At 45.6% G+C, this 72089-nt stretch overlaps 1 protein-coding gene and 1 pseudogene across 4 annotated transcripts; one reads left to right on the top strand and one right to left on the bottom strand.

Moving 5' to 3' along the window:
• Positions 1–23724: 23724 nt before the first annotated feature.
• LOC123401261 (BEACH domain-containing protein B) lies at positions 23725–56160 on the top strand. Of its 4 annotated transcripts, none has more exons than XM_045095012.1 (41): positions 23725–24206; positions 24809–24872; positions 25807–26011; positions 26621–26794; positions 26960–27271; positions 29249–29471; positions 30118–30171; positions 30460–30900; positions 31371–31689; positions 31801–32250; positions 32351–32509; positions 32614–32763; positions 33162–33317; positions 33437–33478; positions 33608–33952; positions 34179–34352; positions 35546–35706; positions 37513–37822; positions 37915–38320; positions 38415–38742; positions 38923–39111; positions 39560–39824; positions 39936–40145; positions 40216–40437; positions 40528–40704; positions 40831–40916; positions 48244–48699; positions 48778–48988; positions 49148–49369; positions 49455–49925; positions 50012–50314; positions 50421–50873; positions 50951–50997; positions 51101–51194; positions 51362–51568; positions 51758–51883; positions 51974–52345; positions 52440–52671; positions 53012–53759; positions 53893–53982; positions 55694–56160. In XM_045095012.1, exons 1-39 carry the CDS (start codon positions 24031–24033, stop codon positions 53704–53706), a joined length of 9687 nt encoding a protein of 3228 aa, XP_044950947.1. In that variant the 5' UTR covers positions 23725–24030; the 3' UTR covers positions 53707–53759; positions 53893–53982; positions 55694–56160. The 4 variants fall into 4 exon arrangements, with proteins under 4 accessions (XP_044950947.1, XP_044950945.1, XP_044950944.1 ...); XM_045095010.1 differs by having other exon boundaries at positions 40804–40916; positions 53900–53982; XM_045095009.1 differs by having other exon boundaries at positions 40804–40916.
• An 887-nt stretch (positions 56161–57047) lies between these two features.
• Positions 57048–59355, bottom strand: LOC123405157 (annotated as a pseudogene).
• Between the last annotated feature and the right edge of the window lie 12734 nt (positions 59356–72089).

The following is a 72089-nucleotide window of genomic DNA, read 5'->3' as shown; positions in this document are numbered from 1 at the left end:
AGCAGGCAAAATAGCAGGTTCTACTTCAATAGTATCAGCAGTTTCAGAAGTATCATCACATCTAGCAGCAACTCTAGCAAGTTGTGCATCAAGGAATGCACCTAGTGGCAAAGCAGTACCAAGCATAGCATCATCAGGCATAGTATCAAGCATAGCATCATCATGCATAGTATCAAGCATAGCATCATCAGGCATAGTATAAAGCATAGCATCATCAGGCATAGTATCACGCATAACATCATCATAAGCATCATGGGCACCAGAAGTCGCATCATCAAGCACAGGCGACATATCAAGATTTCTAGCAGAAGGTGGTGTCGCAAACTTACTCATAACTAAAGGTGAATCAAGTGCAGAGCTAGATGGCAGTTCCTTACCTGTCCTCGTAGTTGAGGGCAAGACTTTAGTTCTTGGATCTCTTAGATTCTTCATAGTGACCAGCAGACGTAAATCCCAAGTGACTCAGAGAATATAGTTGTGCCTCCCCGGCAATGGCGCGAGAAAATAGTCTTGATAACCCACAAGTGTAGGGGATCACAACAGTTTTCGAGGGTAGAGTATTCAACCCAAATTTATTGATTCGACACAAGGGGAAGCGAAAGAATATTCTCAAGTATTAGCAGCTTTGTTTGTCAGTTTCAACCACACCTGAAAGATTAGTGTCTGCAAGCAAAGTATCAGTAGCAAAGTGGTATGATAGTGATACGTCTCCGTCGTATCTACTTTTCCGAACTCTTTTGCCCTTGTTTTGGACTCTAATTTGCATGATTTGAATGGAACTAACCCGGACTGACGCTGTTTTGAGCAGAATTGCCATGGTGTTATTTTTGTGCAGAAATAAAAGTTCTCGGAATGTCCTGAAAATTTACGGAGAATTTTTCTGGAATAAAAGAAAAATACATGCGCAAAGATCCACCGGAGGGGGCGTGCTAGTGGGCCACAAGCCCACAGGCCGCAACCACCCCCCTAGGCCGCACCGTGAGGGCTTGTGGGGCCCACGTGGCACCACCGCCCCCAAACTCAGCTCTATCTCTTCCGTCTCGCTCGAAAAAAATCAGAGAGAAGGTTTCATCGCGTTTTACAATACGGAGGCGCCGTCACCTCCTATTCTTCATTTGGAGGGCAGATCTGGAGTCCGTTTCGGGCTCCGGAGAGGGGAGATTGTTGCCATCGTCATCATCAACCTTCCTCCATCGACAATTCCATGATGCTCTTCATCGTTCGTGAGTAATCTCATCGTAGGCTTGCTGGACGGTGATGAGTTGGATGAGATCTATCATGTAATCGAGTTAGTTTTGACGAGGATTGATCCCTGGTATCCACTATGTTCTAGATTGATGTTGCTACTACTTGGCTATGCTTAATGCTTGTCACTAGGGGTCGAGTGCCATGAATTCAGATTTGGACCTATTAAGTTGTCGCCAATATATGTGTGTTTTAGATCCTATCTTGCAAGTTGTAGTCACCTACTATGTGTTATGACCCGGCAACCCCGGAGTGACAATAGCCGAAACCACTCCCGAAGATGACCATAGTATGAGGAGTTCATGTATTAACCAAGTGTTAATGCGTTGGTCCGGTTCTTTATTAAAAGGAGAACCTTAATATCCCGTAGTTTCCATTAGGCCCCCGCTGCCACGGGAGGGATGGACAATAGATGTCATGCAAGTTCTTTTCCCTAAGCACATATGACTACATACGGAATACATGCCTACATTAGATTGACGAACGGGAGCTAGTTACATATCTCTTCGTGTTATAGCTGTTACATGATGAATCACATCCGTCATACTCATCCATCACCGATCCACTTCCTACGAGTCTTTTACTACTGGTCCTTGCTACGTTACTTTGTCTAGGTTTGTCCCTTGCTACAAAAGGGATTGGGCCACTTTGCTGCTACTGTTGCTACTGCTGTTACTCTGCTACTGCTGATCCTTGCTACTTTGCTGTTACTTGTTGCAAGATCTTTTCCGACACTGTTGTCGGGGAAGAATAGTTACTCGCCCACATGCAACCTACTGGCGCCATTGATACAACAGTTAGGAATAGTCTGCCGTCAACAGATCGTTTCTGGCACCGTTGCTATCATACTACTTTGCTACTGATACTTTGCTTGCAGACACTAATCTTTCAGGTGTGGTTGAATCTGACAAACTCAGCTGCTAATACTTCAGAATATTCTTTCGCTTCCCGTTTGGCGAACCAACAAATTTTGGTTGAATACTCTACCCTCGAAAACTGTTGCGATCCCCTATACTTGTGAGTTATCAAGACCTTTTTTTGGCGCCATTGCCGGGGAAGCATAGCTATATTCTCTGAGTCACTTGGGATTGACGTCTGCTAGTCACTATGAGGAATCCGAAAGATCCAAGAACTAAAATCTTGCCTTCCACTTCGAGGAGAGGTAAGGAACTGCCATCTAGCTCTGCACTTGATTCACCTTCAGTTTTGAGTAAGTTTGCGACATCACCTCCTGCTAGAGATCTTGATATGTCGCCTGTGCTTGATGATGATATGCTTGATACTATGCCTGATGATGCTATGCTTGATACTGTGCTTGATGATGCTATGCTTGATACTATGCCTAATGATGCTATGATTGATACTATGCCTGATGATGCTATGCCTGATACTGCTTTGCCACTTGGTGCATTCCTTGATGCACATATTGCTAGAGTTGCTGCTAGACGTGATGATACTTCTGAAACTGTTGATACTATTGAAGTAGAACCTGCTACTATGCCTGAATTGCCTGTTATGCCTGATACGCGCTATGTTATGGAGGGATAGATAGCTGAGGACTTTCTTGCGTGTAAGGATAGCTATGATGTTGAGAAACTACTGCGCAAGTGGAAAGAAAAATCTCTGAACGCTAGGATGAAATACAACCCGAAGTTTGCCACTTCGCCTATCTTTGTGACCGATAAGGATTATGAATTCTCTGTCGACCCTGAGTTAATAACTCTAGTCGAATCTGATCCTTTTCACTGTTATGAGTCTGAAACGGTTGTAGCCCATCTTACCAAACTGCACGATATAGCCACCCTATTCACTAGTGAGGAAAAGATCCGCCACTACTACATGCTCAAGCTGTTTCCTTTCTCGCTAAAGGATGATGCTAAGACTTGGTTCACTTCTCTTGCTCCTGGTTGTGTGCGTAGCCCCCAGGATATGGTCTACTACTTCTCTAAAAAATATTTCCCTGCCCATAAGAAGCAAGCTGCCTTGCAGGAAATATACAACTTTGCTCAAGCTGAAGAAGATAGTCTCCCACAAGCTTGGGGGAGGCTAATCCAGCTACTGAATGCTTTGCCTGATCACCCTCTTGAGAAGAATGAAATACTTGATATCTTCTATAATGGACTTACCGATGCTTCCAAAGACCACCTAGATAGTTGTGTCGGTAGTGTTTTTAGGGAACGAACCGTAGAACAAGCTGAGATTCTATTGAACCACATCTTGTGCAATGAGAATGCTTGGACTATTCCCGTACCACCTCCTAAGCGAACTCCGAAGAAAAGAGGTATTCTATTCCTCAGTCCCGAAGATATGCAAGGAGCCAAGAAATCTATGCGAGAGAAAGGCATTAAATCTGAAGATGTCAAAAATCTACCACCTATCAAAGAGATCCATGGTCTCGATAACCCGATACAGGTAGTAGAAGTAAATTCCCTGTGTAGGTTTGATGAGAGTGATATTCCTTTTGATAAACCTGCTAGCCTATGCATGGATGAATTTGATAACCTTGTTGCCAAACGAAAAAGTTTCAATGATTATGTTAGCAGACAATTGGAACAAAATGCTCGTATGCTTAGTCATTTAAGTGCTTGTGTGGACAGAAACATCAACGATCTTAAACTTCTGAGTAAACATGCCTCTATGGTTACTACTCAGGTAGAACAAGTACTTAAAGCTCAGAATGACTTGCGCGATGAGTTGAATGACAATTCCGTCAGAGTCGTCACTAGAGGCGGTAGAATGACCCAAGAACCTTTGTATCCTGAGGCCTCGTTTGGTTAAGGGGGATTGGGGAGGTTTTGAGAGGGAGGGATTTCAGGGGATTGGGTGAATCCCTTTGTTCCACCCAATCCTCTCAAATCCCCGGGGTTTTGCTTCCACTAGTCCCCCGAGGAGGGTTTTGAAACACATGGATAGAAAGGTATTGAAGGGGAACGAAGGGGATTGGGCTAAGCAAACCCCTCCTACCAAATGGGCGCCCGAGGATCTGTGGGGTTTCTGGCCCTCCCGAAGATTTTCCTCTCAAAACCTCCCCAATCCCCCTAAACCAAACGAGGCCTGAGGGTCATCCGAAGAGAATTGAACAAGATTCTCAAGGAGTTAGCATTGATGCACCTAGTCATCCTAGAAAGAAGAAGAAAGATGATAGGAACCTGCACGCTAGCAACCCTGTTGCTGCTACACCTGAGATACCAAACGATGCTTCTGTCTATGATGCTGAAACACAATCTGGTGATGAACATGAGCCTAATGATAATATCAATAGTGATATTCAAGTTGATGCTCAACCTAGCAATGATAAGGATGTGGAGAGTGAACCTCGTGTTGATCTTGATAACCCACAGCCTAAGACTAAGAGATACGATAAGAATGACTTTGCTGCTAGGAAGCACGATAAAGAAAGGGGACCATGGGTCAAAAACCTATGCCCTTTCCTCCCAAACCATCCAAGAAAAAGGATGATGAGGATTTTGAGCGATTCGTTGAGATGATCAGACCTGTCTTTCTGCAAATGTGTTTGACAGATATGATCAAAATGTCTCCGTATGCTAAGTAAATGAAAGATATTGTGACTAATAAGAGGAGGATACCTGATCTTGAGATCTTCGCCATGCTTGCCAATTACACTTTCAAGGGTGGAACTCCTAAGAAACTAGGTGATCCCGGTGTGCCCACTATACCTTGCTCCGTTAAAGGCAACTACGTTAAAACTGTGGTATGCGACCTTGGAGCCGATGTTAGTGTTATGCCTCTCTCTCTCTCTTTATCGTAGACTTGAACTTGATAAGTTGACACCCACTAAAATCTCTCTGCAAATGGCCGACAAATCAACTGCTTTCCCTATCGGCATTTGCGAGGATGTGCCTATTGTGGTTGCTAACGTCACCATCTTAACAGACTTTGTTATCTTGGATATTCCCGTGGATGATGTCATGGCTGTCATCCTCGGAAGACCCTTTTTAAACACTGCAGGGGCTGTCATAGATTGCAACAAAGGCAATGTCACTTTCCATGTCAACGGTAATGAGCATACGATGCACTTCCCGAAGAAACAATATCGAGTACATTGCATCAATGCTATCGAAAAAACTTCACCGATTCTTATTGGGAGCTTTGAATGCCCTATTCCTTGTGTCAAGATGAAGTATGATTTGCTTGTTGGGGAGATACACATCCCCATTGAGGTGACCTAGTGACTATTCAAAATTCTTCGTTCTCTTTTGCGATTCGAGAAAGTTTTGTCGAGGGGATTTGATCAAGCCCGTTGACGGATTTCTTTCGATGACCATGAGATGGATGAATCGAGGGGTCACAAACCTTTGTTCCAAGCTTTCACTTTAGGTTGCATAGAAGAAAGATGATATATTTAGTTTAGTTTTCCCTGTTTTCTGTTTTAGCGTCCGGTAGAAAAGTACCCCGAAAATAAAAGTTCTCCGAACGTCCTGAAAATCAAGTATGCTTTTTTCTGGAATTTTTTAAAAATTCTGAGACAAAGAGTTTGTCTGGGGGTCACACAAGTGGGCCACAAGCCCTAGTGGCGCGGGCACCCCCTGGTCGCGCCACACAGGCTTGTGGGGCCCACAGCCACCCCCTCCACTCATTCTTGCTCTCATCTGGTTCTCCTACCTCCAGAAAAAATCGTTTCGCAGCTCAAACCTGTGTTCTTGCTCCTCTTGCTGGGGTTTTCGATCTCTTTGCTCAAATCACCGTTCTCCAAACTGTTTTGGGGAAATTACTCCTTGGTAAGTGACTCCTCCGTTGGTCCAATTAGTTTTTGCTCTAGTGCCTTATACTCCGCGTATTTTTGCTGCCTTGGTGACCATGTTCTTGAGCTTTGCATGCTAATTTTAGCTGGTCCCAAATAGTTTTGATGCGTAATATGGCCTCTAGGCACTTGTTGGAGTAGTTGCTATGAGTTTTGTTGAGCCTTGTTCACTTTTCCTTAGAGTCACTGGAAATTTCAGAAAATTTCAGAGATAGAAAAGGGAAAAGATGAGGAGGTTCTTAAGAGGCTCGTCAAGCCGTGACCCCAAGGATGATGGGAGTGAGAAGAAGCCCAAGTATTTGGTCCCTTGAGTCGTAGAAGTTCGAGCGTGCGAGTGGCCAAGCGACGTGTTCTTACGCGCCGCTAGAATTTATGAGGACTTTTATCACTTGGTGGAGAGCCCAGGCCTTACCGCCTTCGTTGAAGATAAGTGTCCGCAATACCTCCTCCTCACTAATATCTTCGTACAAAGCTTTAACTTCTATCCGAGGAAGAGTCCTCCTATGGTTGAGTTTAAACTTTATGATATCCCCCAACGCATGTCACTCCAGGATTTTTGCAATGTTTGCAAATTACCTTACGTTGGTGATATTCATGAACCTCGTCCACGGGACTTAGAAGCTTTCATCGATACAATTGTTGTAGGAGAGGAGAGAGGAGTGTCTTGTGCTAGAGCTGCTAGCATTCATTTTCCCGTGCTTCGGTACTTCTCACTATTTGTGGGAAAATGTTTGATTGGCCGTGGGAAAGCTGGGTCCCTTAGTTCCCCAGATCTTGCGGTCTTGCGCGAAGCCCTTTATAACGATAAAACTTATAGCTTGGGCGCTATAGTAGCTCAACGGTTGAACCTGAACCGTTCTAAAGGTGTTGTCTATGGAGGTATCTATGCTACTCGTCTTGCTAGACACTTTGAGATACCTATTAGACTCGAGGAGGAAGAAGAGATTCTTCTTCCCGAGAGATATCTAGATTACGATAGCATGGTTCGCCATGACTTTATTGATAGAGATATAAATAGAAGGGTGATTTATAACCTGGTGTTTAGTCAGGGTACTCGTGACACTATTACTTTGCCTGCTCCTTCTTTGTTCAATCTTCATGCAGGCAGGTACATTATTATGCCCTCGGACATCTACGCATATTGGGGCTTAGCCCAACCACTGGTGCCTATGCCCGAGCCACCAGTCGAGTACCAGACGCCAGTTTATCAGTGGGAGCCAGAGGAGCTCGCACAACAGTGGCATCCTCAGTCCACTCCGGAGTACCCCGGAGCTGGTTATTTCCCTCCTTGGGAGTAGACAAACTTAGGCCAAAAGCCTAAGCTTGGGGGAGTACGTGTTCTCACCGACTTTACATTCTTGCTTATGCTTTCATTTTGTTCGTCGGTGTTCACACTTTGACACTGTATCATCCATGCTAGTTTATTTCTTTTTCTCATTTTCTTTTCGTGTGTCTGTCTAGTTTGAGAAAACCCAAAAAGATTTTATTTTTATTCTTTTGCTCGTTGGGAGCTTTCTCGTGTAGATAGTTTTCTTTTTCTTTGGGTCAAGGTAGAAAATAATGGTTACAATGTATAGTGGCTCTTGCATGCATACCTGTTTAGCTTTCATAGAGCCATATTACTTTGTCTTCTCCTTTGTGTTTGCCTGCAGATTCCAGCGTAGTCCAATGCACGAGCACGCTTATTATTGTTCACATCGTTCGATCGTGCAAGTGAAACGCAATAATGACGATATATGATGAAGTGACTGAGCCTGGAAAAGCTGGTATGAACTCGATCTATTTTGTTTTTGTAAATATGACTAGCTCACTGTTCCTAGTTCAGCTTTGTTGTGAGAGAAACATGTTTGCAATGACAAGTTAGAGATCATAGTTGCTTATGCCATGCTTACTTAGCTAGGAGCTTATAATAGTTTGTCTTGGTTGCCAACATGAATGTTGAGATGACTATGATGTAGTATGATAGGATGGTATCCTCCTTTGAATGTTTCAAGTGGCTTGACTTGGCGCATGTTCACACATGTAGTTGAAACAAAATCAACATAGCCTCTATGATGTTCATGTTCATGGTGATTTATGTCCTACTCATGCTTGCACTCAATGTTAGTTAATCTCAAAGCATTTTGATGACTGTTGTCGCTCTCTAGTTGGTCGCTTCTCGGTCTTTTGCTAGCCTTCACTTGTACTAAGCGGGAATAATGCTTGTGCATCCACTTCCATAAACCCAAAGTTGTTCCATATAAGTCCACCATACATACCTATGTGCGGTATCTACCTGCCGTTCCAAGTAAATTTGCATGTGCTACTCTCTAAATCTTCAAGAAATAATCTGTTTTGCATGCCCGGACCGCTCATGTGGTGACAGGGGGCTATTGGTATCTTCCATGCTAGGCGTGTTATCCTTGATATGTGTTTATTCACTATCATTCATGAGAAAGGGGCCGGTAATTGGAATTCCCAGTTCCATGCTAAAATCAAAAAGATAATTACAAACAAAACTCCCCCAGGATTGATGTTGGTATGGACGGTACCCGAGGATTCGGCTAGCCGTGGAGTGTGATTGATTGGTGGTGGGGGAGTCAAAACTTTACTTTTCTGTTTGGGAACCGCCATGATCTCAGATCTGAACCTATTATGTTGTCGCCAATATATGTGTGTTTTAGATCCTACCTTGCAAGTTGTAGTCACCTACTATGTGTTATGACCCGACAACCCCGGAGTGATAATAGCCGGAACCACTCCCGGAGATGACCATAGTATGAGGAGTTCATGTATTCACCAAGTGTTAATGCATTGGTCCGGTTCTTTATTAAAAGGAGAACCTTAATATCCCGTAGTTTCCATTAGGACCCCGCTGCCACGGGAGGGATGGACAATAGTTGTCATGCAAGTTCTTTTCCCTAAGCACGTATGACTACATACAGAATACATGCCTACATTAGATTGACGAACGGGAGCTAGTTACATATCTCTCCGTGTTATAGATGTTACATGATGAATCACATCCGTCATACTCATCCATCACCGATCCACTGCCTATGAGTCTTTTACTATTGGTCCTTGCTACCACGCCCGCACCCACCGTACCCACAAGGTACACATTTTATACCATTTACTTACCCATGGGTAAATATTTTTTACCAAACCCTCACCCTAATGGGTAAAAACCCGCAGGGTACGCGGGTAGTGGGTACCCATTGCCATCCGCACGTATTCAATCCTTAGAGGAAGGTTATTTTAAGCGGTACTCTACATGCCACGGAGATATCCGTGCACGTAAACTTTCGCAAACCCTAAAACCCTAAGGCAACTAGGGCTTGGCGACCCGGCGGAGCCCGCAGATCTTCTTCGGCGGGGCGATCTCCGAATCCCGGCAACCATGGCGAGTACGGGGATCGGCACGCAGGGCCGCGGCGCTCTCTCCCCTCGGGCAGCTCGGGCGCAGATGGAAGAAGCTCTGGGGAAGCTGGACATCTCGGAGGAGGAAGCTACTCCTCTGATCATCGACGACACGGATGAAGGGTTGGCTCCGAAGTGGCTGTTGGCGGGCAAGGTTCTGTACCAAAATCTATTGCATATACAGACAATCACCAATGCACTTCGGCCGACATGGGGTAATCCTAAGGGATTGACCTTTCGCTCTCTGGGCGAGAACATGTTCGCTGCAGAATTTGATACTAAGCGTGATCGTGATCGCGTGTGGGATGGATCTCCTTGGCACATTAGCAAGCATGCAGTGATCTTGAAGGACTTTGAGCCGCACATACAGCCTTCTGAACTCAAGTTTGATCGGCTGCAGGTGTGGGCTAGGGTTATGAATCTACCCTACAATCTGAAAACAAATGGTAGAGGCCTTGCAATTGCTAAACAAATCGATGCAAACGCATCTGTGGTAGAGGTCGATCCGGTCGGAGGGTTTCTCCGAGCCAAGGTCATGATCGCGGTAGAGAAACCAATCCGCCGATGGATATTGATTACATCGGCAAAGAGAAAGAAGACAGATTACTATGACATACAATATGAGAATATCCCGCACTTCTGCTTCTCGTGCGGACGTCTTGGCCATTCAGATATCTTCTGTCCTACACCGGGAACACGTGATGAGAACGGAGCTTTGCCGTTCAAGCCAAATCTTAGGGCACCGGAGGACAGGAAGAAGGCGACTTCGGGTGAACATACTGCGAAGGAGAAGCAGGAACAGCCGCAGAGCACTCGTGAGTCTCGATCTGCTAGCACAAAGAACCCGAAGGGAACAGAGGTTACTGTTCGGGAACGTCGCATGGGAAACAAAAAATTTCCTACGCGCACGAAGACCTATCATGGTGATGTCCATCTACGAGAGGGGATGAGTGATCTATGTACCCTTGTAGACCGTACAGCAGAAGCGTTAGTGAACGCGGTTGATGTAGTGGAACATCCTCACGTCCCTCGATCCGCCCCGCGAACAATCCCGCGATCAGTCCCACGATCTAGTACCGAACGGACGGCACCTCCGCGTTCAGCACACGTACAGCTCGACGATGATCTCGGCCTTCTTGATCCAGCAAGAGAGACGGAGAGGTGGAAGATTTCTCCAGCAGCGTGACGGCGCTCCGGAGGTTGGTGATGATCTCGTCTCAGCAGGGCTCCGCCCGAGCTCCGCAGAAACGCGATCTAGAGGAAAAACCGTGGAGGTATGTGGTCGGGCTGCCGTGAAAAAGTCGTCTCAAATCAGCCCTAAAACCTCCGTATATATAGGGGGAAGAGGGGGAGCCTTGCCTTGTGGCTCAAGGATCCCCAAGGGGGTCGGCCGAACCAAGGGGGGAAGGTCCCCCCCCCCCAAACCGAGTCCAACTTGGTTTGGTGGGTGGAGTCCTTCTTCCCTTTCCCACCTCCTCCTTTTTTTTCTTTTCTCTTTGATTTTCTCCCTATGGTGCATAGGGCCTTCTTGGGCTGTCCCACCAGCCCACTAAGGGCTGGTGTGCCACCCCCAAGGCCTATGGGCTTCCCCGGGGTGGGTTGCCCCCCCGGTGAACTCCCGGAACCCATTCGTCATTCCCGGTACATTCCCGGTAACTCCGAAAACCTTCCGGTAATCAAATGAGGTCATCCTATATATCAATCTTCATTTTCGGACCATTCCGGAAACCCTCGTGATGTCCGTGATCTCATCCGGGACTCCGAACAACATTCGGTAACCAACCATATAACTCAAATACGCATAAAACAACGTCGAACCTTAAGTGTGCAGACCCTGCGGGTTCGAGAACTATGTAGACATGACCCGAGAGACTCCTCAGTCAATATCCAATAGCGAGACCTGGATGCCCATATTGGATCCTACATATTCTACGAAGATCTTATCGTTTGAACCTCAGTGCCAAGGATTCATATAATCACGTATGTCCATTCCCTTTGTCCTTCGGTATGTTACTTGCCCGAGATTCGATCGTCACTATCCGCATACCTATTTCAATCTCGTTTATCGGCAAGTCTCTTTACTCGTTCCGTAATACAAGATCCCGCAACTTACACTAAGTCACATTGCTTGCAAGGCTTGTGTGTGATGTTGTATTACCGAGTGGGCCCCGAGATACCTCTCCGTCACACGGAGTGACAAATCCCAGTCTTGATCCATACTAACTCAACTAACACCTTCGGAGATACCTGTAGAGCATCTTTATAGTCACCCAGTTACGTTGCGACGTTTGATACACACAAAGCATTCCTCCGGTGTCAGTGAGTTATATGATCTCATGGTCATAGGAACAAATACTTGACACGCAGAAAACAGCAGCAACAAAATGACACGATCAACATGCTACGTCTATTAGTTTGGGTCTAGTCCATCACATGATTCTCCTAATGATGTGATCCCGTTATCAAGTGACAACACTTTCCTATGGTCGGGAAACCTTGACCATCTTTGATCAACGAGCTAGTCAACTAGAGGCTTACTAGGGACACTGTTTTGTCTATGTATCCACACAAGTATTGTGTTTCCAATCAATACAATTATAGCATGGATAATAAACGATCATCATGAACAAAGAAATATAATAATAACTAATTTATTATTGCCTCTAGGGCATATTTCCAACAGTCTCCCACTTGCACTAGAGTCAATAATCTAGTTCACATCACCATGCGATTCCAACGAATCCAACACCCATATAGTTATGGGGTCCGATCACGTCTTGCTCATGAGAGAGGTTTTAGGCAACGGTTCTGAAATTTTCAGATCCGTGTGTTCTTTACAAATCTTTATGTCATCTTATAGATGCTGCTACTATGTGCTATTCGGAAATACTCCTAATATCTACTCTACTATACGAATCCGTTTCACTACTCATAGTTATTCGGATTAGTGTCAAAGTTTACATCGACGTAACCCTTTACGATGAACTCTTTAACCACCTCCATAATCGAGAAAAATTCCTTAGTCCATCAGTTACTAAGGATAAATTTTGACCGCTGCTAGTGATTCAATCATGGATCACTCTCTGTACCTCTCAACAGACTTGCTGCAAGGCACACATCAGGTGCGGTACTCAGCATGGCATACTTTAGAGTCTACGGCTAAGGCATAGAAGACGACCTTCGTCTATTCTCTTTATTCTGCCGTGGTCGGGTTTTGAGTCTTACTCAAATTCACACCTTACAACGCAACCAAGAACTCCTTCTTTGCTAATCTATTTTGAACTCCTTCAAAACTTGTCAAGGCATGGATCTTGTTGAAACTTCCATTAAGCACTTTCGATCTATCTCCATAGATCTTTGATGCTCAACATTCAAGTAGCGCAATCCAGGTACTCCTTTGAAAACTCCTTTCAAACAACCTTGTATGCTTTACAGAAATTCTACATTACTTCTGATCCACAATATGTCAACCACATATACTTATCAGAAATTCTATAGTGCTCCCACTCACTTCTTTGGAAATGCAAGTTTCTCATAAACCTTGCACAAACCCAAAATCTTTGATCATCTCATCAAAGTGTATATTCCAACTCCGAGATGCTTGCACCAGTCCAATGAAGGATCACTAGAGCTTGCATACTTGCTAGTATCTTTAGAATCGACAAAACCTCATGGTTGTATCTCATACAATGTTTGCTCAAGGAAACCGTCGAGGAAACAATGTTTTGACATCCTACATGAAATATTTCATAAATAATGCAGCAACTACTAACATAATTCTAACAGACTTTTAGCGTCGCTACGAGTGAGAAAGTCTCACATAGTCAACCGTTTGATCTTGTCGGAAACATCTTTGCGACAAGTCGAGCTTTTCTTAATAGTGACTTATCACCATCATCGTCTGTCTTCCTTTTAAAGATCCATCTTTACTCAATAGTCCTATGACCATCAAGTAGTTCTTCCAAAGTATACACTTTGTTTTCATACATGGATCCTCTCTCGGATTTCATGGCTTCCAGCCATTTGTCGGAATCTGGGCCCACCATTGGTTTCTCCATAACTCGTAGGTTCACTGTTGCTCAACAACATGACCTCCAAGACAGGGTTACCGTACCACTCTGTAGTAGTACGCGACCTTGTCAACCTACGAGGCTTGTAGTAACTTGATCCGATGCTCGATGATCACCATCATCAGCTTCCACTTCAATTGGTGTAGGCGCCACAGGAACAACTTCCTGCGCCCTGCTACACACTGGTCGAAGTGATGGTTCAATAACCTCATCAAGTTCTACCACCCTCCCACTCAATTCTTTCGAGAGAAACCTTTCCTCGAGAAAGGATCCGTTTCTAGAAACAAACACTTTGCTTTCGGATCTGAGATAGGAGATGTACCCAACTGTTTTGGATATCCTATGAAGATGCATTTATCCGCTCTGGGTTTGAGCTTATCAGACTGAAACTTTTTCACATAAGTGTCGAAACCCCAAACTTTCAAGAAACGACAGTTTAGATTTCTCTAAACCTCAGTCTATACTGTGTCATCTCAACGGAAATACGTGGTGCCCTATTTAAAGTGAATGTGGTTGTCTCTAATGCTTAACCCATAAACGATAGTGGTAATTCGATAAGAGACATCATAGCATGCACCATACCAAATAGTGTGTGGCTATGACATTCAGACACATCATCACACTATGATGTTCTAGGTGGCATGAACCGCGAAACAATTTCTACATTGTCTTAAGTGCGTACCAAAACTCGTAACTCAGATATTCATTTCTATGATCATATCGTAGACAGTTTATCCTCTTGTTACGACGAACTTCACTCCGAAACAGAATTGAACTTTTCAATATTTCAGACTTGTGATTCATTAAGCAAATACTCTAGTATCTACTCAAATCGTCATTGAAGTAAGAACATAATGATATCCACTGCGTGCCTCAGCACCCATTGGACTGCATACATCAAAATGTATCACTTCCAACAAGTTACTATCTTATTTCATCTCAATGAAAAACAAGGCCTTGCTCATGTGGTATGATTTGCATGTCACTAGTGATTCAAAATCAAGTGAGTATAAAGATCCATCAGCATGGAGCCTCTTCATGCAATTTATACCAACATGACTCAAGCGGCAGTGCCACAAGTAAGTGGTACTATCATCATTACCTCGTATCTTTTGGCACCAATATCATGAACATGTGTAACACTACGATCGAGATTCAGTAAACCATTGAAGGTGATTATTCAAGAAAATAGAGTAACCATTATTCTCTTTAAATGAATAATCTTATTGCAATAAACACTATCCAATCATGTTCATGCTTAACGCAAGCACCAAATAACAATTATTTAGGTTTAACACCAATCCCGATGGTAGAGGGAGCGTGCGACGTTTGATCATATCAACCTTGGAAACACATCCAACACGTATCGTCACCTCGCCTTTAGCTAGTCTCCGTTTATGCCGTAGCTTTCATTTCGTGTTACTAATCACTTAGCAACCGAACCAGTATCCAATACCCTCATGCTACTAGGAGTACTAGTAAAGTACACATCAACATCATGTATATCAAATATACTTCTTTCGACTTTTGCCAGCCTTCTTATCTACCAAGTATCTAGAGTTGCTCCGCCTTAGTGACTGTTCCCCTCATTACAGAAGCACTTAGTCTCGGGTTTGGGTTTAATCTTGGGTCTCTTCATTAGTGCAGCAACTGTTTTGCCGTTTCACGAAGTATCCCTTCTAGCCCTTGCCTTTCTTAAAACTTAGTGGTTTTACAAACCATCAACTATTGATGCTCCTTCTTGATTTCTACTTTCGCAGTGTCAAACATCGCGAATCGCTCAAGGATCATTGTATCTATCCTTGATATGTTATAGTTCATCAGGAAGCTCTCACAGCTTGGTGGCAGTGACTTTGGAGAACCATCACTATCTCATCTGGAAGATTAACTCCCACTTGATTCAAGTGATTGTCGTACTCAGACAATCTGAGCACATGCTCAACGATTGAGCTTTTTCTCCTTTACTTTGTGGACAAAGAATCTTGTCGGAGGTCTCGTACCTCTCAACAAGGGCACGAGCATGAAATCACAATTTCATCTCTTTAGAACATCACTTATGTTCCGTGACGTTTCAAAACGTCTTTGGCGCCTTGCTTCTAAGCCATTAAGTATTTCGCACTGAACTATCGTGTAGTCATCAGAAACGTGTATGTCAGATGTTCACAGCATCCACAGACGACGCTCGAGGTGCAGCACACCGAGTGGTGCATTAAGGACATAAGCCTTCTGCGCAACAACGAGGAGAATCCTCTTCAAAGTTTGCTACTATCAACTTTCAACTAAATTTTCTCTAGGAACATATAAAAACAGTAGAGCTATAGCACAAGCTACATCGTAATTCGCAAAGACCATTAGACTATGTCATGGCAATTAGTTCAATTAATCATATTACTTAAGAACTCCCACTCATAAAGTACATCTCTCTAGTCATTTGAGTGGTGCATGATCCAAATCCACTATCTCAAGTCCGATCATCACGTGACTCGAGAATAGTTTCAGTGGTAAGCATCTCTATGCTAATCATATCAACTATACGATTCATGCTCGACCTTTCAGTCTCATGTGTTCCGAGGCCATGTCTGCACATGCTAGGCTCGTCAAGCTTAACCCGAGTGTTCCGCGTGTGCAACTGTTTTGCACCCGTTGTATCTGAACGTTGAGTCTATCACACCCGATCATCACGTGGTGTCTCGAAACGAAGAATTGTCGCAACGGTGCACAGTCGGGGAGAACACAATTTCGTCTTGAAATTTTAGTGAGAGATCACCTCATAATTCTACCGTCGTTCTAAGCAAGATAAGGTGCAAAAAGGATTAACATCACATGCAATTCATAAGTGACATGATATGGCCATCATCATGCGCTTCTTGATCTCCATCACCAAAGCACCGGCACGATCTTCTTGTCACCGGCGTCGCACCATGATCTCCATCATCATGATCTCCATCAACGTGTCGCCATCGGGGTTGTCGTGCTACTCATGCTATTACTACTAAAGCTACATCCTAGCAATATAGTAAACGCATCTGCAAGCACAAACGTTAGTTTAAAGACAACCCTATGGCTCCTGCCGGTTGCCGTACCATCGACGTGCAAGTCGATATTATCTATTACAACATGATCATCTCATACATCCAATATATCACATCACATCGTTGACCATATCACATCACAAGCATACCCTGCAAAAACAAGTTAGACGTCCTCTAATTTTGTTGTTGCATGTTTTACGTGGTGACCATGGGTATCTAGTAGGATCGCATCTTACTTATGCAAACACCACAACGGAGATATATGAGTTGCTATTTAACCTCATCCAAGGACCTCCTCTGTCAAATCCGATTCAACTAAAGTTGGAGAAACTGACACTTGCCAGTCATCTTTGAGCAACGGGGTTACTCGTAGCGATGAAACCAGTCTCTCGTAAGCGTACGAGTAATGTCGGTCCAAGCCGCTTCAATCCAACAATACCGCGGAATCAAGAAAAGACTAAGGAGGGCAGCAAAACGCACATCACCGCCCACAAAAACTTTTGTGTTCTACTCGAGAAGACATCTACGCATGAACCTAGCTCATGATGCCACTGTTGGGGAACGTCGCATGGGAAACAAAAAATTTCCTACGCGCACGAAGACCTATCATGGTGATGTCCATCTACGAGAGGGGATGAGTGATCTACGTACCCTTGTAGACCGTACAGCAGAAGCGTTAGTGAACGCGGTTGATGTAGTGGAACGTCCTCACGTCCCTCGATCCGCCCCGTGAACAATCCCGCGATCTAGTACCGAATGGACGGCACCTCCACGTTCAGCACACGTACAGCTCGACGATGATCTCGGCCTTCTTGATCCAGCAAGAGATACGGAGAGGTAGAAGAGTTCTCCAGCAGCGTGACGGTGCTCCGGAGGTTGGTGATGATATCGTCTCAGCAGGGCTCCGCCCGAGCTCCGCAGAAACGCGATCTAGAGGAAAAACCGTGGAGGTATGTGGTCGGGCTGCCGTGAAAAAGTCGTCTCAAATCAGCCCTAAAACCTCCGTATATATAGGGGGAAGAGGGGGAGCCTTGCCTTGGGGCTCAAGGAGCCCCAAGGGGGTCGGCCGAACCAAGGGGGGAAGGTCTCCCCCCCCAAACCGAGTCCAACTTGGTTTGGTGGGTGGAGTCCTTCTTCCCTTTCCCACCTCCTCCTTTTTTTTCTTTTCTCTTTGATTTTCTTCCTATGGCGCATAGGGCCTTCTTGGGTTGTCCCACCAGCCCACTAAGGGCTGGTGTGCCACCCCCAAGGCCTATGGGCTTCCCCGGGGTGGGTTGCCCCCCCGGTGAACTCCCGGAACCCATTCGTCATTCCCGGTACATTCCCGGTAACTCCGAAAACCTTCCGGTAATCAAATGAGGTCATCCTATATATCAATCTTCGTTTTCGGACCATTCCGGAAACCCTCGTGATGTCCGTGATCTCATCCGGGACTCCGAACAACATTCGGTAACCAACCATATAACTCAAATACGCATAAAACAACGTTGAACCTTAAGTGTGCAGACCCTGCGGGTTCGAGAACTATGTAGACATGACCCGAGAGACTCCTCAGTCAATATCCAATAGCGGGACCTGGATGCCCATATTGGATCCTACATATTCTACGAAGATCTTATCGTTTGAACCTCAGTGCCAAGGATTCATATAATCACGTATGTCCATTCCCTTTGTCCTTCGGTATGTTACTTGCCCGAGATTCGATCGTCAGTATCCGCATACCTATTTCAATCTCGTTTATCGGCAAGTCTCTTTACTCGTTCCGTAATACAAGATCCCGCAACTTACACTAAGTCACATTGCTTGCAAGGCTTGTGTGTGATGTTGTATTACCGAGTGGGCCCCGAGATACCTCTCCGTCACACGGAGTGACAAATCCCAGTCTTGATCCATACTAACTCAACTAACACCTTCGGAGATACCTGTAGAGCATCTTTATAGTCACCCAGTTACGTTGCGACGTTTGATACACACAAAGCATTCCTCCGGTGTCAGTGAGTTATATGATCTCATGGTCATAGGAACAAATACTTGACATGCAGAAAACAGCAGCAACAAAATGACACGATCAACATGCTACGTCTATTAGTTTGGGTCTAGTCCATCACATGATTCTCCTAATGATGTGATCCCGTTATCAAGTGACAACACTTGCCTATGGTCAGGAAACCTTGACCATCTTTGATCAACGAGCTAGTCAACTAGAGGCTTACTAGGGACAGTGTTTTGTCTATGTATCCACACAAGTATTGTGTTTCCAATCAATACAATTATAGCATGGATAATAAACGATCATCATGAACAAAGAAATATAATAATAACTAATTTATTATTGCCTCTAGGGCATATTTCCAACAGTTACTTCGTCGGTTAAGCATGCATACCTGAATAAACGTAAGGGGGTGCCCCAAAATGCACAAATCTTCCGTCAGGTAACGATGCCAGCCCTAGCCATCACTGAGAAGGGGGAGGCGCCGATGGAACAAGATGATGGTCTGGAAGTAGAACCAGTGTCAGACCAGGGAACGGGGAATGTGGAGGAAGTGTACCCGGAGAGGATTCCAAAGAAAAAGAAACCAACACCTCCGCCATCTGAATCATCGGCAGCGGCTGCTAATCAGCCCTGCCAGAGCCAATGAGTGCACTATGTTGGAACTGCCGGGGGCTTGGGAACCCTCGGACAGTTTGTGAACTTCACAAGATTGTGAAGCAAGAAGGACCCGCCCTGCTCTTTGTTATGGAGACAAAGATTAGGGGAAGGAGAGTGGAGGACCTAAAATCTACTATGGGTTTCTCAGGTTGTTTTGCCGTCGATAGCGACGGGCTGAGTGGTGGCCTGGGGCTCTTTTGGTCAAGAGATGTCACAGTTTCGCTGCAGAACTATAGCTCATCCCATATTGATGTCAGTGTTCAGCAAGGAAGCAAAACTTGGCGATTCACTGGCTTTTATGGCGAACCAAGGACAGAAAATAGACATCACAGTTGGCGCTTTTTGCGCACGTTGTTTGCTGTACCTCATCAAGCATGGATTTGTTGCGGAGACTTCAATGAAATCTTGCAGGGGGACGAGCAGTTTGGAGTTAATCCTTGTTCGGAGGCGCAAATGCGATCCTTCAGGGATGTAATTGCCGATTGTGCACTCCAGGAGGTGGGGTGGCAGGGTGTTCCCTTCACATGGGATAATAAGCAACAAGGAATAAGGAATGTAAAAGCACGGTTAGATCGGGCCTTTGTCAACCAGCAATTTCTGCAGGTGTTTCAGTTTCCACAAGTCAAGCACATTGTCAGTGTCGAATCAGATCATTGCTTTGTGTTGGCAGAACTAAAAGAGGTGGAGTTGCGCAGCTGTCGGGCGCCGAGGCAGTTTCGATATGAAAATGTCTGGCAGTCCCACCCTGACTATGATGATATGATTGGTCGGATTTGGCGCACGGGTTCGGGCCAACAGGGTCTGGGGGGGGGCTGATCGATGCATTGACAACAGTTCAGACTCATCCGGGCTCGTGGGGGCAGCGAGAATTCGGGAATATGGCGAAGAAAGTTCGCAAGATCCAGCAACGTCTCGAACGGCTCCAACATGCCTCACTGGGTCGTGGTCCGACAATGGAAGAGAAAGCAGTGGCGGATCAATTGCGAGAGGCTCTTCGACAGGAAGAAGTCTGGATCAAGCAGCGATCTCGTGTTACTTGGCTCAAGGAGGGTGACAGGAATACGAGCTACTTTCAAGCTCAAGCGGCTCATCGGAAGCGAATCAATCGTATATCCTCCTTGCAGCGCAATGATGGGCAGTTCTGTACTGACCCGACAGAAATAAAGCAGGAGATTTCTGCTTTTTACCAAGGACTGTACCAGTCCCAAGGGTATAACAATATGGATGATTTACTGAATTGTGTTCAGCCCCGCGTGTCGGAAGCAATGAACTTTGATCTGTAGAAGGTTTTTGTGGCACAGGAAGTTCGCAATGCTCTCTTCAAGATGGCCCCATCAAAAGCGCCGGGGGTGGATGGGTTTACTGTTGTCTTCTTCCAAAGGCACTGGAATGTGTTGGGTGAAGATGTGACAACGGCAGTTCTTGGTTTTCTTAATGGAGGTGACATGCCAGCGGGACTGAATGATACGGCCATTACTTTGATCCCAAAGGTGACACATCCTCAAAAAATCTCCCAGTATAGACCAATCTCTCTTTGCCCCGTGCTTTATAAGATTGCCTCCAAGGCAGTTGCAAACAGAGTACGTGGGATTCTGGACGAAGTGATCAGTGAAGAGCAAAGCGCTTTTGTCCCAGGTCGTCTAATCACGGACAATATCCTTGTTGCCCACGAAACGATACATGCAATCAAGCGTCGGAAACGGGGCAACAATCCCTGTTGTGCAATCAAGCTTGATATGCTCAAAGCGTATGATCGGGTGGAATGGCACTATCTCGAGGCAATGTTAACTAAACTAGGCTTCGGCGATCAGTTTGTTACACTCATCATGAAATGTGTCACCTCGGTAAGGTTTACTATAAAGGTAAATGGTGAGCTCCTGCCATACTTCAGTCCAACTAGAGGTTTACGGCAAGGATGCCCTCTCTCTCCGTACCTTTTCCTCATTTGTGCCCAGGGGCTCTCCGAGCTGCTGAACCACTATACTGGAGCTGCTCTGAACAGAGGCATCAGGGTTAGCATTCATGCCCCTTGGGTTAACCATTTGCTTTTTGCTGACGATAGTTTGATTTTTCTGAAAGCAAACGTCCAAAGTGCTGCAAGACTTAATGAGATTCTTCTTATCTATGCTGAATGTTCGGGTCAAGCTGTCAATAAGGAGAAGAGTTCTATCTACTTTACTGCTAATTCAGCACATATGCTTCGTGAGGATCTCAAGCTTGAACTAGGGATCAATGTGGAAGCTTTTACAGAAAGATACCTTGGATTGCCCACTGCGGTCAGCAAGATCACAAGCGGTACCTTCATGCATATCAACGAACGTATTCGTGGTAAGATGCGGGGATGGTCAGAGCGCAATCTGGCTTGTGCGGGACGAGAGGTATTGTTAAAATCCATCGCCCAAGCAATCCCGACCTTTAGTATGAGTTGTTTTCAACTCACTAAACAGGTGTGCACGGGCATCACTTCGTGTATGGCCAAATATTGGTGGGCAAGCTCTGTTGATAAGAGATCGCTGCACTGGCTCTTGTGGGATAAACTGGCGACACCAAAGATCAAAGGAGGCATGGGTTTCAAAGATTTGCAACTTTTCAATCTTGCTATGTTGGGCAAGCAGGGTTGGAGACTCTTGATGCATCCGATGTCTCTTTGCTCCCGAGTTCTCAAGGGGAAATACTTCCCAACTTCGGAATTTCTCCAAGCTACAATTCCGGCAAGGGCGTCAGCGACATGGAGAGCAATTGTCGCTGGACGCGAAGCACTGGAGATGGGTCTGGTACATCGCATTGGAGATGGCACTACTACCTCGATATGGGATGACCCATGGATCCCTAATACGGTGGCTCTGAAGCCTACTGGCAGGTTGGGTACTACACCTCTTGAGCTTGTTTCGGATCTTATTGATCCATATCACAATTCTTGGAAAATAGAACTGGTACGTCAAACATTCTTCCACCATGAGGCCGAAGCTATTCTGAACATTCCTTTAAGTCAAGTTGGTGGGGAGGACAGTCTGGCATGGGCCCTAGAAAAGTCAGGTATCTACTCCGTTAAATCTCCGTATCGATCTCTTGTGACCCAGAACGAGCTGCACTCAATAGGGGAAGGGACGATCACTGAATCTTCATCGGCAAATACACGGTTGTGGACTGATCTCTGGAAGCTCAAAGTTATGCCAAAGGTTAGGGTGTTCTGGTGGCGAGTCTTGCGGGGGATTCTACCAGATTCAATGACCTTGCAATATCGGCATATAAAACCTCGTGGCATTTGCGAAATCTGTCGCTCTTCAGGGGAAGATTTGAAGCATGCCTTGGTGGACTGTGTACATGCAAAAGCTTTTTGGATGGCCGCACGGGAAAGGTTCGATCTTCATCTCCCTAATTTGCATCCACTCACATGGACACAAGATATTCTGCTAGATCATATGTTCACTGCAGAGAATAGATGCTTGGTGATCTCCATCATGCATGCTATTTGGTCCTCGAGAAACAGATGGACCCATGATCGAGATGGCTATGAACCAGTTCAAGCGATCAAATGGGTACATGAAACCCTCACGGTTTTGGACAGTGCCGGGAGCTCAGTTATGGCGACCACCAGAAGCAGGTTGGATAAAAATCAATACTGATGGGTCGGTTGCCCCAAATATTTTGCTTGGAGGGGTTGGTGGTGTTGCCCGTTCTCATCTTGCTCTCCTTGGAGCATGGAGTAAACCTTTGCCAGGAATTTCAGATCCTTTCATTGCAGAGCTATTATCCCTCCGCGAAGGGGTAGTTTTTGCACAGCTGCGGGGTTACTCACATGTGATAATGGAGGTTGATAGCCTGGAGCTTGTCAACTTATGAAACTCGCGACGCAATTTCCGTTCGATTGCGGCGCCTATCTGGAACGAAGTGGAGAAGATTTCTATTAGTTTTACCTCTTTCTTGGTGCGACATGTTGGTCGTGAGCTTAACTTACCAGCTCATTTGTGTGCGAGGCGTGCTTGTTCGCTCGAGTGCACCGATAGCTGGGTTGAATTTTGCCCGGATTTTTTTTAGCAGCCTGAAGGCTGACTGTAATCGCACTATATTACGTTAAATAAAGCTCCTATCTACGATGCAAAAAAAAAGAAGGTTATTTTAATGCGTGGTCTGAGGTTTTTTTTTTGCATCCCTTCAGTTTTTAAATATAAGTTTTTTTAAAATTTTTTATTAAAAGATTACATACAAAATAAAAATGAAATAATAGTGTTCGGTCTTGCATGACGTTTGCTATATTGAATGATTGTAATTTTCTAATTAATGAATATATGGGTGGAGTTTTACAATAAAGATATATTCTAAACTCGTCGCTCCAAGCTACGTCCTCGATCTTGACATGAGCAAGCTAGGGTCAACTCTCAGGAAGCGAATCGAAGAATATACAGGGTCACCCCTGCAAAAGCGCAGAACGCAAGGAAGCCCACACTGGCTCACCATACTGCACAGTACACACTATCTTTTTGCGGAGAAGTCCCTATAGAAGATCACATTTTTATCCAATCGCCCCCCTGAGCACCCCCTCCATCTCCCCGTTGCTTCCTTCCAGAATTAATCCAGATCCCTCTCTCCTCTCGCACTCCTTCCTCGATCCGACTGAACCAAAAAAATAAAAAGGCTTCGCACGCACGCACGCTAGCGACCAAAAACATTTCGCCGAATTCCGATCCCCCTCACGCGATCTCGTCTCCACTCCTGTCACTACACGGGGATCGGGGCCTGGCCGGGTTGGATCCGGAGCGAATCCTGCGGGCTCGTCGTCTTCCCCGCGAGCGCGCGCGCGGGCGGCGGTGATGCGCTGCTCGAACTGCTGCTGCTGCTGCTGCTGCTGCTAGCCGCGTCCGATCGGGGGCGATGAACATCGTGAAGGGCGTCGCTGATCTCCTCCGCAAGTCGACGCCCTCCTCGCCGGCCTCCGGCGGTGGCGGCGCCGGTGCCGGCGGAGGCGGCCCCAGCGGAGGCGGGGGCGGCACCGGCTCCCCCTCCGCCGACAAGTTCGCCGCCGCGCCCTCCCCCAGAGTCCGCTTCAGGTACACAGCCCTACCACCGAACACAGGCGAATTGCCATTGGCTCGTTTGCGGTGGGGAAACGCGGCTTTGCTCGTGTGAACTGCGTGGGTGGATGCTCAAGTTACATTGCCGAATTTCGAGCTACTGTTGGATGGTGACGGATGGGTTTTTGATTTTCTAGTTTACTTCAGTCTGTTAAGTTGTACGTGCTTTTTTTTGATTCCTGGTGGGGATAATGGCTTAGCTACCTGGAAGTAGCTACACCTGTTAATTTGCCATCTCATAGTAAAACGATAACACTATGATCCTAGAGATTTGAAATATTGATTAATCTGCTCATCCTTTTCCATTTCACTAGGTTTGCTTAGCATTTTTCTGTAGACACTAAATCATTAGCAATTGGTTAGTTGAGTGGATTACCCTGGTTCCCTATACTAATTTTACCAATTGTAAGCTCACAACGTACCATGATTTTACAATGTAGAAAAACCACTAAACTCTGTCGACGTTTTCATTAGCCATTACTGATTCCTAATGAAATGTACCAGCAGTTGGTGCAGTATTGTTAGTTTTACGATCGAATGTGGGCATTTTATCCTAATCCTGTGTTATATGGTTCCAGTGACACTGGTGAGGAAGCAGTCTTAAACACGCTCTGGCAGAGGTACGAGAATGCCATCGACAAGGTACTCACCCCTTTACAGAAATTTCCACTAAACTATATCTAAGATAGCGTCACTGGGTCCTTCAGTTAGTATCACAAAAAACCTTACGTAATGCAGATAGTGTCACTCACTCCTTCGATTAGTAGCACAAATAACATGGCAAAAATGCAGGCCATACCCTCAAACTTGAAGTTATCAGCAGACATCTCCTAATTTTGGTGCAACATAATATACTTTCTAATATTTAAGTATATCTTGTTGAATTTACCGAGTGAATAATTGGACCAATATCCTCAATAAGAATCCGGTATTATTGTGGAACTTGGTGGGGGTAAGTCTCCCAGGGCAGAGCCTTGAGAAATTGTCCTCATCTTGCTGCTGGCAAGGCTCTTCACTGTCGTGTAAAGTTGCTTTATAAGACTCAAAGAAGAGTATATGGAGAGACTAGCAAACTTATGCATATTCTTTGTTTATTAAAAAATAGCTGGTAATGCCATGCCTATACTGACATTGACCTGAAAAGGATAGCTAGTACAACCAAAACACAAGATCAAATCTGAACTATCTTCTTATCATAAATATACACTTCTAACTAATTAGGATACCTTATGCCAGTCATTCCTATATTTTAAGGAACATAATCCTTTCTAAACTAACGATGCTTAACACTTATGCACTGACTATGGCCCCTTGCACACATGCCGCTGCACATAAATCATAAATGTATCAGGAGAGGAGATGTCCAAGTTCATGAATGAATCAACGTATTTGTATCCTTGATCATTTAAATTAGTTTAAGAATGGATCTGCATGCATTTGTATTTCTTTCAACAAGATAATAATATTGAGGAGGTACTTATGATTTATAACAGTATTTAAACTCAATAATTTCTTTATAGTACATTTCCTATTTGTTTTATGACAATGTCCATTTCTCCTGTCAACAATTTCATAGGCTGAAAAGAAGAAGTCCCTGCAAATATTTGTCCTGCATTTTATACAAGCATTTAAAGACTGGGAGCCACACCATATTGATCAATCAATTGACCGGGAATCAGTATCAGATGATACAGTTATAGGATGTTCTGGTGGACATCCTTCTGAGGTCATTCTTATTCTTGTTCAGGAGATTTCTCATTTAACTTCATTTGTTACTGAGAGTAAGTGGACCCAATGAACAAAACATACCTTTCTTTACTGTGGATTTTTGGCCCCTTTGTTTACTATTCTTATACCCTAGCATACAATTTTTTAAGGTTTCCACTCACTACTAGTACCTTCTCAAGCTGCCATATGTCTATAAGGACATGGTTGTATGTCATTCTCACTGAATGATCTAAGACCATGACTGGTGAAAAAGGAGCAAAACAATTGCTAGACCTGGGAATTGAGATATAATGACTTAGGAAGCAGTTACGTTCACTAATCAAATAATGTTAAACATAGTTCTAATTTTGTATTGTTTGCTTGATGCTCTCAAGCAGGTAGAAATTGTAAGGTTCAATTTAAGTACACTGAAAGGCTGTGTGGCGTAAGTTCTTGGGTCAGCTACTTATTCCCTGAACCGTGTCTTGAACATTTTCAGCCTCTTTTATTGTGAAAGTTCATTGTACTTTAGTGTTATGCTAAATGAGCAATTGCATTATACATACCAGATTAACAATGACCAATTGTTGCACCATGCCAACTGTTAATTGTAGCGGTTATTAGGTTTAGCAACTGCAGTGATTCGGTGATAATTGGATCTTAATTGTTTCCTGTATCCATAGGCAGCAGCTGTCCAGAATCCTCGGCCAATCTCTCAGAGCAATCCACAGACCTGGGATTAAGCACTGAAGTATTGCCTGTTTTGGAGTGGTTCACCATTGTTACTCGCTCAGTGCATAACTGTAGAGTATTTAGTTATTATGGAGGTGTGCAAAAGGTTACTGCTCTTTTGAAAGGTAGATTCTGTCTTCAGTTTGGTACTTATTATCCTAGATTCATGTTGATTCTTTACTCCCTTCTCCATGTTATGAATCTCCTTGTAGCATAGGTTATGATAGCGGTGATATATATTAATTCTGTAATGAATCTAATCTTAACTGGCCTTTCTCTTGTGTATTCAGCCGCAGTTGTAAAGCTCAAGACCTTGACAAGTTTGCTTGCCACAGATGAACAATTGTCAAATAGAACTGTAGAAAATATGAGGATGATGCAAAAGATTCTTGTATACATTGTTACGATAATTTCAAACTTCATGGATTTGGAGCCAGCTGCAACAAGAATTTCACAGGTTGCCAATAGCACCGATCATATTCCATCAAACAACTTAGCCACAGTTACTCCCAATACTACAAGAAGATTTGTTTCTGATAGAAATTGGCAGCAAAAAGCCATTGTTTCAGTTATGGAAGCTGGCGGCGTCAATTGGTTAGTAGGTAAAGCTGGTTTTTCAATGTTTGTACTTTTTACACATTTGATTATGTGCTTAATTATTTTGCTTCATTACTTGCTTAGGACAGGAAATCTTAGTTTTTTTTTAAAATGAGAGGGGTCTCCCCCCAGCCCCAACTTTATTAAAGCCAAGGCAGAGCATCAGCCAAAAGTATCAGTCCTCGCCGGACAGCCTTAGTGGCCACCACAGAAACAAATGGGCAAGTTCAACTAGTTTTAAGCCCTATTACAAAGCAATTGACATGACAAAAGAGAGGGAACATAGAGATATGCAACAACAGCACCAAAACGACCCTCCACTCTGCCATCCTCGATACGGTCACCAGGCGATCCTAAGCAACTCCCCTCTTCGATGGTCCAGAAGCTTTAAACATCGGAGAAGAAGCGCACCCTGGGCGTTCGAGCACAGCACTTTCCATTGCCTGACAAAAGCCCCCACCAGATCCATATACAGCGCATGTTTCGCCATCTCCTCCCCTGAAAGACAAATTCATTGCGAAACAGCCATAAGCCCCACAAGGTGGCAGATGATATAATACTAACAGCCTCACTTCTTTTTTTCTGCTTCCAAAAAACCGCTAGATCATCAAAAGAACAGGGTACGGAAATAGCACATAACTCAGAAATAATAGCCCAGATTTCTTTAGCAACAATGCATTCAAAGAACAAGTGTTGAATAGATTCATGCTCACTGCAAAACACACAGGTTGGGTCATCAACAGGCCTTCTTTTTGCTAAGTTATCCCTAGTCAAGCATTTGTTATAATAAGCCAACCAAAGAAAGACATGTATGTTGGGAGGTACTTTAATTTTCCCAGGAAATCTTAGTCTCTACATTGAGTAGCTCTTACAAGCTTGGTCCGCAGCTCCACTTTACTTATAAGAGTTTGCTAGTAGCTTGAAGTGCAATGTGTGATTGCCACTCTGGAGAAATATTCTGCAGGAAGTATCAAAACAAAGATTAGATAGCATTTAGGTTCCACTCTTGATATTAGTCTGTGAACTTTGTTAATGCAATTAAGATATGTTTTGGTATAACTGTAGATGGAAGTGAGCAACTTGTGGATCATCCCTGAGTGTGGGATAAACAAAGTACTACCTTCGTTCGGAAATAGACTGCATGCAGTCAAAGTTCTCTTACTTTGACCATCAATATGTAAAATACTATTTGAATTTCTCATGGGAAAATACTATCATATGTTTTTCATGAAAAACACACTCATATTTTTTTAACTAATATATTCATATCGAAAATAATGGTCGAAGTTGTGGGCCAGAGACTATCAAAACCTGAAATGTCATTTATTATTTTAAAGGAGAGAGTATATGGGTTCACATTTTAGCAAACATAGTTTGTAGTTGTGGTAAAACAGTGTGTGTTGATTAGCTTTTCCATAAATTGTACTTCCTTTTGGTTCCTGAACTCGAATGAGCTCTCTATTTTGCAAACTATAAAAATACAATTACTAGTTTTGAGAATATAAAAATATGTTCTTATGAGTAGATGTAGGCTACACTATGGATGAGCAAATTTTAATGAAAAATGTTCTTTTTGGCGAGCTGCACAGGAAGAACACATGATCTATAATTGTGAATACGCCATCACTATTTCCTATATTTTTATCACCATATTTGCCTTTTATATATGCGACCCAAATTTAGAAACATTTCTCTGAAATATAGCAGACTGAAATGTGCATTCTAACATGTACATATTAGAATCGTTTTTTTTGAAATTAATAATTACACTGACTTTTGTAAGACAAGAAACTCACTGGAGCTTGGTATCAAAAAAACCTACTCTTCCGTACATAGGCAGTGTAGTTGTTTTGTACGTATCAGCTGGTAGCACATCCATGAAGGCGTTGTTAGTGAACTCTTCAGAAGCCTCTGATGTTATAGTAATTAACCTATGCTTTTCCGTCGCTATTATGTTACTTATCTGAAATTGTTTGCTGCAGAACTCTTAAGGGTCATTCGAAGACTAAATTTGAAAGATCAGTGGACTGACTTGTCACTTCACTTTATAACTTTGTATGCTCTGAGATCAACAATATCTGAGAATACTCGTGCACAGAATCATTTCAGAAGCATCGGAGGACTGGAGGTTCTATTAGATGGACTGGGACTACCATCAAGTAAATTTTCAGTCTCAAAGCATTCTTTTGTCCCCAGTGATGAAAGGTAAGTGTTTCACTGCTTCAGCAGTGGCATAGGATTTACTCTGTTGTTTTGTTCGACGCCATAGAATTAGTTATGCGACCATTTATTTCATCTGTTCCACCGAGCATCAATATTAAATAAATGCACTTCCGTAAAAAAGATTAACTGTACAATTGATACATATTTGGTAGCTTGTACTTTACAACAGCTAGTGCTGCCAACTTCCATGCACTGCCTTTGAAGAGCAATATCTTACATCTCTCTTTCTACTAGGGGAGACAGCTTTAAGTAATGATAGTGTCTTACCACTCCCTCCATTCCATAATCAAAGAGATTCTAATTCTGTCCTAACTCAAACTTAGACATCTACAGCACCAAAGTAAATACAGTATGGAAATATATTTCATGCTGATACGTTGATATATTTTTCTATAGGCTCGGTCAAATTTGAAGAAGTTTGATTTAGGACAAAACTAGATCACTTACATTTTGGAACTTAAGGATTGCCTGCTATCAAGTGTTCAATAGGACCAATTTTACCATTATAAACTGAAGGCACATTTTAACAACAACCTGCTAGATATAGCAAGATACATTTATCTGATCGTGTTTTATGTGTTTGCTGTTCAGTTCTGTTCTTGTGATCTAACATGACATGCTTTTGCAGGAGTGACATTCTGCAGCTCCAGATACTATCTTTGGAAATTCTGAGGGAAGCGGTGTATCCTGTTGCATAACTTCTCCTGTAGATAGATCATTGCATCCCTTATAATACTTTGTTTTATTTTCTAGATTCTGCCTTTCTGGAGCAATGATAACACATAGGTACTTAATATGCTGACCTCTTACGTAGCAAAAGAGTTCTAGTTAGATCATCAGCACATATTCATAGTGCTAACTTTACCTATGAGGTTTTTGCTCACCATTCAGTCAGAATTCTGCTTCCTGTTCCGACTTAGATGACATATAATGTTTGCCGTCTCTCTTGGATCCTTGACTGTTTATTCAGTTTCGGTAATGTTAACAATTTGCAGTTCTTATGTGAAAATGGGCGGATACATAAATTTGCGAACAGCATCTGTTGGCCCGCATTTATGTTTCAGGAGTTTCATCAGCAGAAGTTTCTTGATTCCGAGGTGCCCAACTGGAAACTTGATAAACGAAGTACCGGCAATTCACCTACATTAGAATCATTCCCAAGTCCTGTTGATATACTTAATACGACCGAATGGAATGAGTATTCTGTAAAGTTAAGCAAGGCACTTTGTTCTTTCCTTCTTCCTCCTAATGAGATCAGGTACTGTCCTGGTTCAACTGTTACCCGAATTTCTCTACCCATCTCATTGGCATACTGGGAGCAATGTGCAAGGTGGATCATAAAGATTCTTTCAACTGTTTTCCCATGCATCAAAGCATGTGCTAGTGAAACGGAATTGCCGAATCATATAAGGTAAGTTCTTATTCCCCATTGGTTTGGTGTACGTCTTTGTTAACTAGATTAGTTAATTATCACTCACTGTTTTCAAATTTTCCAGTCTGTGAAGATGATGTATTTGCTTCATATAAGATACTGTCCAAGCTAAGATTTAGATGAAAAAAGTTCTGTTGCATAGTTAATTCTACCAAATTGCATTATTGCCAATTCCAATAATCTGCTAAATACTTGCCAACATATGAGTGATTTTCCGTAGCGCGGCTAGTCTCATGGTATCTGTCGACGTTCCTTTTTTCGTTCTTCTTGCAATTGTTCATTGTTCTGTTTATATTTTTTCCCTTTGTGGTCAACATCTTTGTCTGTATGCAAGTACTATGTTTCCTAAGTTGCTTCAGGTGATTGATTATCTAATTGCCTATGTATTTTAACTGCATTGTTTTGTTCTGTAAATTTCATTTGCTGATAAATTATTTTGGTGTATTCAGGATTTTATCAAATACACTACAGCATTACATGCTCAGCACATTTAGGAAAGTTCTCATTTCAGCACCAGGTCTACTCAAATCTTTTCGAGAGGAGGGTTTGTGGGATCTGATATTCTCAGAGAAAATTTTCTACTTCGGGTCATCTGTGGAGTGCATTCATCAGATTATTGGCGAGACTGAGACACAAACTGATCGTTTCGCTGACGCTACAGAATCAACTGGCTCCAAAAGTAATCTACCTGATGTCAACATCCTTCAGTCAGAAGCTATTTCCTTCTTGGAGTTTGCTGCAACACTGAATGAAAATACAAATAACCTGGTATCTGAAATTTCTCCTTCCTCACATAATATCTTGCTCATTTTACATAATTTTGAATACTGTCATGTTTTTTCCATTCATGTCTTTAAAATAGTTTTGTTTTGTTTGTAGCCAGAATGCTCAGCATTGTTAAGTGCACTGGAACTCTGCACTAATGGTCCTGGATTGGTTATTACTATTCTCAAGAGCTTTCATGTTATCCTGCAACTTGCCACCGAGCAAACTCTAGTTTCTTTCAAGTCATTGGACGTGCTTACGAGAGTCCTGAAGGTTGCATGCCTTCAAACACAAGAACTAAGGAAGGCACATCCAAGCGATGACTTAAGGGGAAATGGGTCTCAATCAAACAATGTTCAGGTGGATTCTCTAGATCAGAGAATTAAGAATGCTCTTACATGTGTTGAATTGGCTTTCAACCTTTTCAAGGAATATGTCACAATATCTGACCTTGGAAGGAAGATAATTTTACATAATGCCAATTGTATTGGGTGCCTATTTGATTTATTCCAAGAAGAGAACCTCCGGAAACAAGTACTGGAGCAAGTTCTTGCCTTATATAGGGTATAACCATGTTTACTATCTTTCTCAACTTTATCACTCTTTATAGTACTTCTAGAACTAACCTTCTCCTCCCTTGTTCTTTGTTCTTTCTTACAATCAGTTGTCTCCATCATCAGCACAAGATCATACAGCAAAGTTGCAACTATGCTCCAAATATTTAGAGACCTTCACTCGCGCAAAAGAACATGAAAAGAACTTTGCAGAAATGTCGATTGATTTATTAGTTACCATGAGAGAGATCATTTTGATAGATCGTGCGGTACGTTTTTTATATATGGGGACAGTAATTGCGTGTTATTGGCTTGTTTCTTTCCAATCTTAGTAGCACTCCATGGCTGACGAATCACTAATATCTTTTGCTAGTATTATCAAAATCTGTTCCGCAATGGGGAGTGCTTCCTGCATATAGTCTCTTTATTGAATGGAACTTTCGATGAAGCAGTTGGGGAGCAATTGGTCCTTAATGTCCTTCAGACGCTGACCTCATTACTTGCTGAAAATGATGAATCCAAGGTAATCAAATATACTGCTTTAGCTTGCTTCACATGTTTCTGTATGAGCTATATGGGGCCAGTAACAATTTTCGGTCCTTTCTGGATGGCCATCTGAGCTGTCCTCTCGTTACAAAGTATTCATTCAAAATTATAAAGGTTTACTTTGTCGTGGAACCAGCTGATTTCTGATGAAACCAGGTTATCCAGCAACAAAAAAATTCCCCTATTTCTCAATGTTCACACAAAAAACTTCCTTTCATTCTGTGTAAGGATTAATTGAAAACGTCACTTAGAATAAAAGTTGCCATAATCTCATCCATCGCGCTTGTATTTCCGGCAACTAGTGGAGTTAATCTGGTTCATTTAACTTATTTGCTTAATGCTCTTTATTTTTTTCTTCTGATTTATCTTATCCAGGCTACTTTTAGAATGCTGGTTGGTGTGGGCTACCAAACACTGCAAAGCTTACTATTGGACTTCTGTAAATGGCTGCCAAGTCGGAAACTCTTGGATGCCCTACTTGGCATGCTTGTCGATGGGACTTTTGAGATAAATGAGAAGACAACAATAAAGGTATGCAATCTTCATGATCTTTGAAGCAACGAGATCCTTGTATATTCAGTTGCTTCACTCAATTGTACCTGCATTGTAACTTGATTCTTTACCCTGATGTTTTTTTTTTCTCTCCACAGAATGAAGATGTAATCATACTTTTCTTAAATGTTTTACAAAAGGTTCGCCCCTCTCCCCCTCCCTTCCTCTCTCCCTTCCTCCCCCCCCCTCTCTCTCTCTCTCGCGCGCACACACACACTGTTATTTTGCATTCATATATTTTATGTAACAGTGGCGTTTCTGATTGGCAGAGCAGTATTTCGCTTCAACATTATGGGCTTGTGGTCTTACAGCAATTGCTCAAAGGGTCCATTACAAATAGAACTTATTGTTTCAAAGCAGGATTACTTAGCTTTCTTCTTGACTGGTTTTCTGTTGAGGAATGGGAGGACACAGTTATAAAAATTGCGGAGTTAATTCAGATTATTGGAGGACATAGTATTTCTGGAAAAGATATCCGGAAAATGTTTGCTCTCTTGCGTGGTGAGAAGATTAGTGTCAAGCAGAAGCATAGTTCATTGCTTTTGACAAGTCTTAGTCATATGCTCAAGGAAAAGGGACCTGAAGCTTTCTTTGAGTTCAGTGGTCATGATTCTGTGAGTTATTTTCTTTTCAGTACTTTAATTGTTTTCTATAATTTGCTTCCTGAGTTTAGTGGACCATCATTTTAAGTTTATTTATCACATTTGCTATTATGGTATACAAGTTTATATTTTGAAGCAATGCCATATGTTCTCTTCATGGTTCTGAATAAAAGTTGCTGAACAATTAATTTGTTTTATTCCAGTAATATTTATGTGGTGACTTTCTTCCCCTCAACAGGGTATTGAAGTAAAATCACCTGTTCAATGGCCTTACAGTAAAGGTATATCTTTTTGCTGTTGGCTTAGAGTAGAAAGTTTCCCCGAGAATGGTATGATGGGCCTTTTCTCCTTTTTCACGGAAAATGGAAAGGGATGTTTAGCTATGCTTGGGAAAAATACTCTAGTCTATGAGGTAATGATGGTTACTGCCTTCATCTTTTGCGAGAACTTTTGCTGATCTAATCTTGCATTTCTTTGGTTAAATTATATCCTGACAAATAAATTCCCCGGGCAGTAAAATTGGGGAATAATTTATTCGAGACAAAATTACTTTGTGAAGTTGGTTATTCGATTGCTAAGCTGGCTACAGAATTGCATGAAATCTAACGTAGTGACTGAATTACTTTTTTTTTTCATGAAATATCCTTGTTTGGTTTTACATATATTTCAATAATTTTTTTTGTTTCCTCAAAAGAAGAAGATTTGTCTCCATTGAATTGACTAATCTTTGACCATGTAATGCTGGTTTCACCATAGATTAATCCACTCTAACAGAAATATGGTTTAATCCATGTTTCTACTTGAGTGAAGTACGCTACTGGTCCGTAAACTCAGAGGAAATGAGTACTTTAGTCCATGAACTCCAGAGAAGCACACCTATCACCATGAACTTGTTTAAATGATACAGTTTAGATCAAAAATAGTTTGGTGGGGATGATGACACGCAATTGGACTGATTGCATGCACCCCAGTGAGAATGCACGCCGGTGCTCCTACACCTGCGTCCCCTGTCTGGACTTCTGCTGGGACCCGGCCTCCTGCCGCAAGGGAGACACATGCAAGTAGTGCACAAGGTCTTCTGAGCCCTGGCTTCACCTGATGGTGATATAGACCCTGTTTGGCAACCCTCCACTCCACCAATTCAGAGCGCAGCGCCGGAGCGCCATTCTAGCCACTCCTTTCATTATAGCTGCATGCCACTCCGCTCCAGAGCGGAGTTGCGGAGCGGAGGGAGCCCGAACAGGCCCATAGTGTTGAGGTGGAAGGCGCAGTCGGTCTGAGAATTTTGCAGAAAACTCCCTTGTTGAAACTCCCACTCAGTCCCACCCGCACACATGTTGAGTCACCAAATCGTTTTTGGACTAAAATGACTGAAACGAGTTTATGATGCTATGCGTGCGTTTCTTGAGTTTGTGGACAGTTGTGCAGCCTCTACCAAGATGGTTTTAAAAAAAACTCGGCCATTTTGCTAATAAGAATGCTATTATGTTATTTAGTTATGCATATAAATCTGCATGACATGAGCTCGTTATTTGACTTCAGTTGTCGAATAACAAAATTTGCTTTTAGTATTAATGTCAAATTTAATCCCCCTACCTTGTGCAGTCTGTCAGTCAAAAGAATCAGTGTGTTTTGTTGCCTCTAAGCCTTCCAACGAAGCAATGGAAATTCCTTTCTGTTACTCATACAGTAGGGAGAGCTTTTTCTGGAGGAAGCCAGCTGAGATGCTATGTAGATGGCGATTTAGTATCAACTGAGAAATGCAGGTGAGTGAGTGGTTCTTCATTTCTGTAACACACCATTTGATTGAGCCTGTTCTGTATCAATAATCGTATCTAAGGATTTTCAAGTAGTCCCTAGTGTTTTTGTGTTTAATATTTGAAATTTCTTTTCTTTGTCCATGGTTTTTATCACTATTAGTTCTTACATGTGCATATCCTTTTAAAGACAGAATATGGTTGGTGCTGTTATGGATGCAACCTATCTCTATTGCATAGCCCAAGGGGCATATATATATATATATATATATATATATATATATATATATCACACAAGATTTGGCGTACAAGGAAAGAGACATAGCCTAATAAGGACTCCTAGACCAATACTAATACTCCTTAACACCACCCCTCAAATGCAAATTGTAACAATTGCATTTGAAGAAGTATAACACTAAAAAATGATAATAAAAAAAATCCTCGTCTTGAGAGTGTCGTCGTAGTATGAAGAGTCTTCAAAACCCTGTCGAATCAAGCCAAAGGAGATAACGAGAAGATGGCACATTAGAGGAAGACGCCTCATTGGTAGAAGATACAAGAGAAGTATCAAGAGAAGATGGGTTGTCAAAAGAAGATGACACATGAAGAGGATGAAGCATTGCGCACAAAATCATAGCCCGAGAAGCTCGGCGGCATGAGAATGGACGTAGATTGACAGTACAAAAGGAGGCCACAAAAATCCTATAGAAGACCATACAAAGGCTGATGGATAAAGGTATGGTGGACTTGCATGACATGAGAAACACGAAAAGAGCAACAGACTTGGTGGACACAGCGGAAAACATAGAGAGCTAGAAGCTAGAAAGCATACACGAGACGAAAATGCAAAAGCCATAGTGTATGCAGAAGAGTCTGCAGAGGAGACCGTGAAGGCGAGATGCTGGCGAGAAGCATTAAAGGAGAGCAACTAGCAGAAGAGCACATTGCCAATGAAAGGTGTATCTGCGAAACGCAGTCGACAAATAACACCGTCGAGAATCACCAAACAGATCTGCGAAGAAGGAACACACGTATGGCACTTACGGTGACAAGGAGGAGAGCAGCATGTAAGCAGCAAACAGCCAGGCATGCGCTCTAGCAAAGGAGAGCTGTATGCCGGGAAGAAGGTTAGCAGGCCTGCTGTGGGAGCCGGCCTGGAGGCGGAGGGCAGACATGGCTGCTGGAGAGCAGGCTGGCGGGAGTGACGATCTGGAATGGCACCGCCATGCGGGGATCTGCAGACGTGGAGGAGATGGCGTCGGCCCGATCCAATTGGGCCCGAGTCGATGTGGGGGGCGGCTGAGCTGAGTTGGATCGGGATGGAACGAGGCAGCCAGTGCCTGATCTTCGAGCGGAAGCAGATGAAGAACGGGAATCGATCCAGAGGAGAGATCGACAAGCAGATGAGATCAAAAACCAATCGAGAGAGAGGAGATCGACGGGATCGACCGGGAGACCAAAAAGAATCGATCAAGAGGAGGATGAGTTGCGGTGTTTGGAAAAAAACCCCTAAACCTAGCGCATGATACCATATTATGGATGCAACTTATCTCTATTGCATAGCTCAAGGGGCTGGCGTACAAGGACAGAGACATAGCCTAATAAGGACTCCTAGACCTATACTAATACTCCTTAGCAGGTGCAAATTTGCTAAAACTTTGAATAAAAAACTGACATCAACTTGCCCTAACTGAAATAGATAGCAATTGGATCCTGTGAGCTCATATATGGCTAAGAGATCAAGGATTTTTGTCTGCTGTTTTGATTTCCAGTATATTAGTTAAGATGTTTTATACCACTTCTTTCTGTTCTCAGGTATGCAAAAGTCAATGAAGTGATGACTCGCTGCAGTCTTGGCACAGAATTAATGCCCATTGGTGAAGAACCAGCTTCTCTTGGTTTTGAGGGCACTTTTGCCTTTACTGGTCAAATGGGCCCAGTTTATGCATTTTCTGATGCTCTCTCTTCCGAACAAATAAGAGGCATACACAACCTTGGACCAAGTTACATGTATTCTTTCCTTGGTGATCAAAACTTGCTTATGAATAATGATTCACTTTACAAGGGAATTTTGGATGCAAGGGATGGTATTTCATCAAAGATGATTTTTGGCTTGAATGCACAGGTACGAACTGGCCTCCAAATAACATGTTATATTTTCTTGATCGATTGCTGGAACCAGAGAATTGATTTTCTTTTTCTTTTTTCTTCTTCTAGGCTAGCAATAATAGGACTTTGTTCAATGTGTCTTCTGTACTTGATAGTCTTGACAAGATGAAGGTTGAGGCAACCATCATGGGTGGTACAAAGTTATGCTCGAGGCGCTTGCTGCAGGACATAATTTATTGCGTTGGTGGTGTCTCTGTATTGTTTCCTCTTCTGATACATTTTGATGATGCCATCACTCATAGTGGAGAATCTCCCACTGGTGATCAGCTGGCAGGTCAAGTCATTGAGCTTGTTGCATCCGTTCTGGATGGAAATGTAGCGAATCAGCAACAGATGCATCTTCTTTCTGGATTCTCTATTTTAGGCTTCTTGTTTCAATCTGTTTCACCACAGCTGCTAAATTTCAAGACTCTTTCAGCACTGAAGCACTTGTTTAATGTTTTGACGAACTGTGGTGACGTCTCTCTCTCTGTCTCTCCCCACACAGCCGGCCACATTTTTCTGCCTGCTTGGAACTATGTGTATCACTAACCTATCTGTTCTTTCAGGTATGTCAGAAATTCTATTGAAAGATGCTCTTTCACAAATTTATCTGAACCCACATATCTGGGCATATTCAAGTTACGAAGTACAGAGAGAACTTTATCTGTTTCTGATACAGTATTTTGAAACTGACGGGAAATTGTTACCAATGTTGTGTGGACTCCCTAGGATCATTGACATTGTACGCCAGTTTTATTCAGAAAAGTTAGATTCTAGGTCTTCTAAGCCTTTGCTGCATCTGGTTACTGAACTAGTGATTGGAGAGAGACCACATATAGAAGAAATTCGCAAGATTCGTCTTCTCCTCTTGAGTCTGGCAGAAATGAGCTTAAGGTAAGTACTTTCAACTTTCAATTCAGAGATGCAATGTCATGTTTTTTCTCCACCTGTACTTCTGTATTTATCTTTGTTCTGCTATCATTGTTTTATTGTCATTCAATGCTGCCATATACACAAGTCTGAAAGATATTCCTTGGATTCATATGCTAACAATTCAACTAACTTCTGTTGTAGGCTGAAGGTCTCTTCACATGATATAAGAGCTCTTGTGTCCTTTTTCGAGAAAAGTCAAGATGTTGCATGTATCGAGGATGTACTTTACATGATTATCCGTGCTCTTTCACAGAATTCACTTCTATCATCTTTTCTGGAGCAAGTAAATTGTGTTGGTGGTTGTTACATTTTCATCAATCTTCTTAAGAGGTAATGCACATCTAGTTATTTACGAGTCAGACTTTGGACCTAAGTCATGCAGTGCTTATGTTTTGTGCACTTTACGGAGTGACAGACTTATAGCCTCCGTGTGTAAAGTTACTATATGGATCTAATTCCACTTTGACAGGGAGCTTGAGCTTTAGCCACCTGTTTAGTCAGTGATAATGCCATCTTTTGTGCATTTTGCATTTTGATCTTTGAAATAGATTCTGTGCCCATATTTTCCTGTCTAATTCTTCTGAGGTCGATAGGTCTATGCTAACATATTTTTGCCTCAGTTCCTGACATTCCTTGTTTATATGTGTAAACCATGGGCATTATGTAGTGTGGAAGATGACTGTTCTCATTCTGTATTATACTTTGCAATCAGTGTTTGTTTTAACTTCTCAGTCAGTATTGTTGAGGATGTATATTTATAACATCACCTGCTGTTCAGGGAATTCGAACCAATTCGTCTACTGGGTCTTCAGCTTCTTGGAAAGCTTCTAGTTGGAGTTCCATCTGAGAAAAAAGGATCAAAACTTTTTGGCCTTCCTGTAGGACGACCTAGATCCATGTCCGAAAATCTACGGAAAGGAATAGCAGCAACACCCCAACTGTTTTTCTATTCAATATCTGAAAGACTTTTCAAATTTCCACTTTCAGATCATTTATGTGCTACTTTTTTTGATGTTCTTCTTGGTGGAGCTAGCCCTAAGCAGGTAAATTTTGTCAAACTTCATATTGAATATGGTGATACTATGATGTTTATCCTCCGATGTTAAACTTCTGTAAACAAATAATCTGATTTGTCCTTTATATTTTTTGTGCAGGTCTTGCAGAAACGGTCCCAATCTAATAATGAGTTAAAAGATAGAAGCAGTACGTCAGTAGTGAGCTTGGCTCCATTTTATGTTCCTCAGATTTTGGTCTGCATTTTTAAATATATGCACTCTTGCCAAGACACTTCAGCACGTACAAAGATCTTGAGTGATCTTCTTGATTTGCTTGATTCAAACCCCTCAAATGTCGAAGCCATCATGGTAATTACCAGTTACCAGGCCTATATAAATTACCTCTATGTTATCATAATTCATGAATCAATTTCTTCAGGAGTATGGTTGGAGCTCTTGGCTTGAGACATCTGTGAAGCTTGATGTCTTCAGGGACTACAAATCAATTTCGAAAGCAAATGATGCCAGTTTGGAGACCAATGAGCTAATTCTTGTGAGGAACATGTATTCATTAGTCCTTTCTTATTTTTTGTGCTACGTGAAAGGTGGCTGGCATCAGCTGGAGGATACAACAAATTTTCTTCTCTTGAAAATTGAGGAGGTTGGAATGCTAATTCGTTTGTTTATGTTACAGCAATCTAGTAGCCTTTTCTCTGTCCTAGTAACTCTTTGAGTACTGCTTAATCCACAGGGACAGTTAACAAATTTCTGTCTGCTGCGAGACATTTTTGAAGATATCATTGGAAGCCTGCTCGAGACTTCTCCTGATGAGAACATATTCATTTCACAGCCATGCCGTGATAATATCTTGTACCTTTTGAAGCTGAGTGATGAATTACTTGTTGATCAAACTGGAATTAAGCTCCTGGTATGCTCTGAGCAAAACATCTTATAGAAAGAAAAAACATGCTACATTTTTGTATTTTGTATAGTGCTCCATTCACTCATTCTGTCCGTTCTCTCACAGTTCTGTCCACCTGATATGTATGCACAGTCTTCATCTGATGGCTCACCGAAAGACGACATTAGCTCTGAATTTGTGGAAATTATAAATGCTGAGAGCGACGGCCAACCTGCAAGGTAATATACCATACAAAGCTTGTGCTTCATGATGTGTACCATCAATAGGATCCTGACTACAGGTGGGGGTGGGGTTTTGAGCCAATTGAGAAAATACATTTTGCACAAACCAGGATGTAGATGCATTCCCCTTAGCTGAGCAATCAATCAGTATTTCTCTAAGGAAAGTAAACGCACAAGTAAGAGCAAGAGAAGAAAACCACAGATGGCCTCAATGAATGTATTTAGCCTTAGCTGCAAACCACGAGATCAACATATACCAACGAGAGATGATAATTTTTTTCTTTTTCGAGAAAACGCAGAGACGTGCGTTTCTTTGTATTGAAAAGAGGGAAAGTCAGTCTCAGAGGAGACGGTTACAACAGATTACAAGTAACTCAATGGACATCCCAGGATGGGGGCAAGACTACCCTAAGCCCCTTGTCCCCAGCTCTAGCCCAACATCTCATCTCTGTTATGACCGGTACAACGTACCAACGGAGGAGGCCCAATGGGCAAGGGTTAATTACGGGCTTAGCCCAAGTTATCTTACCTATCTTAGAGTCCAAGTTATATTAGAGTCCAAGTTAGAGTCCAAGTTATCTAGGGTTTAGTGGAGGCTGTCCTCCTATATAAACACATGTACCCCTTCGATGTTAGGCAGACAATAAACAGTATATTCTGAGCCCCAAACCCTAGCCGCCTCTCTCTCTCTCACGCCGCGACGGCGCCCAACCGCCGGTGCCGGCGTCCCCAACCTCGCAGCCCGCACTTCCACCCCTACAACCTACGTCCGAGACCTGGTAGAACCCTAGCCTCTACCAATTTGGTATCGGGTAGCTTGGGTTCGATGAGTTTGTCGGACCTTCCCGCCACCACCGCTGCCGCCACCACCGCCTTCCCCGCCACCTCACAGCAGCCGCCGCCGCCGCACCACTCGCCGCCGCCAGCCACCTCAGGTTCGGCCGCCTCCGGTCCCGCGGCCCTGGCGGCCGAACCCGCCCCCATCCTCTCCCCAGCGGAGATGTCCTCGGCGATCCGCGACCTCAACCTGGCGGTCTCGAACCTCCGGACTTTCCTCCAGGCTCCGTACGCAACCCCGCCACCATCGCCTCCGCCGGCGGCGCCCTTCGCGCCACCGCCCCCGGCGACTGTCGTGCCCCAGGGCCTGCCGATCACCCAGGTCCGGTGGCCGCCGTCGCCGTCCCCGCTACCGACGTGGATTGACACGCCGACCTACACGACGGCGCCACTACAGCCGACGGTGTTGCAGCCACCCGCCCCCACCTTCGGGGGGTTCGGCGGGTACACTGATCCGTACGCTGGGAGCTCTGTGGTGCCGCAGCACTCTCCTTCCGCCGCGCTGGGTCGTCACGAGGCACCTACGCGGCCTCGTCACACGTGCAGCAGCCACCCCGCTTCACCAAGCTGGAGTTCGCCACCTACGACGGCACCGTCGACCCCCTGAACTGGCTCAATCAGTGCGACCGGTTTTTCAGGGGGCAGCGGACCATGGCGTCCGACCGCACGTGGATCGCCTCCTACCACCTTCGTGGTGCCGCCCAGACTTGGTACTACGCCCTCGAGCAGGACGAGGGCGGGATGCCTTCGTGGGAGCGCTTTCGCGACCCGTGTCTCCTCCGGTTCGGCCCCCCCATACGTGGGAGCCGCTTGGCCGAGCTCGGTCGCCTTCCCTTCACCACCTCGGTGCAGGACTTCGCCGACCGCTTCCAGACGTTGGCCTGCCATGCGCCTGACGTCACGACTCGCCAACGCGCCGAGCTCTTCGTCGGCGGCCTTCCCGACCACATCCGCATCGACGTCGAGATGTGCGACCCCCAGGACTTGCAGACGGCCATGTATTACGCACGCGCGTACGAGCAGCGCGCCAACGCCCTGCAGCAGACGTTCCCGGGCCGCGGCACGCGTCCCCGACCCGCCCCGCCCCGGCGGCCGCCACCCCGACACGCCCTGCCCTGCCGGCCGCTACTGCGGCTGCCCCCGCGCCGACATGCACCTTCCGACGCTTGACGTCGGCCGAGCAGCTCGAGCGGCGCCGCAAGGGCCTGTGCTTCAACTGCGACGAGCCGTATGCGCCGGGTCATACGTGCGCCCGCCTGTTCTACTTGGAGACCGTCGACGACGCGGAGGTGGAGGCCCTCACCGCGGAGCTCAACGCCACCACACTCTCCGAGGCCGGCGTCACGACCTACGGGCCGGTCGACACGACCGCCTTCGTCGTCTCCCTTCATGCCATGGCTGGCATCAAGACGGCAAAGACGATGCTGCTTCCGGTGACGATCAACGGGGAGCGTCTCACCGCGCTCGTGGACACGGGTCCGACACACAACTTCCTGTCCGGGGACGCCATGCGCCGCCTCGCACTCCAACCGGCGGGCTCGGAGAAGTTCAGCGTCACCGTCGCCAACGGGGACCGCCTTGCTTGCCAGGGGGTGGCGCGGCAGGTTCCCGTCCTCATCGGCGACGAGCCGTTCTCCATCGACTGTGTCGGCATCGACCTGGGCTGCTACGACTTCATCCTCGGCATTGACTTCCTGTCCACTCTCGGACCCATCCTTTGGGACCTCGATGTGCTGTCCCTCATCTTCTGGCGCGAGGGCGGCGTCGCGTTCAGTGGACAGGCATCGGCGGCTCCGGCACCGTGACTCCACAGCTCCAGTTGATGGCGTCCGCACTGGACGAGGCGCATCCCCTCCTGGCCGACCTCCGGCAGCAGCACAGCGACATCTTCGACGAGCCACAGGGCCTCCCTCCCGTGCGGCCCTGTGACCGCCGCATCCACCTGCTGCCGGACACGACACTTGTAGCCGTGCGTCCGTACCGGTACCCTCAGCTGCAGAAAGACGAGCTCGAGCGTCAGGTGGCGGTCATGCTCGCGCAGGGCATCATCCGGATTTCGACATCGCCGTTCTCCGCCCCGGTGCTCCTTGTGCGCAAGCCCGACGGCACATGGCGCTTCTGCATTGACTACCGCGCCCTCAACGCCCTAACGTCCAAGGACAAGTTCCCCATCCCCGTCGTGGATGAGCTCTTGGACGAGCTACACGGAGCGCGCTTCTTCACCAAGCTCGACCTTCGCTCGGGCTACCACCAGGTGCGCATGCACCCCGACGACATCGAGAAGACGGCGTTCCGCACTCACCATGGCCACTTCGAGTTCCTGGTGATGCCGTTCGGCCTCTCCAACGCGCCGGCGACCTTCCAGGCCCTGATGAACGACGTGCTCAGCCCATACTTGCGCCGCTTTGTGCTTGTTTTCTTTGATGACATTCTCATCTACAGTGCATCTTGGGCGGAGCATCTACAACATGTGGCCATCATCTTCAACGAGCTTCGAGCGCATCGTCTTCACCTCAAGCGCTCGAAATGCTCGTTCGGCACGACCTCCGTCAAGTACCTGGGGCACGTCATCTCGCGGACGGGGTAGCGATGGACGCGAACAAGGTCGCCGCCGTCGCCGCGTGGCCGATCCCGCGGTCACCGCGGGCGCTCCGCGGCTTCTTGGGCCTCGCCGGCTACTACCGGAAGTACATCCGGGACTTCGGCCTCATCGCCGCGCCACTGACGCGTCTCCTTCGACGCGACGCCTTCTCCTGGGACGAGGAGGCGACTACGACATTCGAGGCTCTCCAGCGGGCGCTCACGACGGGACCCGTCCTCCAGATGCCGGACTTTGATATGCCGTCCTTCACCAGGGCGAGGGACCGCTCGCCATCACAAGCTCGCGGCTTACGAGCACGAGCTTATTGGGCTGGTTCAGGCGGTGCGCCACTGGCGGCCTTATCTTTGGGGCCGGTCATTCCGTGTGCGCACGGACCACTACAGCCTCAAGTTCTTGCTGGACCAGCGCCTCTCCACAGTTCCGCAACACCAGTGGATCAGCAAGCTCTTTGGCTTCGACTTCACCGTTGAGTACCGCCCCGGCCGTCTCAACACGGTCGCCGACGCCTTGTCCCGCCGCGACACTGAGGATGTCGCGGACGACGTCGCCATGGCTGGCACTATCATGTGCATTCGCTCCGGGCCATCTTTTGCCTTCATCAACGACATTCGCCGGGCAACTTCGACGGCCGTGGACGCCCAGGGCCAGCGCCTTGACGCCGGCGAGCTGGACGCGCCCTGGCGCTTGGACGAGGGGCTACTCCTACATGGCCGCCGCATCTTCGTGCTCGACCATGGCGACCTGCGCCACCAGGTCTTGACCTTGGCGCAATCTGCAGGGCACGAGGGCGTGCAGAAGACTCTCCATCGTCTCCGTGCTGATTTTTACATCCCCGGTGATGGCGCGATGGTCCGCGACTGGGTGCGGTCGTGCGTGGCGTGCCAGCGGAACAAGACGGAGACACTACGACCCGTGGGTCTACTGCAGCCGCTGGACGTACCCTCCCAGGTGTGGGCGGATATTTCCATGGACTTCATCTAGGGCCTTCCCAAGGTGGGCGGCAAGTCCGTCATCCTCACGGTGGTTGACCGCTTCTCCAAGTACGCGCACTTCATCGCCCTGGGTCATCCATATACAGCCGCCTCCGTGGCGCGGGCCTTCTTCGACTGCATCGTCCGCCTCCACGGTTTTCCGTCGTCCATCGTCAGCGATCGTGATCCCGTGTTCACGGGACATGTCTGGCGGGATCTCTTTCGACTGGCGGGCGTGAAGCTCCGCATGAGCACGGCGTTCCACCCTCAGACAGACGGCCAATCCGAGGTGGTCAACAAGGTGATCGCCATGTACCTGCGCTGTGTTACTGGTGATCGTCCACGAGCTTGGGTGGACTGGTTGGCGTGGGCGGAGTACTGCTACAACACCTCCTATCACTCCGCCCTGCGCACCACGCCTTTCGAGGTGGTCTACGGGCGCCCACCTCTGGCGATGCTCCCTTACGAGCCTGGGACGGCTCGGTCCGAGACGGCGGCGACTTACTCCGCACCCGCGACGACATTCTGGCTGAGGCACGCCAGCGTCTTCTCCAAGCACAGCAGCTGGCTCGGAAGTACTACGATGCTCATCATCGCGAGGCGGAGTTCGCGGTGGGCGATTGGGTGTGGCTGCGCCTCCTCCACAGGACCACGCAGTCTCTGGACCCGCGCTCCAAGCGCAAATTGGGACCTCGCTACGCCGGTCCCTTTCGTGTGCTGGAGCGTGTCGGCACACTCGCATACCGCTTGGAGCTGCCAGCTGGTTCTCGCCTCCACGACGTCTTCCATGTCGGCTTACTGAAGGCCTACCGCGGGGACCCTCCTGCAGCGACACCGGCCCTTCCTCCTACTTCGGATGGCCGCCTCCTTCCAGCTTCCGCACATGTGGTGAAGGTGCTACAGGCGCAGCAGCGTCGCGGCGTCTGGCATGTCTTGGTACAATGGACCGGCCTGCCAGAGGAGGAAGCGACTTGGGAGAAGCTCGACGATTTCCGCCAGCAATTTCCAGATGTTCAGCTCGAGGACGAGCTGTTTGAGAAGGCGAGGAGAGATGTTATGACCGGTACAACGTACCAACGGAGGAGGCCCAATGGGCAGGGTTAATTATGGGCTTAGCCCAAGTTATCTTACCTATCTTAGAGTCCAAGTTATATTAGAGTCCAAGTTATCTAGGGTTTAGTGGAGGCTGTCCTCCTATATAAACACATGTACCCCTTCGATATTAGGCAGACAATAAACAGTATATTCTGTTGTCGTCTCCCTCAGGAGACGAGAGCCCCAAACCCTAGCCGCCTCTCTCTCTCTCTCTCACGCCGCAACGGCGCCCAACCGTCGGCGCCGGCGTCCCCAACCTCGCAGCCTGCACTTCCACCCCTACAACCTACGTCCGAGACCTGGTAGAACCCTAGCCTCTACCAATCTCATCTTTGATCCCATCCGCGAGCTCGGAGAGCGACGGAGTGGCATGATCAAATACACACGCATTCCTATGTTTCCAGATCATCCATGGAACTAGCAGTGTGGTGGACCTCAGCGCCTTGCGGAGTGATGGTGGTGTTGCATCTCTCGCCCTAATCCACCAGTCCTGAATGGAGATATCCTGCTCCGGCGTGGGGGCTGGTAAGCGCAGCCAGGAAAGAGCCTCGTGCCAGGCTTGCCGCGCGAAGGGACATGCCAGTAGCAGGTGGTGAATGCATTGTAAAACTTATTGAGCAATGTGGTTTTTGATAGCTATCAAGGTACCAGGCAATATCGAGTGATGAATGTATAGAGCCTTAGTAAGCCTACCAAACCGGTCTTCAACCTAGCGACAAAGATCACGCATTGCTACTAAAATTATCCCCACTCTTCATTTTTAACTTTGCCTTGAGCTATATCCTTTGGCTTGACACTTACTCAAATTTGGGATTATTTCTTCTTCATTAATCACAATAAAAATGTTCATACAATGGGATTGTTTAATCATCAAAACTAGCTATGAGCTTTGATGCATTCACAATGCAATCATATGGAAAAATATCTCTAATGGGTAATGTGTACATGTTAAAGATCAAGGTGCTGAAAATATCCACTACTTGTACTGAATTGCACACTGGGGACTATCATGTATTCCTGTGCAGAACCTTATCCTGATGTTGTGAGTGCCTAATGTGTTACGTCATGGTTCTTTTTTTACAGCTCATTTGATCATTTATATTTTATACTCAGTTTAGGAGAGATTGTTATGCAATCACCACACATAGGCAGGACACAGAGACAAGCTTAGAGAAAAATAAAGTTCTGTTTGGTTCAATGGGGGAGCATGATTGGGTTCTGCTGTTTAAGATGCTGATATTACCATTTCTTCTTATATGCCTGTTAGAGATATATAGTTGTGTTATAGTAGGGCTCTTTGTATTTCCTGTTGTATGTCCGCTTCCTACTCTTTCTTATACATGTATTTCGTATATTATGAGCCTAAGACCACAGAGTAGAAAAAGTTGCTTCCTTATATAATAGAATAAGGTTTTCAAACCTTTTTTACCTCCACATGTCTGGCTGTTGACAAGGCTGTTGCTCTGTATTTTAATATTTCTATTTTGTATGTACGTTTCCTACTCTCCCATACATGCATCTGTATATATTTGGCCCTTAGGCCATGGGAATGGAACAAGCTGATTCCCTCATAAGTCATAACAATTTTAAGTGGCATACCTTAGGATTAGCGATTGCTGCTGCAGTACAAGTTACATTGTTGGGGTATCTGGTAGTTAAGCAATTCAGTATCGGTAATTTGACACTGAACTGCCTTTAGTAACTCTTGTTCACATTTCCGTTCACTTGCCTACCTTCTGTGTTGATGATATGTAAGAGCAGAACTTCTAATAATTTTATATTTACCTTCAGCAAATATATTTATTTTGCACTTTTGCAGTCTTCCTTGGAGTAGCAACATATTTACTGATGGTGAAAAACTGAGCGATGACTGGTGGAGCTTTTATGACAAAATCTGGACTCTTGTTTGGAACTTGAATGGCAAGGGACAAAACAGATCGACACCAAAGGGTTCAAATGCCTCTGTTCCATCTATTGGGCAAAGGGCACGTGGGTTGGTAGAATCGCTAAATATCCCGGCTGCAGAAATGGCTGCTGTAGTTGTAACTGGAGGCATTGGTACGGCATTAAGTTCAAAGACGAACAAAGTTACTGACAAAGCCATGATGTTGCGAGGAGAAAGGTTCCCAAGAATCATCTTCCACCTTGTAATTATGTATCTCTGCAAAGCTGGCTTAGAAAATGCATCCAAGTGTGTCCAGCAATTTATAACAATGCTTCCTAATCTTATTTCTGAAGAAGATCAATGCAAAAACAGACTGCATTTCATAATTTGGTATGGCTATCACCCTTAAGAGCATGCGAATATCCCCTTATTCTCGTGGCTCTTCTAGTAAATTCCTTCTTGCTGCAGGTCTTTACTAAGGGTTAGATCCCAGTATGGGGAACTTGATGATGGTGCACGTTTCCATGTTATTTCACATTTGATTCTTGAGACTGTCATATACGGAAAGTCTATGCTAGCCACTAGCATGTTGGGAAAAGATGATTCCGCTGAAGCAAATAGCAATAAAGAGTCCGGGTTCATTCTTAATCTTGTACAGAAGGATCGTGTTCTTGCTGCGGTTTGTCTCTCTTCATTTTTAGTTCAATAGTATTGTGCTTTGGCATGAAAAATATGATGCCTTTCATTGTCGCTCCCACCTTTTCTTTTTACTGTGCTTTTTATGATCTTTTTTTTTCCAAACACCATCAGCAAGAATAATCAGTTTGTTACTTGCCAGGCTTCCGATGAAGTAAAATACATGAAGGACGCGAAGGCTGATCGCCTGAGGCAACTCCAGGACCTAAATTCTAAACTTGACGAGCGGTTGATTGAAGATATAGAACAACTCCAAAGCTTGGAGGATGATATACAGTTTGCAAAGACTGCCGCAATTTCTGGGGATGACAATAGGAAAGCAGCTTTCAAGCTTGCATTTGATGAGGATCAGCAAATTGTTGCAGTAAGTTGTGGCTACAGTAGATTTTACAAAATATTTCAATGTTTAGTAGTTTGAATTGCATATAAACTGACATGTTTTATATCAGGATAAATGGATACATATTTTCCGCGCTTTGAGTGATGAAAGAGGACCATGGTCTGCTAGTCCCTTTCCAAATAATTTGGTGACATACTGGAAACATGACAAGACAGAGGATAAATGGCGGCGGCGAATGAAGCTGAAGCGTAATTATAAGTTTGATGAACGCCTTTGTCAACCACTGTCCACCAAATCTAGTAATGAAAACGCCGCCCCGTCTGTTGATCCTTTCGTTAGTGCCAAGATTCCAGAAAAAATGAAGCGCTTCCTTCTGAAAGGAGTGCGTGGAATCACAGGGGATGTTGATTCTGAATCATGTGAGGATAACAATGATACGAGTGAGCCTTCCCAAAATAAACCATCAGAGAATCAGGTGTCAAGTGATGCTGTAAATTCTGCAGACTCTTCAGATTATCCTACTAGTGTGCAAAATAAGAAAGAACAATCATCTACTGGTGGAGATAATGATTATGCTGAGGTAAACAGGTTTCATTATGTGTGTTCAAAATTTCGTGGATTTATTGTTGTACCCTCAGGCCCTTAGTTTTCCTTTCCATGTCCCAGGTGCTATCTTCTGTTCACTGCGTTCTTGTTACACCAAAAAGAAAACTAGCTGGACAATTGACTATCACTCGAAGTGCCCTGCATTTTTCTTTCGAGTTTTTGGTTGAAGGCACAGGGGGCTCATCTGTTTTCAACAAGTTTCAAGATAAGAAAGAATCAGATGCCAAGAGTGAGCTGGGAAGCATGGAAAAGCTGAAGGGTAATTCTGATGTAGGACGAGGCAATGAGGCTGGATCGGGTGATGCTCTGATGAAAAGTCAGTCTAACAAAATCAAACACCATAGAAGGTGGAAAATAACCAGGGTTTGTTCTCTCTCTCTCTGTCTCTGTCTCTCTCTGTCTCCCTCTCATTGTGTCTGCATTCGTGCATGTGTGTCACAGATTTGACTCCACTTTTCTTTGTTGACAGATAAGAGCAGTTTACTGGACACGTTACCTACTACAATACACTGCAACGGAGATATTTTTCGATGATGCAAATGCACCTATATTTCTTAATTTTTCCTCCCAAAATGATGCTAAAAATGTTGGTTCTCTTTTAGTTTCCTTGAGGAATGATGCTTTGTTCCCCAAAGGAAGTACAAAAGACAAAAATAGTGTAATTTCGTTTGTTGACAGAAAAGTTGCCCTTGAAATGGCTGAGAGTGCCAGGGAAAGTTGGAGAAAAAGGGAGATCAGCAACTTTGAGTATCTAATGATTCTGAATACTCTTGCTGGACGATCTTACAACGATTTAACTCAATACCCTATATTTCCTTGGATATTGGCTGACTATTCCTCAGAAAAGCTTGATTTCAATAAGTCATCTACTTTCAGGGACCTGTCAAAGCCAATTGGTGCATTGGATGCAAAACGTTTTAAGGTATTTTCCGGAGCTATGGGGAATGGCGTTCTGTCTCTCCCAGTTATTATCTCTGATAAATAATAAACAATGTGCAGGTTTTCGAAGATAGATATCTTAATTTTTGTGATCCTGATATACCAAGGTTTGACCTAAATATTTATGAATTGCATTCCTAAACTTTTTCTTGTTTCCCAATTTTTTTCTAGACACTCATTGCATCAAAATTGTGTAATTTCCTTCTGCAGTTTTTATTATGGATCGCACTACTCTAGCATGGGAATTGTTCTTTACTACCTTCTAAGGCTCGAGCCTTTTACGGCTCTGCACCGCAATCTTCAGGTCCTTTATCTGAGTAATTCTGTAGTAGCTTGAATATTAGTCTCTTACTAAATAAGTGAATTTGTTTAGGATGTGTGTATATTATTTTTTGACTTATCTTTTCACTGAACAGCAAATATTACTATAGCAAATTAGCTAATACTACATTAGTTTATATGTTTACGCAGGGTGGTAAATTTGACCATGCAGACCGTCTCTTTCAGAGCATTGAAAGCACATATAGGAACTGCCTATCAAATACAAGTGATGTCAAGGAGCTTACACCTGAATTCTTTTACATGCCCGAGTTTCTTGAAAATTTAAATTCATATCATTTTGGGGTAAAGCAGGACGGTGAACCTTTAGGCCATGTTGGTCTCCCTCCATGGGCAAAGGTAATGATTGATAATTTCTGCAATTTTTTAGATTAACTTTGTGTGAATTTACTCATATAACCAATCTAAATATTTGAAAGAGTTACCAATCTAAATGTTTGGAAGAGTTATTATTGGTTAAAGGTATAAAATATTTAGTGCACATGATGGTACAAGAATTCATGATCGAAGGAAATATGTCTTGTGCAGGGTTCACCGGAAGAATTCATTCATATCAATCGTGAGGCCCTCGAAAGTGAATATGTAAGCTCTAATCTTCATCATTGGATTGACCTCATATTCGGTTATAAGCAGCGTGGCAAGCCTGCCGTTGAGGTACATGATTTATCACCTTTTTGCAGCACACTTGAGTTAGTAGATCACACAATTTGACTTTACTAATCAAATACCAATTATCTGGAGCAGGCAGCAAATATATTCTACTATTTGACATATGAGGGTGCTGTTGATTTGGAAAACATGGATGATATGTTGCAGAAGTCTGCCATCGAAGACCAGATTGCAAATTTTGGACAGACACCCATTCAAATTTTCCGGAAGAAACACCCAAGAAGAGGACCTCCTATACCAATTGCGCACCCACTATATTTTGCCCCACAGTCGATAACAGTGACTTCTATTGTCCCTAGTGCAATCAGCTCTTCATCATCTGTATTGTTCATTGGCTTGTTGGATTCAAACATTGTCTTGATGAGTGAGGGGCTCATACTGTCAGTAAAACTTTGGCTAACAACACAATTACAGTCTGGTGGAAACTTCACATTTTCTGGATCACTGGTCTCTTCCTAATGACAACTATATCTAATAGGGTAAAATTATTAGTCCATAATTGTATGTACTTTTATTCATTATCTATGTTCTTTTTTTGTAGGAGCCTTTCTTTGGAATTGGTTCTGATGTTATTTCTCCCCGAAAAGTTGCCACTTCCTTGGCTGAAAATGTTGAATTCGGAAGACAATGCGTGGCAGCTGTCCAAATTCAAGGCGACAATTATTTAATTTTATGTGGTAATTGGGAAAACAGTTTCCAGATCATTTCACTTAGTGATGGAAGAATTGTGCAGAGCATCCGACAGCATAAAGATGTTGTCAGCTGTGTTGCAGGTAGGTTTTTTTTTTGAGTGGTGTGTTGCAGGTAGTTAATCCTTTCTGATGTGTATGGTATTACATTTACTCTTCAAAATCCAGCATTAAGCAATTATAGTTGCATAAACTGCAATAATATATTATGGAATCTAACTTGCTTCCGTTAATTTGATTAGTTCTTATTTTATTTGGTCAAACATGGTCTAATTCCATCAAGTATTACTTGTTCTCAGCCATCTTGGGTATGCACTCTTAACCGGATGGAGTATCAGTTAGTGCTAGCAACTAAGCAGACCTCATAGATGCATTCTTCCATTCAATTTTGCCTTAACATCTTGGCAACACACTTTTTGTGCAGTTTCATCTGATGGAAGTGTAATTGCAACTGGAAGTTATGACACGACTATTATGATTTGGCATGCATTCCGAGGAAGATCAAATGACAAAAGATCAAAGAATGCAAGTAATGACCTATCAACTAAGGACCATGTTATCATTGAAAACCCTTATCACATCTTGTGTGGTCATGACGATATTATCACATGCTTATTTGTTAGTACGGAGCTTGATATTGTTATCAGTGGATCAAAGGATGGAACTTGTATATTTCATACATTGCGTGAGGGGACTTATGTTCGATCCATTCGACATCCATCAGGTGCTGGCCTGTCAAAGCTGGTGGCATCACAGCATGGTAGGCTAGTATTTTATTCTGATAGTGATCTCTCCTTGCATATGTATTCCATAAATGGAAAACATATCGCTTCATCAGAATCCAATGGCCGCCTGAATTGCATGGAACTAAGTCGTTGTGGAGAGTTTATGGTATGTGCTGGTGATCATGGACAAATCGTTCTGCGGTCTATGCACTCTCTAGGAGTTGTTTGGAGGTATGACGGATCTGGGAAGACAATAACTTCTTTAGCTGTGACTCCTGAGGAGTGCTTTTTGGCTGGAACCAAGGATGGTAGCTTGATTGTATTTTCAATAGAAAACCCATTGCTTCGCAAAGGCGGCATACAACGAAACAAAGTAAAATCTTCTGTAGGTTAGTGGTGTGTCGGAAAATATTAACCAGCACTCCTTGCTGCAAGTTCTGAACAAAGGTGAGTCATTGGCCACAATCAATGCCGCTTCTCATGTCATTGTTTTCTTGTTTATACCTTTTTTTATCTGTCCATCCTTCTTAATGTCTTCGTGCTGATGCCTTGGACCATTTTGTTTGTTCTCATCTCCAAGCTTGCAGAATGCTCAAATTACATAGTCAATCTGCCCTTCGGCATCTTTCCAGGGGAGAATATTGTTGTGATGCTCTGCGCTTCAATGGGGGTATTTACTGTACCTAGTCATTAATGCTTCTTATGGTACCTACAATATTCACTGTATTTACTGTACCTACTTATCACACGATTGATGGAAGAGGAATATATTTTATTGTAGTTGGCCGGCATACCTTTCTAAATTTCCAGTTGCATGCATTGGCTAATAATTGAACATTGTAGTGCACTGTCTGTTCTTCAGGATATTCTTAGGGCACGATGCTACTCCCTCCGTCCCAAAATTCTTGTCTTAGGTTTGTCTAGAAATAGATGTATCTAAATACTATAACATGACTAGAAACGGCTTGAGAAGATACAGCGCGGCTTCCTCTGGGCGGGGCGTGAGGCTGCAATGGGAGGGCACCGTCACGTCAACTGGCGCACTGTCTGCCGGCCGCTCGCCTACGGCGGGCTGGGCATTCGAGACCTGGAGCGCACGGGGCTAGCGCTCAGGCTCCGCTGGCTCTGGCTATCGAGGACGGATGCCGACCGTGCATGGCAAGGCCTTGACCTACAGTTCTCCCCTGAGGAGCGCGGCCTATTCCATGCATCCACCCTCATGCTAGTAGGTGATGGCCTCACCGCTCTGTTCTGGGAGGACCGATGGTTGCATGGGCAGTCAATTCGCGAGCTTGCGCCACTCCTATACCTATGCATCCCCAAGAACAGAAGAAAAGTGAGGACGGTGGCGGAAGGCATCGCCGGCAATGCCTGGGCCCGTGACATTAGAGGTGTGGTGGGCCTGCAGGAGATAGGCCAATACTTGAGGACTTGGCAGCTCGTCGCTCGCATCAATCTGTCCTCGGAGCCGGACAAGCTCATCTGGAAGTGGACGGCCAACGGCATCTACTCGGCGAGGTCTTGCTACCGGGCAACCTTCCATGGATCATTAACATGCCACTCTTGGCAGCTCATTTGGAAAGGTTGGGCTCCCCCGAAAGTCAAGTTCTTCCACTGGCTTGCGGATCTGGACCGCTGTTGGACCGCAGCCAGGCTCGCGCGCCGAGGGCTCCCTCACCACACTCGCTGCCTCCTATGCGACCAGGAGCCCGAGACTATCCAGCACCTGCTGATCTCCTGCTCCTTCGCGCGGCAGGCATGGCATGAGACGCTGTCCTGGCTGCACCTCCCGGTCCCTCTGCCGATGCATGACGCTTCCATCCAGGACTGGTGGAGTAGGGCGCGAGACGCCACCCCCCCACCGCTCCGCAAGACACTGCGATCTGTCGCGCTGCTGGTCCCCTGGATGATATGGAAGCATAGGAACGCGTGTGTGTTCGATCACATACCTCCGTCGCTGAACGAGCTCTTAGATAGGATTCAAGATGAGGTTAGGTGCTGGGCTCGGGCTGGGGACAAAGGGCTTAGGGTAGCTTTGCCCCCAACCTGGGATGTCCACTAGACCTACATGTAACCGTGCTGTAACTTCCTCTTCGGAGGCTGTAAACTACCCCCACTTTTCAATGCAAAGAAACGCAAGGCTTTTGCGTTTTCTCGGAAAAAAAAATAACATGACTAGATACATCCAAATTTAGACAAATCTAAGATAAGAATTTTGGGACGGAGGGAGTACTTATTTATTTTGACATGTCACATGTTTTCAAGAAGAATATATTTTTAATTGTAGTTGGCCTGTTGTTATGTTGTCTTTGGTTTCAAATTGCATGCCCATTGTAATTTTTTTTCTGTGAATATTCATGTTTCTATTTTGAAATCTGCAGGTCACCGGCAGTAAATGTAAAAGAGAACAGTTTGTTGCTCTTGTGTACATACAACTTTAGATTGAGGAGTTAGACTCTACAGAACGCCTGAGCTGATCAAGGTTCACAAGCAGATAATTCTTCTAACTGCAAAATGGATACATGGTAACTAATACCACAGTACTTTCTCATTCTGATTTTCAAGACGAGCTTGGAATACAGACACGGAGATTCTCACTTGAGTGATGCCTCTGATCCATCACAGTTTGCCGTGCTGCTGTACTGCTAGTTGCGTAGCTAGTGTATGTGAGTGTAACATAATCTCCTGCGGTGTTCTTACTGGTTAGGGCGAGCAACTTCCTCTCCCAATAGAATTTATCTGTATGTATTAGATGCCAGTGTCCTGTAGTTACGAAGTCATACATTGTACATGAAGCTCATCTTGTCAGTGGGAAAGTAAGCGGCGCGTGATTGTGCCATTAGTCTCTTGAGACTCAGAAACCTTCTTTTATTTTTATCAACTTCAGGGCTCGCTCTTCTTTTTATTGAGTACAAATGCCCATACGTTGCACCGGGCGAAAGCCATGCGTTCCAGATTGCCGATTGGAACATTGATATTTGCTTATTTTGTTGGCTGGGTGTACCAACTGCGATAATTGGGAACATGTTTGATGTCTCTTTTGAACGTTTTAGAGTCTTGTTTACAAAAATGATGGCAAACAAAGTCATACTCTAGCTGCATGTAGAAGGTTCTGGAACAACAGTTGAATGATGCTTGATTTTGGCTGTGATAAGTGTGTGAACCTGATGCTGGAGTTACTCATTTTGTATGAATCATGTTTGCTCTAAAACCTGAAGGTAGGCAGATGATGGCATTTTTAGTTCAAATCAGTTGATTTTGATTGATAAAATTAATATGTATACCGCGTCAATATGCGGAAATTCAAAATGGCTCCCCAAATCAGTTGAGTTTGGATTGATGAAATTAATATGCATACAACTTTGATATGTGGGAACTCAAAATGGCTCCCCAATATGTTCTTTCTATATTTGTAGCTCTTAATGTTATCTTCCTAACATAATGCTGCAGTTGAAATTACACATAATCCATTAAACCTTTGGAGTTTACTCCTTGTAAATGGCATTACATTCCACGCTGAAAGCATAACGCTCACAGGAAAACGGATTGAAAACGGATTCAATCGTTTGCTCTTTACAGCCTATGGTACAACATAACCTCAGGTAAAGCTTGCTTTATCCTACAAACACCTACAAAACTACCTGGCAAAGACATGTTGTAATCACTCTCATACACTATGGTCTTACAGTAGTAACCTAGGGTGGCAAAAAAAGGTAATGCAGCCGGTTTGCAACCTTAGTTCTCGTCATCCCCATCAATGTTGGAGAGCATGCTCTTCAGTACCTCGTAGGTCATGAACGCGATCCTAACGCTAGGAACAACCTTCAGGTACTCAGGGACCTTCCTTTTTGAAGGATTTGGCGGATGGTTCCAGTTATGCTTGATTTTTTGATTTGCGATGTCCCAGCCGTCCCGCGTAGTTGCATACGTCGCGTTACAAGATCAAGGAGAAATGTAGCTGCAATATTGAATGTACAATTTACCATGGGGATTGGAAATACCCGATTTGAGTCATGTAAGATATACAACGATTAAGGTGATCAGGTATCAAAGGCCACTTACCTGTCGACGCCGCAATACCAGATAGACTCCTAGAAAGCAAGCTCAGAACAGCATTGGAATCATTCGGCCTGATACATATAAGCCCAGAGCCATCAGATCGAATCTGACAAAATGGAAATGGAAGCCAAGGAAATATGCAGCAAAGCTAAATAAGGATGTTCACCTTTCCATTTGCCAATGAGACCTCAAGGATTCATATACATAAAAGCTGATTGCTATGCCCGGTCCAACTCCGTGTAACTCGTAAAAGTTACTAGCAAGTCAACTCAAAAACCATTCTGAGTAGAAGCATGCGGCTTACCAATAATGTGGCTTACCAATAATGTGGCCCCAAGGCCTTTATACAATCCTCTGCCACTCTCTTCTTTACAAATTGTGGACAACGTATGAAAGATGCCCTTGTAATACCTGGTGGTTTTCTGCAGAAAATTAGACACAACAAAGTTAACTTATCAGATGATGTTCCTTTGGTCTGTAAAGCTGCATTGTATGAAAGTTGAACCTAAGGATGTTGTAAGTTCCAAGTGGAAGTTAAATTGGTTGATTTGGTTTTAAGTGTTATTCACAAAAAGAAGACAAACATCATTGGTTAAGTTGAATATAGGCCCAAGGCCTTTATACAATCCTTTGCCACTCTCTTCTCTACAAATTGCAGATGTCATATGAAAGATGGCTTTGTAAGTTAACATAGTCGGGGCCTCGGGGGAGCATATCCTAGTGGAGCGGGCGCGACCCTACTTGACCAGCAAGCTTCGTGTCTTCCCTGTCCTGGACATGTAGATGGGCAAGGAGTGCTCGGTCGCCGACACACATAGGTGACCGCACTCGCGGGATGGAGCAACAGGTGAGCGTGTCAAAGTGAATAACGTCATACATAGTAGGTAATGAATCAGTTAATAGGATCCATAATAATTTGGAGGTATCATTAGTTATGGCCTCAAAGATGCAAAAGCAAAATTGGTGGTACTTTGTTAGCTAGTGTGGCCAATTTGAGGGACGGTCTCAAATAGTGTTAGACACACGTTGGTTAATCAAATAAATTCTATTAGCAACTGCAGTAGAAAGTCAAAATATTTGCACAAATATTATATCATGAGCTGAAACCTGAATAAACTAAGTTAGGGGAACAATCCTACTGTTTCCTATACCAAAAACTTTAGACCGCTACTGACACAACATAAACAAAATTCAGTTCATCAACCTAATAGTTGCAATCATTCTAATAGATGCAATCAAAATTTGGAGACCTCCAGTTACAGAAACAACAAGCAGTGAACACAATGAGATGGAACATGCATGACATTATTCTACTTGGTCCACCTTTTCTCGCCCACCGAAACTTAAAAGGTACACAGATAACTCAAGTGAAAAAAATCAATGGACCCATTTTTTTTCTTCAAAAAAAGGCAATATTATTTATTAACAACAGAGGGCCAGATGCAAGGGAATATCAACTGCACCCTCTGATCTGCGTACCATGTCTAGAGGAGCTGAGCGCATGAGCATGCTCGGCTTGTCGTAGATCGAGTCGTCCTTGCCACTGAAGCTCATGGAGTTGAACCTACAGGTGCAGTCCTATCCTTAGGAAGGAAAAATATCCTCAACTCATTCTGAACAAGAGATGAGGCCGATTCCAAAGCCATGAAGGCCATGAAATCACCCACATCCAGGTGCATCTCAAGATAGCAGAGGGAATCAAGAGATGAGGGATAGGGCGATACCTGAGCCGTCCCGTCGACTGAATGAGTCAGCGGCCGCGCTGGATTCTGACTGGATCTGCCTCACGCCGACCTCCGGTGCTTCCCCGTCCCCCACGAATCACCAACGGTCGGCCGCCGCCGAACGCTGACGCGGTGGTTACTGATGGCCACGGCCACGGGCGTGTGATGGTCAGGCTCGGCTCATGCGCCTCATCCTGAGGTAGAGGATCTCTCTCACGGAGGTGGCTGCTGATGCCCGGAACGTTGGAGGCACGCGCCATCGAGGGAGCTCGAGATGCGGTGGATCCTGCCGATCTCGACCGTATTCCGCGATGGAGGAGCGAGGACGGGCACCACAGATAGGATGGATAGGGCACGGCGGCAGAGGCGGGCGCCACACAGAGGATGGATGGGGGCGTCAGTGCCGGCGGCGGGCACCGCGGATAGGATAGATGGGGGCGCGGCGGTGCCGGTGGAGGAACCCTCATGTTCGACTTACACATGGACTACAGGTTGAATACCCAAAAGTGGAGGGGCTTTTGTGCAAAAGTGCCGACGACGTACGACAGAAGCGATACATGCTTTATTATGAGGGAGAGATTTCGGTAGCAATTCCTCCTGGAAAAGGGAAAAGGAGGACAACCCTACAGCCACCGCCGTCACCGTTCTCTCCCACCCTACAACCGCCGCCACATCGTTCTCTCTCATCATGGTCCGTTCTCTCTCCGACGTGGGTTCCTTCAGCTCCGACCGCTTCAACGATCTCCCCATCAAGGATCATGTGCCCATTGTCCTTGAGCTCGACTCACCCTCCTACAATGCATGTCGCGTGTACTTTGCGCTCCTCTTTTGCTCCTACCGCCTTGTTGATCGCGTTGATGGAAGCGTTGACATCCGCGACAGCGGATCGTTGTTGATGCGACCATTGTCAAGTGGCTATTCCTCACGATCTCGAGGGACCTCTTCGACATGGTGAACGTCCGCGATCCCTTCGCACATGCCATATGGACGTAGCTATGGGAGCTCTTCCTCGACAATCAGCTCGAACGTCGCGTCTTCCTTCAAGGGGAGTTCTTCATGCTGCAACAGAAGATCTCACGATTGACGAGTATTGCACACGTCTGATGGTGCTCACTGACGAGCTCCACGATGTTGACATGGTGATCGATGACTCCGTCGTCCCCACCAATCTCCTTCGGGGCCTCCACCCTGACCTCGGCCAGTCTGCCGACAACATCTCGCTCATCATACCGACCTACGCTAAGGCTATCACCTATCTTTGGATGGAAGAGAAGCACCCCCGTCACTGCACTTGGCAGGCGACCCACACGACCCTTCAGGCTACGGCGCGCCCCCTTTCGGTCCACGCACGCCCGCTCCAACCCTGACCCCTGTGCCCGAACGTGGCCGCAAACAAAAGCAGAATAGGAGGGGTCACGATGGCTGGGGCCGCAACTCCAACTGCGCGCCACGTCCTCCCGCAACTCCTACTGTTGCACCCATCGCGGTTACACCTCTGTAGGATCTGAAGTATGTCTAGGGGGGGGGGGGTGATTAGACTACTTGAATAAATGAAAACTTAGCCTTTTCCCAATTTTAGTTGTGGGCTAGTTTTAGCAATTAAGACTAGTGAAGTTCACCCTACACATGCATACCTAAGAGTATAGCAGCGGAAAGTAAAGACATGCAAATGCTAGTTGTGGGCTAGTTTTGACACGACAATTTTTGGCGTGGTTCCGATAGGTGGCGCTGTCGTCCTTCCACATTAGTGGATGCTTCAACCCACAGAGGGTAACGACTACAGGAGTCCACGGGGGGCTCCACCCACAAGGGGTCCACGAAGAAGCAACATTGTCTATTCCATCATGGCTTACGTCCACACATGACTAGCCTCACTCATGGTAGATCTTCACGAAGTAGGCGATCTCCTTGCCCGTACGAACTTCTTGGTTCAACTCCTCAACATGAAGTAGGAGGCTCCCAAGCGACACCTAACCAATCTAGGAGGAACCACCCTCCAAAAGGTAATACATGCGGTAGAACGATGAACTCCTTGCTCTTGTGCTTCAAAAGATAGTCTCCTCAACACTCAATCACTCTCTCAAGATTTGGCATGGGTAGGAGAGATTTATTTTGTGGAAAGAAACTTGGGGAGGCTATAGATTAAGTTTCAAATGGTTGGATTGGAATCTCTTGATCTCAACACATGAGTAGGTGGCTCTCTCTCAGAAAAATGGATCTCGCAAGTGTGTGTGTGTGTGTCCCGAGTGCTTCCTCTGCGAGTGAGAGGAGGTGGAGGGGTATAAATAGACATCCCCCAAAATCCAACCATTACAACATTATTGCCCAACTCGGTGACACCAAAATGAATCTCGGTGGTACCGAGTTGAACTAAATGTGGCAACTTTTGAATTCTCGGTGAGACCGATATATGAATCTCGATGGTACCGATAGATGACCTAGGGAAGTTTCCAAATATCGATGGTACCGATTTCAATCTCGGAAATTCCGATTCTTGAAATGGAGTCAATAGAAAGCTGGTCACTGTCTTTCGGTGGTACCAATGTGAAACTTGGTGGTACTGAGATATTAGGGGTTGCAAAGGATCTGTCACTAGGAAAATCGGTACGGAAGAGTCAGAAAACTTGGTGGCACCGATTTTGCTGTTTTGGCTTGGGATAGAGATATTTGTGGGAGAATGACTAAATATTTTTGGTGGCTATCTCTAAGCACTTGAGCAAGCAAATCATCATAATACCTCACCTCTTTTAATAGTATCGACTTTCCTATGGTCTCAAAAGTGATTTCTCACAAACGTAAAATGTAGAGTCCTCTTGCTTGAAGCTTGAACCAACCCTATTCCTTTCCTTGCATCAAGAGGTTTCTCCTAACAATCCTTTAGCCAATGCATCTTTAAACTTTTCTGAAATATACTTGGATAAGATCATTAGTTCAAAGATACGTATGTTGTTGTTAATTACCAAAACCACCTTTGGGAGCAATTGTGCTTCAACCTCCATGGCTGTCGGGTTACAACCCCTAGACAAGCATCGTCCACACTTAGTCCATGCCGGTCCCGCGGCCTCCCGCTCGGGGCATCCTCGGTGCATGTCATGTGCCTCATCATGTGCTTCTGACCGCACCTGCCCCTCCCCTCCGGCCCCTGGCGGTCATGCGGCCTACAATGCTCCCATGCCCCATAGTGGCCCCGCGACATCCGATGCTGCTCCCGGTGGATTCCCTTAGGACCCGACGCTCCTCGCCTCCCTCCACACCACCCCTTCTCCAAGCAACTACATGGGTGGTGGTGACTGGTACATGGACACAGGAGCCAACTCCCACATGGCTTCCAACCCCGTTATTCTCTCTCTCACACCTCTCCCTACTCCTCCTCTTCTCGCATCGTCGTTAGTGATGGTATGGCCCTTACCATCACCTATCATGGCACATCATCCCTTCCCCTCTCTCCTTCACCTTTATCTCTTAGCAATGTTCTTGTTTCTCCATACTTGATCAAAAACCTATGTTATGTTCGTCATCTTACTCGTGAGTTTGAAAAACTTGTTTTTTTTGTAAAGGATGCGCACCCCCGGATGGTTATGCATCGATGTGACTCCCCCGATGTTGATCTCTACCCATGTCGACCAAAGGGGCCTACCGACTCGGTTGCTCTCCATGCCGATATCTCCCTTTGGAACACTTGTCTTGGTCATCCCGACGCTTACACTCTACATAGGATTTTGCAAACTTTCCCTTTCTCATGTAATAAATCGGAGGCTCTTACTTGTCATAATTGACGCATAGGAAAACATGTTCGTTTGCCATTTTCAAACTCTTCATCAATTGCTTCTTTTCCATTTGATGTTATTCACTATGATGTGTGGACCTCCCATGTGCCTAGAAATTCAAGGTTTTCATATTACCTTGTGATTTTGGATGATTTTCCCCACTTAACATGGAATTTTTCGTTATGCCGTAAGTCAAATGTAGCTTCCACCCTTGACCCATTATATGCTTATGTATACACCTACTTTCATCACACCATTTCTCATCTTCAACGATCAACGGAAAAGAATTTGATAATATCGCCATTCACAATCTTCTTGCTTCTCATGGCACCATTTTCGCCTCACATGTTCATACACCTCTCAACAAAACGGTCACACTAAACATGTTCTTCGTACTCTTAATGAGAATGTGCGTGCCTTGCTCTTTCACGCACACATAACTGCCCGGTTTTGGCCTGATGCTGTCGCTACCACTACTCCTCTCCTTAACATTAGGCATTTGTGGGATTGATAAGTGGCATGTAGAGGGGTGGGTGAATAGACTAGTTGACCAAATAAAAACTTAAACTTTTCCCAATTTTATCAGTTGGCAAGTTTAAGCAATTCTACCAAGTCTAGCACACCCTACACATGCAAGTCTACGAGTATAGCAGTGGAAAGTAATCACATGCAAGTGTAAGTAAGGAGTGGAGATAGGAAGATCAAACGTAATGAAGACATGTAGATTTTTGGCGTGGTTCCTATAGGTGATGCTATCGTATGTCCACGTCGATGGAGACCTCAACCCATGAAGATAAAGGCCGCGCGAGTCCATGGATGGCTCCACCCACAAGGGGTGCACGAAGAAGCAACCGTGTCTATTCCACCACGACATCCGTCCACGAAGGACTAGCCTCACTCGGGGTAGATCTTCATGAAGTAGACGATCTCCTTGCCTGTACAAACTTCTTGGTTGAACTCCACACAATTTGAGGCTCCCAAGAGACACCTAACCAATCTAGGAGACACCACTCTCCAAAAGGTAATAGATGTGATATCGATGATGAACTCCTTGCTCTAGTGCTTCAAAAGATAGTCTCCTCAACACTCAACCACTCTCTCACATAATTTGACTTGGTAGAGGAGACTTATTGTATGGAAAGAAACATGGGGAGGCTAGAAATCAAGATTCATATGGTTGGAGTGGAAGATCTTGATCTCAACACATGAGTAGTTGGTTCTCTTTCAAAATTTGAATGGTGGAAGTATTTACTTGTTCTGACTGCTCTATTTGCGAATGAGAGGGAGGTGGATGGGGTATATATAGTCATCTCCAAAATCCAACCGTTACAACATTATTGCCCAACTCGGTGGAACCGAAGTAAAAACTCGGTTGTACCGACTAGTGCAAAATGCTCTAACTACGGGTTCTTGGTGAGACCGATACAAAGCATCTCAGGGAGACCTATTCGGTTGGCCTAAGTAGTTACACGGACTCGGTGGCACCGATATGCAAAACTCAGAAATTCCGATTTTTAGCAAATGGGCAACAACAAGGTGGTCACTGCTTTTCGGCTGTACCAAAGCGAATCTCGATTGTACCGAGTTGCTAGGGTTTGTCTTGGATTCTGTCTAAGGGAAATCCGATGGGGCCGAAATGGCAAATATTGGTGGCATCGAATTTGATAATTTCGGGTTGGCTTGGCGAAGAAGACCCCGTTTTTATAGCGGGGAAAAAAATATCTAACCCTTACCCCCTCTCAGCACGCCTACAAGCGGTACTACCACTCATAGGAGCGGTACTACCGCTTAGGCGGCTGTGCCCATAGTGTTGTGCAATGGCACAAGGCCACGAGCCGGTAGTGCTGTCGGGGCAGTACGACCACTCGCCCGAGCCGTACTACCTCTGGGGTTGCAACACAGGGGGCCGCAGACGCAAGGCACAGGAAGACAGAGAGGCAGTACCGCTGAAGTGGTACTACCGCTCGCAAGAGCTGTAGTGCCTCATCCTACTACCGCCCTACATCCACTGAGAGTGCGCGGGCCTAAAAAAGGGAGCGGTAGTTGAACGGTAGTGACGTGCAATACTACCTCTTTTAGGCGGAACTACCACGCCATACTATCGTCCCTACTACCACACAGTCCGTTGCGAAAAGTCAAGACTCCAAAAGGCAGCAGTACCATGCGTGACACTGGAGATGGGTACTACCAATGGTCCTAGAGCGGTACTACCGCTTGCCTACGTTGTATAGCCGCTTGGGGCTTTTAGTACCAAGCAATGGGCACAGAGGAACTACTCAATTGATGCGGGAAAGGAACAAAGCTGCAAATGAAACTATGTAAGTGTTGATTCCAACCAAACCTTTCCGATGCAGACCCCCTCTTAATAGTGCAGTTCTCGTATGACTCAATTCCATCGAAAATTAAATACATGAAAACAACCGTCTTCACTATTATCCACCGAGGGGAGTTATCTGAAAGGCTTAATGCACACGATTAGTCCGCAAATGCATTGCAATCAATCACGAAAACCACTAAGGGAGAAATATGCCCTAACAATCTCCCCCTTTTGGTGGAATGATGACAAAGCGGGATTTGCACGAAATAAATCATAAGATAATAAGCAAATATGAAAGTGCATTATATCGGCTAGAAAGGGGGGGGGGTGAATAGGCGATTTTTATGAATTCGTCACTGAGGAATTTTCTTGTGAGGAAATTCCTCACTCATGAACTGCGTGCAGCGGAATGAGTACTCACGCAAGTGTGCAAAAGAGCAATAGCATAGTCTTGAGAGTGAAACGAAACATTTGGTTTGCACAGGTAGTGTGTTCAGGAAATGTAGGTGAAGAACAAGTGAAGTGACGAATTTGGGATGAGAAAATTGTGAAAGTCTTCAGTCAAATTCTTCAAACAGTAGTGATCAAAGTCATCAACATACAAGTGAGGAAATGAAAGGGTTGAGGAGACAAAACCTGGTATTCGGTGAAGACAGTGGTTTGATGACCCAGTTCCAACCGATGTTGCAGTCGTACGCATGGTTTGGAGCGTCTTGGTATTAAAACCGAACGACACACAGTCCGAGGACACACAATCCTTACCATATTCTCCTTGAGCTAAGTATACACAGTCCTCGCCCAACACTCGTGGTAAGTCTTCAGGGGAGACTTCCAAACCCTCACAAACTTGGTCACCCGACAATCCACAATTTATTGCTGGATGCTCTAGACCATGATGCCTAACTGTCTGGAGGATGCACAGTCCTCAAAGGTAACAAGCGTCGGTTCCACATAAGAACAATCTCTTCAGTGATGCTTTATCACTTTTGGTTTTTTGGGTTTTGGTTTGGGTGCTTGGGATTTTTCCTCACTGATGATTTTCTCTCAAAGTCTTCGAAGAATGGGTTGCTCTCAAATGACAAGTGTCAGTTTCTCTCGTGGAGCAGCCAACCAGCTAGTGGTTATGGGGGCAACTATTTAGAGTCGGGGAGCAATCCCGACATGATTTGACACAAATTTCCCAATGATATGACCGATATGTAGATAAGGTTAGGCACAGCTGGCGAGTGGTGCAGCAACGGTCGGAACATTTCAACTGTGAAAGTCCTCATGTCACTCTTTTTCCTCCCTAGTAGGTAATTCACACTCACGAAAACCTAACTCCTTAGTTAGAGAAAATTCCTCAGAGACCAGAAGATCTTCGTCTCTGTTACTGAAGAATTTGAATAAATTGTAAAAGATTTCCAAAGGCTTCACTCGAAGGATTTGCATGTGTAGGCTTTGAGATGAGCATCACTTGGAAACTTTTCCTTAGTTCCTATGACTCAAAATACAGGAAATGAAACTACGAAAACGAAAGTCTTCACGCTTCAAAGTCCTCACATCAATTTCTTCATGGGCACACCAATTTCCTCACTTTCAAAGTCTTCGAGGAAATACCAAAGTCTTTAGCCGAAGACATATATTTTTAGGGGTCGATATTCTTCGAATTTCTCAAACTCCTCAACAACTTATAGAGTGTGTGTACGCTCACAAACACATTAGTTTCTTAACTATAAGTCTTCAATTCACCAAAATCATTAAGGGGCACTAGATGCACTTACAATCTCCCCCTTTTTGGTGATTGATGACAAATAGGTTAAGTTTTCAACGTGGATAGTAACATGAAGTGTAAGTACAATGTTTGAGGAATTTGATTGCAAGATATAAAGAAACTCCCCCTGAAGATGTGCATATTTGAGGAATTTGCTTTGGACTGCAAATGCACATTGAGGATTTATACCATGGAGATCTCCCCCTATATCTTGTAATCCATGCAAGCATTTGACATGTATCATGAGGAAATTGAAATGCATGATATAAAGTGGTGTCTGATGAATTTTATCATGCGTGCATTAAACAACATGAGGAATAAGCATGCGAGGAAAAATGGTTCAAAAGTGTCAGAACACCACCGGGCATAAGTTTACAACTCATACAACCAAACACTTTAGAAGAACGAGAGCCGCAACTTAAAAATATATAAAATACAGTTCAAAAGCCCATAAAGTAGATCCGTCGCTTGAAGGCTAACTTAGATTCCCCCCCTTTGTCATCAAGTGACGAAAAGGGACGAAACTGAGGACTAACGCCCCTGAAGAATAGCAACCTATTGGTGGAGGAGGAGCGCTAGTGTTGTTAGGGTCGTTCGTCGCAGCTGTGTCATCAAGATCTTAAGCTTCATCAATTGTGCGCGATGAATAATATGAACTGGCCACCAAGTGATGAACTGGAACTTTCTTGAATTTCTTCTTGGGCGGCCAGGACCAATCAAAATCTTGGTGGAACTCCATATCAGTGAGTTCCTCTTCTTTCTTGAGGTGAGACAGAATGGCCCATGTGCGGTCGAAGATCTCATGAAGATAATAGTGGTTTTTCTTCACAACATTCTGCATTGCATTTAGATCATGCACAATGGCTCCAAACTGATGCTTTGCCCATTTGTGGTTGGATCAATCTTTCGATGAAGACTAAGCAAGAGCTCACGGTTAGTTTTCACGCATGAGGTAGACTCACGAGGGGCTTTAGCTCTTGCAACTGAGTCTTGAGATGCACTGTCATCATTTGTGGAATAGGACACAGCCTTGCAAAATTGGCCATCAAGGGGCCGAGATCCCTCATCAATCACATATTTTCCTTTGCCTTCAATCAACTCAAAGGATTTCTTGACAACTTCTAGTGGAGGAAAGTAGCTAAGTTGATTCTGAAAATTTTCCTTGTAAGGAATTGAGGATGTAGCCCTGATGAATTTCATAATCCACGACGCACAAGGCTTCAGATCAAAAGGTGACACAACATTGTTGGCCAAAGTCCTCATGAAGAAATTGTGAAGATTTATTGGAATCTCCTGGATGATATTGAATAGCAAATTCTTCATGATTCCCACAACACCTTCTTCTTCAGAGTTATGGCCCTTGATAGGACTGAGGGTTTTGGTCAAGATGCATTATATTGTCCTGGGCACATATAACAGTTCCTTGACGAGGAATGTGGTCCTTGGTGGTTTGTCAGGAACCAAAGATTTCATCAGCACTTGAATCATGTGATTGGGCGGTTCAGTTTCATCGTAGATGCATCTGGCTCCTTCCGAGGGAATTGGAACTGGGACCACATGAAGTAATTCCGAGGCAGGAGCTTTGTAATGAGTATCTTCAGTCATCCAGTCCAGAACCCAAGTGTCGACATGTGATGCTTGTCGGGGGGATAACCCCGGGGTAGGCTCAACGAGCCTGCTCCTTTATCTCCGGCCCCGAAGGAATGACCAAGAACCATTCCGCAAGGCCCAAGTCTTCTAACCGGCTAGGCCACGCCTACCGGCTGGGGGGCGAGACAGCCAACTCTCTGGCCGGCCAAGCAACACCCGCCGGCTAGAGGCAAGATGGCTACCTCTTCCTGGCCGCCTAGGCCAAGCCGGTCGGCTAGGAGCGAGGCGGCCGTGCCCGAGCCGGTTAGCCAAACGGGCTAGCCGGCCGGGGATCTCAAGTCACATCAGATGGTAGGTCATGACGAGACCCTACGATTAAAGGTGGCTACACGTCAGCAAAGGTACTGGAATGGAGTGCACGACAGGTACCAGCGTCAGCGGCTACGCCGCTGACCTACCCCGGCTCTGATCCATCACCCAACATAGTGTCGGCCGTCAAACTCCCACTCCATTACTGCACTCGGCGTGGGAATAGTGGAGGCGGCCATACCGTCTGCCCATGACGAATCTTGCTGGACGACGCCGGACGTACCGCGCGTGTCGTGCGTCAAACATATGCGAGATCTCCATTGGCTAGCCGGCGGGTCCCATAGCCAGACGGCACCTCGCAGCCGACGGGCCCCTCAAGCGACAAGACAAGACCCTCGTGGGCCCCCTGGCCAGCCGGCGAGGCTGCCAGCCGGGCCCCACTCTTGTACCTTTTATCCATATTGTAGGCCGGTGGGTTCATCTACAAAACCCCCCGGTCCCCCTCCATGTAGAGGGTCGGTCAACAGATTACACATACCTTCACCAACCACATAGGTGAGGCAGAGACGAGCCGACTGCTCCCCTCTTCCTCCTTCGTAATACAGCTCTAGGAGCAACCTTGTAATCCCATCCATATACATCATACACTCCGGCAGGACTAGGGGTATTATCTCTACGGAGAGCCCTAAACCTGGGTACATCGTGCATTCCATGCTTGTACCAACCTCGTTCCCAGTGCCCTCCGTTGCCACTTCGGTTCTCACTGACTTTAGCCTACCTATGGCATATGTTGTGAGTATTCATTGACATTTGGCACCCACCTTAGGGCCGATCGCGACATTGGCTGGCTTTACGCGTTGGGCGGGGCCCCGCACTTACGCCACCGGATGCATCGCGTCTGGATCGATCTGCATGCCCGTGGAGCCCGCTTTTGATGAGGCAACACCGAAGATGATCGACGTCTCGGTCCGCCATGCGGATTTGGACGAAGATTCCGATGATGAGACGCCTCCTAGCGTCATTGTTGCTGCTATGGAGAGCCTCATCGTTCTCTTTAGCGACCTGCGTCTCAACGACGGTCCTCGCTACTTCGGCGAGGACTTTGATGTTGAGGCATTGTGTGCCAGCTTCAGTAGGCTCTCTATCGCTGAGATGCCTACACATGACGTGTACCCCAACAACGTACTCGTCTTCGACGTCCCTCCATCGTCGGTGGCGTTCTTCACCCCCTACCATGTCGCCACCATCTTCAACATCGTGGAGGTGATGGTCATCGGTGCTGGCACCAGCACGACTCATGGCAAGGCGTCAGCAGACGCTGGTGAGCCTGCTGCTGTCACCACTGACACTCTTCAGGCTGCGCTTAGCGGCCTGAAGACGCCCATCGCTGCCTCCACAAACCCTAACGACGCACGAGCCGCGCTGGAGGAGGCTCGCAGGCAGATCTTGGAGGAGGGCATCACCGTCGCCTCGGTGAAGTGCCGAATGGAGGCCATGCAGCGCGAGTATAACTCCGCATACGGCCTCACTCCGGTTTCTGAGGCCCCTAGCCGGCTTGGGTCGGTCCGCGGCCGCGGCCGGTTCATTGCCGAGATTCTAGGCGGCAAGCATCCTGTCTACAAGACCCCTGCAGCCAACTTACGGGCGGCACAGGTGGCCATGGAAGAAATGCGAAGCTTGGAGGGCGAGGAGCGCGCCTTCCAGGAGAAGTGGGTCAAGGATCTCCTTGACGCCGCCAACGAGTAGCAGACATGGCTTGACCCCGGTCAAGCCCAGTCAGAGTCTCCGGGACCCAACCCCGGAGCGTGCCGCAACCCCATCGGTCATCATCATGCGGAGGGATCTTCCTCGCATCGCACCTCCGGCCGGAGGGGTGACGGAAGTCAAGACAGGCGCTCCCAGCACCAGAGCGAGCATACTTCGAGCAGGCATCGCAGAGGCGACGAGAGCGACTAGGCGTATGAGGTTCCTCGTCCGGGGAGGACCCATGCCACCGGTTCGCAAGGTGCCCTTCCGATTGCAGCTCGGATCGGCGCTCACGTTCCCCAGGGCGACCAGGACGCCCGCAGGCGTCTCAACGCCCTGGCCCAGTCGACCCTTATGGAGGAGGACGACCCCATCGGTCGGGCCTGCTTCGACCCCCGGATCCGAGGGGAGCCGTTTTCCCGAGGCTTCACCTTGCCTCGGGATACTCCCAAGTATAACGGCACCACCAAGCCAGAGGACTGGCTGATCGACTACACCACCGCCGTTGGCATAGCCAGGGGCAACAAATGCGTAGCAGTCCGCTACGTGCCACTCATGTTGGCCGGCTCGACTCAGACTTGGCTTAACAACCTTCCAGCCGGTAGCGTCAACTCATGGGTGGACTTCGAGGAGGCGTTCGTCCACAACTTCACTGGCACCTACAAGCGTCCTGGCCGGCCTTGCGAGCTGGCCATGTGCGTCCAGAGGCCCGACGAACCTCTTTGCGGCTACATCACTCGCTGGACGGAGCTTCGCAACTCCCGCAAGGGGGTGCATGAGGTACAGGCCATCCAGTACTTCATCGACGATTGCCGAGATGGCACCCTCCTCAAGCACAAGCTCATGTGCTCCGAGCCCACTTCTCTGGCGATGCTCATGGCCAAGGCGGACAAGTACGCCACGACCGACTCCGCGATGCGGGTCAAGGTGACGGCCTCGGACAAGGCTGTCCCTACGCCGGCTACTCCCAAGCCGGCTGGAGACAGTCGAGGCAGCCAGAACAACAACAAGCGCAAGGCGGATCAGCTAGATTCACGCTCCAACAACAAGTTGGTAGCAAGCATGGACGGTGAGGCGTCGACTTCTTAAGCCGGCTCTCAACGGAAGCGGCCCAACAGGGGCAACAGAACTGGTTGCCCAAGCATACTTTCGAGCAGCTGCTTGACGCCCCCTGCAAGATACATTCTGGGGCACAACCTTCTACCCACACCCTTCGACAGTGCAGTTTCGCACGACGGCTGTCGCAAGGGGAGGGCCTGCCGGCTGCCCTTGGAGCGCAGGCTGCGCCTCAAGCCCCGGCTCCTGGTCCTGCTCCGGCTCCACTGCCGCCGCCTCATGACGACGGCCGCCTCCACGACGACTACCCCCATCAAGACGGAGCATTTGTCGTCTTCACCAGTGAAGGCGACGACAAGCATAGCCTGCGCCAGCGACGACGTGAGGCGAATGCCACGGCCCCCTGGTTCCCCAATACATGCATTGGTCTGACAGGCCAATCACATGGAGCCGGGT

Source organism: Hordeum vulgare, chromosome 6H, assembly GCF_904849725.1.
Source record: "Hordeum vulgare subsp. vulgare chromosome 6H, MorexV3_pseudomolecules_assembly, whole genome shotgun sequence".
NCBI lineage: Eukaryota > Viridiplantae > Streptophyta > Magnoliopsida > Poales > Poaceae > Hordeum > Hordeum vulgare.
This window is presented reverse-complemented; position numbering and strand designations above follow the sequence as displayed.

Coding starts and splice junctions, on each gene's coding strand:
- LOC123401261 (XM_045095010.1), top strand. CDS start 24,031: ATGAACATCGTGAAGGGCGTCGCTGATCTCCTCCGCAAGTCGACGCCC. Junction 32,510..32,613: donor TCATTTTGATAGATCGTGCG/GTACGTTTTTTA, acceptor ATCTTTTGCTAG/TATTATCAAAATCTGTTCCG. Junction 40,438..40,527: donor TTCTCTTGAAAATTGAGGAG/GTTGGAATGCTA, acceptor CTTAATCCACAG/GGACAGTTAACAAATTTCTG.